Source organism: Rosa rugosa, chromosome 4 (genome assembly GCF_958449725.1).
Source record: "Rosa rugosa chromosome 4, drRosRugo1.1, whole genome shotgun sequence".
Lineage (NCBI taxonomy): Eukaryota > Viridiplantae > Streptophyta > Magnoliopsida > Rosales > Rosaceae > Rosa > Rosa rugosa.
The window spans coordinates 8,689,935-8,757,594 of record NC_084823.1 but is presented as its reverse complement, the minus strand read 5'-3'; the positions used below and the strand labels follow the sequence as shown (position 1 = coordinate 8,757,594).

Here is a 67,660-nt window from a genome sequence, read left to right as displayed (position 1 = left end):
ATACCTCTGAAATTGGGTGGATCTTCATCGAGCCTAAAGTACCTCCAATAGTTCGCCATACTTCGAAACCCCTAAGATTCCCGAATAAAATCTCTTGCCACAGATATCCTCTCCTTCCAAACTTCTGCAAATATTCTGCTCTCCCTGTTTCTACAGGTTTTTCTGAAGAAGACAACGACAAAGCAAAGCTTTCGGGAAGAAGAAAGGACTTTGACTGTCACTAACCCCGTGTGGACTTCAATATATACACAGATAGGGTTTACAAATGTGCTACTAGTATTTTACCCTTCAATTTTTTCACAATGGCATGCATATGTCGTAACGGGGGAAGTAATAGAGTGTATATATTTTAGGTCGGGATTTCAAGTTCATGTACCAAAATGATTTGTTTGAAACATAATGTACCGAAGCTTGGAGTCACATATTTGTCCTGTACTGTTGTTAAAATTTTTCCTTTACTTTGTAAAAATTAATTGCAATAATTTTTGAAGAACAATAACAATTATTTAGAAAACATGATGCTGGAATGATTACCGTTATTATTTATCAGAAAACAATTAAATATAATGGAAAGTTTCACATGAATAGTGTTGGGGTATAACAATCATTTTAGTGGTCAATTTGACTAAAATATCTTATTTGCCCCCTGCACTTAACGGAGGGATAACAGAATATAGATGGAAGCACTTTATTGATGTGATTTTGGAAATTCAGGTACCTATTTGATCACTTTGAAAGTTCAGGTATCATTCTGTCTGGTTAGAAAAAGTTTAGACCCCACCTATGATAAAGACCCAATTTTTTTTTTTTTAATTTTTTATGTTTTTTAATGGAGGGTTTTCAATGCATTAATAAAAGAAAATGTAGATAACAACATATCATGACTCATCCTCGAAGGCTACATCAAAATTGAGCCATGTTATGCTACCCTAAAGCAACTTAAATGTAATTAGCTTAGAATGCAACTCTAGTAAACAAAGTAACCAAGATAATGTTACGATTATGGACCAAAGTCCACCCTAACTTATTCATAAAAATGCAAGACCAACCTACGCAGAGGGGGCTTCCTCTGGATCCCAAATACAGACCCATGAGTGAATTGGCCTAAGAACCACAGCCAACACCATACCAAATAGAAACAAAGCACTGGTCCAAACATACCCAACATAAACTTCTTTGGCACCCAACCCTCTGAGCACCCAAATAGCCTATGTTCTACCACCAAAGCAACTCCACACAGTCTTGCTCCCAATCCGGCAAGCCATCTCCACGGTGCCGTCGCTTGCTGGAAACTCGATCAATCTTGTCTGCTCAACACCATGATAGTTAAATCATGCTTCCAACAACCACCATTGTCTGCATCCAAATCTGAATCAAGCCTCCAGTAGCCAATCCCATAATCACCATCAAAAGGGTTGTTGACCTGATGCAAGGCAAATCTAAGAGCCTCACATCAGAAAACACCAGCCTAAAACGGCCTTGCTACTCTGATCGAACCCAGCTAGTAGCAGTCGAAAATCTCCTTCAGCCTCCCACGTTTAGGTCGTCGCCTATCCACATCGATGAAGGAACCGATATATGATAATCACCCCTGCAAAAAGGAGATGGAAATGCCTCCCATCAAATGCCGATTGGACTGGCAACAAAAGAGCTTCAAAGCACATAGACGCCAGCCATTGTTGCTCCAAGAGACTCCAAGGAGAATGAGAGATGGCAACAAGCGTCCTGGATAGACAAAGACGATGTTGAAATAGCCCCCCATTGAGAATGGAGGAAGGTGCAGAGACGCCAGGCCCAAGGGCTGCACTCACAAAGCACTAAAAGAGCTCTGCTAGGTTTCATCTTTATTTACTGATGTATCATAAAATTACCTTAAAAGCAAGTCAAAATTATGTAGAATTAAAAATGTTAGTGGTGAAAGTAAAATCATTTCTCTTCGGTTTGGTGTTGAACTACATTCTTTTGAAATAGCATGCGGAGTCCAGCATAACAAGATGGGAGAGAATAATAGTCGATTTGAAGGGTTTCTTGTATTTTCACTTGTCAAACTAGATTCTTCTTAAGAGAAAGTTCAAGGCGGCGCTAGGGTTCCTGGTGTTTCGCATCTACAGCGAATCTGCTTCGCATCCAACCTTGTACTATGTTGCAAGGCAATGTTTTAGTATGGAATTGCAGGGGTGTTGTGTGCAACGAAACCCAACGAGCCCTTATTGATCTGGTTCAATTAAAGAAGCCAAATCTGATCTTTTTGGCGGAGACCCTTGCTCAGCCATCTCATATTGCCTCTCTTGCGAACAGGCTTGGTTTTGCAGGACATATATGCTACCCTCATGAGGATGGATCCCAGGGATTGGCGCTGCTTTGGAGTAGTGAAATTCATGTTGATCTCAGAACGAAATCCCCTCATCATATTGATGTTGAGATTAGTGATCCGGGTAAACAGGAGAAGTATCGCTTCACAGGATTGTATGGCTTTGCAGCCAGAGGTGAACGTAGCAGAACTTGGGACTTAATTCGTGCCCTAGCTGCAGAAGTTTGTCATCTGCCTTGGCTCATGGTAGGTGACTTCAACTAGGTTATGTGTCTAGCAGACAAATCCGGAGGTCCCCCTCGTGCTGCTGCTCCTATGGCGGCATTCCGGCAAACGATGATTGACTGCGGCTTCATCGACATGGGTTTCTTGGGTAGTAGGTATACTTGGTCCAACAAGTTTACCAAGGAAAGGCTGGATAGAAGCTTTCAGTCAGTTTCCTTTCGAACCATGTTCCCTAATAGCAAAACGGTGGTGTTGCCACCCAATGAATCAGACCATTGTCCCATTGTAGTGGAACTGAGAACTGACAGAAATAGGTTTAGAACACCTTGGCGCAGATTCAGATTTGAGGAGATATGGCACGGACATGAACAATGTTCTGACATTATTCGAAAGAATTGGGCAAACCCTACGGTAGGCAACATGCTACAGCAGGTTGGTCGAAAGATTTTGGACACTGGAAAACAACTTATGCAGTGGCACACCACTGAGTTTGCGAGGCAGAAAGTGGAATTGAGGGAGATTCGGGAGAAATTGGCGGATATAATGAGGCAACCTTTTGCTCCAGAACAGTATGAGGAGCAACGTCTACTTCATGTAAGACACAGTCAATTGCTTTTACAGCAAGAAAAATATTGGAAACAACGATCTAGGGCGGTCTGGCTAAAGGAGGGTGACAGAAACTCGGCTTTCTTTCATCGAAAGGCCACTAACAGGAGGTGTAAAAATTGCATCAGAGGGCTTGTGAATGATGTGGGTATTTGGCAAAGTGATCCTACTGTTGTTCAAGGCATGTTGGTTGATTATTATAAAACTATTTTTTCAACTGAGGGAACGGATGATAGTGCACTCTCCATTATTTTTCATGCCACCCCAATGAAAGTGTTACCTCATATGAATGATGATTTACTGCAGCCCTATACAGATGATGAAATTAAGCGTGCATTATTTCAAATGCATCCTTCTAAAAGCCCGGGGCCTGATGGTATGTCTCCTTTCTTCTATCAAAAATATTGGCATATTGTTGGTTTTGATGTTTGTGTTGCAATTCGAAATTTTTTGGAAAAAGGAGATATTTGGGTAGCTTCCAACTTCACTCATCTTTGCCTTATTTCGAAAGTCAAGAAGCCCACTGTTGCCTCTCATTTTAGACCTATCGCACTCTGTAATGTTCTGTACAGAATAAGTTCCAAGGTCATTGCCAACAGGTTAAAGAAGTGGTTACCTGAGATTATTTCTCCCCTACAAAGTGCGTATGTCCCAGGATGACTGATATCAGACAACACTTTGGTTGCAACTGAGGCTGCACACTTTATGTATAAACTGCGGACTCAAAATGAAGGCTTCTTCTCTCTCAAGTTAGACATCTCAAAAGCATATGACCGGCTAGAGTGGACCTTCTTGCGAACTATGTTAACCAAGTTGGGTTTTGATGTGAGGTGGATCAATATAATTATGAAATGTGTGGAGTCTGTTACCTATGCCATCCTGGTTAATGGTGAACAAACTGAGATAATTACTCCGACTCGGGGGATAAGGCAGGGTGATCCACTCTCTCCATACCTATTCATCTTATGTGCTGAAGGGTTTCAGCTCTTCTTTCTCAAGCAGTTGATGCAGGTGCTATTCAAGGTTTGAAGATGTGTCCTGAAGCCCCTACACTACATCATTTGTTCTTTGTGGATGATAGTTTTCTTTTTGGAGCTGCAACGATTCACGAATGTCAGACTATTCGTGAAATTCTCAATATCTATGAAAAAGCTTCGGGACAGAAGATTAATTTTCAGAAAAGTAGTGTGGTTTTTAACAGAAATGTGCCTATTGCTATGCAAATTAGCATGGCAAATATTCTTGCAGTACAGAGAGTAGAAGAGCATGATAGATACCTGGGTTTACCGCTGCGTGTAGGCAAATCCAAGACCGAAAAGTTTCAGTACATCAAAGAGAAGTTGACGAAGAAGCTGGTTAATTGGAAGTCAAAGATCCTAAGCAGTGCAGGTAAGGAAATACTTATTAAAGCTGTGGCTCAAACTATGCCACAATATGCCATGAATTGTTACTTGTTACCTAAAGGTCTATGTGATGACATTCACCAACTTTGTGCCTCTTTCTTCTGGGGTGATACTGATGACAAGAAAAAGATTCATTGGAGGAGTTGGGACAGATTATGCCTAACAAAAAAAGAGGGAGGAATGGGCTTCAAAAGTTTATATGCTTACAATCTTGCCATGCTAGCAAAACAAGGCTGGAGGATTATTTCAAATCCTCAATCTCTCATTGCGAGATTGTATAAGGCAAAATATTTTCCAAATTGTTCCTTCTGGAATGTAGAATTAGGAGATGCCCCTTCTTTCTCTTGGAGGAGTATTCTTGCAGGGAGACCGGTGCTCAAAGCAGGGGTTAAATGGAGAGTGGGGGATGGCGTGAGCATAAATGTGTGGCATGATGATTGGATCCCTAACTGTCCACAGTACCAAATTCAAAGACCTACAAATTGCCAGGTTGAAAAAGTTGCTGATTTAATTGACTCCAATGAGCGTTCTTGGATCATTGCCTCGGTGAGTACTCTTTTTCCCCCTGAGTTGGTTGAACACATTTTATCTATTCCTCTAGCTCGACGCCCTGTTAGGGACAGATTGTATTGGAGACCAGAACGTAGGGGTCTTTTTACTGTTAAGACAGCCTACTAGGTGGCCAGGGAGCATGTACTAGGTGATGTGCTGGCTACTACATCAAATGGGGATTCGTGTAATGAACTTTGGAGAAGACTTTGGAAAGCCAAGGTGCCTGGGAAAGTCCAAATATGTGTTTGGAGGGCATGTAACAACTTGTGACCTACAAGAGACCGGCTTCTTACAAAGGGCTATGAGGGAGACTCAAGATGCTTGTTGTGTAGGCATCCATTAGAAGACACTGCGCATCTCTTTTGTAAGTGTCCGGTTGCTGTTGAATTCTTCTCTACTCCTCCTTTTCATCTTCAGAATTCCTTTCTACCTAATGTAGTTTTTAAGGAATGGATGTTAGAAAGAGCTTTACACTTGCAAGCTGAGGTGTTTGAGAGGCTTCTGATAGGTATTTGGTCGATCTGGAAGAACAGAAATAGTATGTTATGGGACAATACCTCAAGACCAGCTGCTGATCTTTTCCTAAGTGCCATGACTTGGCTAGATGAGTTTTAAAAAGCTCAAGCATCTTCCGAGATTAACCGGTCACAGGGGATAGAACGATGGCAACCTGCACAGGGTTCTTTAGTTAAGATAAATGTGGATGGTGCTTTTCTGCCATCACTTAATCATGGAGGACTTGGGGGCATAGTTCGGGACTCTAATGGTCAGTTTATGGCGGCTTTAGCTCACTCTGTGCCACATATTTCTTCAGCCAAGCAAGCAGAATTGCTAGCTATAAGAGTAGGCCTAGATCTTCTTAAACAATTGCATCTGGATAGGGCTATAGTTGAGACGGATTGTCTTGCTGCAATCCAAGATATTGCATACAAGGATGCTGCACTCACCGAGTTTGGCAGCATTATAGATGATATTCTAATGCTATTACATAGCATGCCGGAGGTGCAAATCAAGTATGCTCCTCGGAGTTGTAACAAAGTGGCTCATCGTCTTGCTAGTATTGGTTTTGAATCACATCAGAATGAGACTTGGCTCACTCATTCTCCTAGTTGCATTGCTGATGTACTACTCTATGATTGTAACCTTTTAAATCATTAATAAAGTACCTTGCAGTTTCTTGTCAAAAAATCATTTCTCTTCGTTACAATGTTCAACGCTATTACATTACTTTTGGTCATCATAAAACTTGTGAGAATCCTTCCTCTTACAAAAAGGAAAAAAAAAAAAAATTTCATTCAAACACTAATTAGTCTATTACACACCCAACAACTTTTACCTCATATACCCTACTTATTTTAGTTCTAATCAAGTAACAGAGAAATTACCCCTAATCTTTTTTTTTCCGATTAAGGTAAAAAGAAAAAGAAAAACGCAAATGTATGACACATGGCAATCTGCATGCTTGAGTGGGCCCAAGCAACACCCTCTCGTCTGAAATCCCTCACACTCTTCATTTTACAAGCCACACTCTATATTTCATTTTTTAGTATCTTAACATTATATTTTTTAAATCTTTACTATTTTAGTATCTTAACATTATATTTTTATAATTTATACTACAGAAAGACAAAACTTAAGATACTAAAAAAGAAAACATAGAACGTTGATGGCAAAATGAGGAGTGTGAATTTCACTCTCTAGAAAAAAAAAACTTGAAGATGAAATAAACTCTAATTCATTTGTTTCAACATTCCAAGTAAGTAAATATGCTATAGTTCTTTACACCAAAAAAAAAATATATATGCTATAGTTCTAAACACAAGGGGTGTTGAGTTCAAGAATCAATTTATCCGAATCAACTCTTGATTTGTAAGTTTCCCCGTTCCAAATAACTGAATAAGTAAACCTGCTAGAAAAATAGTTGACTTGAGGAGGAGATATGATCACGAGGTCTATATAAGACCGTTGATAAGTCTTAAATTATTATCCAGAACCCGACCCAGACCCGACGCACGTGCCTAAATATCATCGAGACTAATCCATGGAGAGGAAGCTTCCGCTAAAATACGCACAGCCGCGCTTTCATAGTCTAAGCGCCACGTAAATCCCACCGCTCGTTAAAAAGAGTAATCCCGCGGGTCCACGCAACCAAAGCAAAATCCAAAACGCTGCAGGCTGATTGGTCCACGCTGTCCCCGTCAGAACCCTCCCGGCGCACGTTAGCGCAACGCCAGCCATTTCGGGCTTCTCGATCCACACCTCTTTCTCACACACGCCAGCGTCCATTTCACGAAGCCTTCAATCTTCAGAAAAATTATCATCGTCTCCTCTATCTCCTTTGGGTAATACTTCGCAGCTTCCTTGTTCATAGCCATAAATATTCTGCTATAATCATTGCTTTTTTTTTTTTTCTTTTAATTTTGAGAATTTTAGTTTCTGTGTAGCTCAAGCAGTAATCAGAATTATGCTTTCGAATTTTTTTTAATATATATATAGATATTTTTTCTGACTTTTTGCTCAGTTCAAGTGTAGATAATTGGCTGCTCTTGCTCTAATTGAATATTCTCAAATTTTTTTTTTTTGTATTTTTCAAGTTTTTGTTTAATTTAAGAAATTTTTGGTATTTTAAGATTTCAATATGAAGTGTTTGTTGAAGAGGTGTTGCACTGATTTGGGAGTCTGAGTCTGGGAGAACCGTGCCGGGTTCGAAAGCATTGTGGAGAGAGTTTGAGAATCAAGAAATGCCTCAAGCTGGTTCTATGAGGTTGTTGTATGAATGGAGGAGTCACAGTATTCATGGATGCCATAAACAGCCACATGCTGTATGTGAGACTTCCTTGTTGTCTTTTTTTTTCTTATACATTGCATAAGTGAGTAGCTTTTTAGTTTTCTGGAGAGTTAATTGAATGGAATTGAATTTATTTGCACATATTGCAGGGTGGTGTAGGAAAGGGTCGAGTACATATGGTTAGCATCAATCTTCCGTCGCATGGCTTGGTATGCTTTTTATGGATTTCTGAGTTTTATGTTCTCTATAACGTCTGGTCTATGATTTGGTATGATTCTTATACAGATACTTGACACTAGATTGTTTTCGCTTAGTCGGTGTTTTTGTGTTTTGCTTTTTCCTTTCCTTTTGTGGCATTGTTGTATGTGCTCTAGTGCTTCAGAGATCTGCACAGTATTCCTTATTTGAAGGTTTTGTGAGGTTTAGGCTTCTAGTGTAGCCTATGATGCATGCACGCTTGTGAATTGAGGGCCAATTTTGCGTAATATAGTCTAAGACGTTCAGATTTCTTTTCTAACATGTGATTGTCGCAACAGGGTGCCTGCAGTCTCCATCTTTTAAGCAGCGTACGTGGCCCAATAGGTCCAGTATCTTCCAGATGTAAAGTTTTCTTGTGTAGATCTGTTTTTATACCAAGTGGAGGAACTGGGGCTCCTGCTCTGAAATCTACTGCTGTAGTTTTAACAAGGTATGGCTTTGTGTTCCTTTGCATACTTCAGTTAATGTATATGTTGTTTCTTGTTAGTCTTTCCTCACATTTATTGCTTATTAAATTATGCTCAGATCACTTAGATGACTTCATTCTATAGTTATCTCATTAGTATGAAATATTTGGTATCTGAAGAAATTTAACATATTGTGCAGGTCTTATGATGCTTTACGTGGAAGCCCTGTTTTCCTTAAATTGATTCAGGCAGTTGCCATCATTGCTTTTGCTGTTTGGGGTCTTGGGCCCCTGATGCGCATGGGGAGGATTATATTTTTTCAAGTATATAATTTATTATTCTTCTACCATGCGTTGCTTTTAGACAGAGGTTGGTTATTTCTTGAAGTGATTAATTTTTCCTGCAATTTACTGCAGCGGACTGATAGTAGTTGGAAGAAAAGTAGGTCACACTATGCTATGACCTCTTGCATTCAGCCTTTGCTGCTTTGGGGTGGAGCAATGCTTGTATGCAGGTATATTTCCTTATTGGATGAAATCAGATTCAAATGTTTGTTTGAGTAAAATTTGTCAGAGTTTACTTGTCCAGCTACTTTATCTGCACTAATTAAAACAACCTGCTATTTCAGAACATTGGATCCTGTAGTTCTACCATCAGAAGCTACCCAGGCTGTCAAGCAAAGACTTATAAATTTTTTACAATCATTATCAACAGTGCTGGCGTTTGCCTACTGTTTGTCAAGGTGAGTGCAGTGCTGCTACTTTGATGTCTTTTAGAAATCTGTTCATTGCTCTGTGGAGTAGTATTGGGGTTTGATGAGTTAACTTAATATTTGTTTCATATTGAAGTTGTTAACTTGTCCTATGTGTAATAAGTAATTTGAACGTTGAGAATGACCCATCAGTGGTCACAACAATTTTAGTTCTTCTGCCAAGACCTGGTTAACCTAATTTCTTGGCATAATTCTTTAACTTTATTAATATCTTATCAGTTCTATAATCATTGATTTGAAGCGTCCATCTTATCTCGTTGATTGTGGGGGCTCTGGTTTTGGGGTTAAAATTTGATTTTCTATTATTGTACTTTTCTCTTTGCAGCTTGAACCAACAAGCACAGAAATTCTTTGCGGAGACAAGTGACCCAAGTGATACCAGAAATGTATGTTTTTGTTCCTTTTAGTTGGCCCTACTTTCTTTATTTGGTGTTTTGCCTTTATTGTTGCGTTGGAACTTGGAAAGATGAACTTCCTTTTCCATTGAGTAATACTGAAAAAGAAATGGCATCAGAGCTTATGAAAACAAGTTACGAATGATTAAGATGAGCAGTTGTAATAAAAGCTCTGATAAAATGCACCTTGTAATTAGCTTCTTTTGAATAAGAATGTCACATATTTTTCCTCTTCCAATCAATTTTCTGCTATTGTTAATTATTTCGTGATAATATTATAGTTTAGCTATCTTGAGGGTAAAAGGTTGTTTCTCTTTAGACAGTAATTGTTTTTTGCTTGGGCAGATGGGCTTCAATTTTGCTGGCAAAGCTGTTTATACTGCAGTTTGGGTTGCTGCAGTGTCATTGTTTATGGAGTTGCTGGGATTCTCGACCCAGAAATGGCTAACAGCTGGGGGTCTCGGCACAGTATTGCTAACCCTTGCTGGTCGTGAGGTACACATTTTTCTTCCCCTAATATTTGAAATTAAAACAGCTATTATTTCTTGATCATAAGTTCATAACCAATCTGGATTATCCAGGTTTATACTTTTGTTATATTTGAGATGCTATTTGTGAATTGTTAAAGCTTTTTTTTGATTGTGTACCTTTTTACTTTTTGAACTCAGATATTCACAAACTTCCTTTCCAGTGTAATGATCCATGCCACACGGCCATTTGTTGTCAATGAATGGATTCAGACTAAGATTCAAGGCTATGAAGTTTCTGGTACCGTCGAGGTGTGCATACATCTTTATTAGTAATTCATAAAATTGGAAAAGTAATTACCTGGAAAAACATAAATACATATGCATGGATACATTGCCTCCACCTTAAAAATACGAGGGCTCAGTTTGGTTCCCTTGCTAAACAAATACTGCAGTTGAACCTGTCCTTTTTCGTTTTTGATTAACTTGTTATATTTTGCCAGCATGTGGGGTGGTGGTCACCAACAATTATAAGAGGCGATGATCGTGAAGCAGTTCACATTCCAAATCACAAGTTCACTGTGAATGTTGTGAGGAATCTTAGCCAGAAGACTCATTGGCGCATCAAGAACCACATAGCCATTAGTCATTTGGATGTCAATAAAATTAATGTGAGTACTATGTCTGTTCACTGTTCTGTTTAAGTTTATGCTTCAAGAAATTTGCGATGGTTCTATCATTCCTGTTCTTTCTTCAGATTATTGTAGCTGATATGCGCAAGGTTTTAGCCAAAAATCCTCAAGTAGAGCAGCAAAGGTTGCATAGAAGAGTTTTTCTGGATGATATTAATCCAGAGAATCAGGCTCTTATGGTAAGGCTGTATGCTGGCATTTGTGAGGTTTTTATTGATATTTTATTTTCTAAATATATAGAGTCTCAATACAGCATGCTACATTGGACAGACAACATTTGAGAAAAACCTCTTCTATATGTTTCTTTGCCATTGTATTCTGCTCCTTTTTTTGCCTTCCTTATATATTTGCTTATCCTTTCCAAAAGTAATTAGTTCTAGCACTTGAGAATATATGAAGGATATTCTTGTATATGTCCATGGTGATTTTATTTATTAAACTCACATCCAACTCCTAGCATCTGTGTAAAAATTTTGTTTGCTTTCTTAGGATTGTTTTATGGGGTTGGATATGAACATCTGCATGTGGCCAGAGTACAGCCAGAAAACTTCATCTCTTGATATCAATGGAACATATATTGGTCGGCATATAGAAATATACATGGTTGGTCGGTTTGGACTTGTTTACTTTCTTTCTGCATAATGAGTCAAATGTTTATTAGGCATCTTGTTCTCCTTTTCCTGTCACAATCTGAGGTCAACATTCTGTGCATCTAGAAAGTGTAGTAGGGATTTTTCTTTTTTTGTTTGTTCTTTTGATTCTGTGTGTGTGTGTGTGTGTATACACTTAATGGTTGTTTCGTATTTCACTTAAATTCTCATAAGTTGTCCAATTTTATTACAGATTTTGGTATCTTGCTTTGTGAAAACATCTCACATTGAGGAGTATCTCTGCGTGAAGGTAATAGTAAGACTACATTGTTAAAGTTTTATGCAATATGATGTCTCCTCTAAAGCAAAATGATAGTAAAAGTTAAGATAAAAATTGAATTAGATGCCATTACAAATTCAGGCCTGAATTGTGTGTTTGTCCATGGATATAACAAGATCATTTGCGTTATCAAGGCATTCAGATTTGAATGTTGAATATTTATCTCATGTAGAATCTATTAATGCTACAGGAGGCAATACTCTTGGATCTTCTCAGAGTTGTCAGTCATCATCGTGCTCGGCTTGCCACACCCCTCCGCACAGTTCAGAAAGTATACGGTGATGCTGACATGGAAAATGTGCCATTTGCTGACACCATTTTTGGTAGTTCTACGGCACGTACTAATCGTCCATATCTCCTCATTGAGCCATCTTACAGAATCAGTAGTGATGACAAAAGTAAGGCTTCTAATCGCTCAGCACGTACAAATGGAGACAAGGAAGAACCTAAAGCTGGGCCAACACTAACACCTGCGCAAACTGAAGATAAGGCAACTTCAACTTCCAACTCAAGTACAAGTCCCAAGACTTCGGAAATGTCAACATCTGAACCCCAAACACAGAATTTGGCATCTGATGGTTCAGCCCCAGACTCCTCTGAAATACTGCAGTCCAAGAATGAGATGATAAGATTTGCAGGGAAGGAGAAGGGAGTTGATTCCAAAAATGTATCTCCAGAAAAGGCGACATCTAAGAAGTCTCCTGTTACTTCATCTGAGATGGGTGGTGGAAAGACGGATATTCCTTTGACAACTTTACAGGCAAAACAAGATGGAGAGAAACCTGTTGCATCACCGTCTACAGCTCGCGCTCCCTTAGAAGAGAATATCATTCTCGGTGTTGCCTTAGAGGGCTCAAAGCGGACACTTCCCATTGAGGAAGATATGGCTCCATCTCTTATAGAATCAAAAGAATTCACTGCCAGCCGTAATGGCAGCGGCGGGTCTCCTCCTGGCACAGATGTGAAAGATTGATGACTGAATTCTAGAGCCTGGCCAAGTGAATAGCAGAACAAAGAAGGCTACCGATGGCATAATGTTAGTCTTGTTAGTGAAAGTGAAAAAAATGCATGCCGCTGCGTTTTTGAAGCTGGCATTACATTGTATCCCATGATTGTTTGATAGTTTGAAATGAAAATATGTGGGTCATTTTGAAACTATCAGTTTCTCCCATATCCAATATAAACAGTTCAATAATTTTTTATTGAACCTCTTGTCATCCAAATATCACTTTGGATTTATCATGAGAGAACCAAGAGCAAGGTGCTGTATCCAGACTATCCACTCACGATAATATTAAAGTGTATTAAGAGATGCAACTAGGGATCGATGAATGAAGCTCAAGTTCCTTTTTTTTTTTTTTTTTCAATTTATTATTATTATTATTATTTTTTTATTCATTAAAAAACACTTAGCCCACCCCATCCTTATATATGCTAGCGAGAATCGAACCCATGATCTTTAAAATGTTGAAATTATAACTTACCAACAGCAACTAGGGTTAGATGAATGAAGCTCAAGTTCACTATGTTGCTAGAAAAGAGTGGTGCCTTCTGGACAGAACTTTAGCCTATTCAAAATTTTACAAAAATGATCTCAAATAAAGCAGTCACTGTGCTCCTATTGGATTTCTCTTTCACTGGTGAGAACCTAGGATTGCCCTTCAGGCATCAATATACAATAATTACCTAAATGAAGACTACAATAATGACACAACCTACAAAAACCTACTTGTAATTTAAGATTGATACCAAAGTAAAACCACAACCTTTGATATTTATGTCAATTAAGCTTGACACATGCAATCAGGAGCAGGATATGTATATATTGATTGCTTCTCCTTTCTCAACTTGATCTGCCCTTGTCTGTTTTTATGCCCTTCCAAAACTGCATGTTGGAACTCTGACCACTGCATGCTCTTATTCAAGAATAGCTTACTCAACAGGGTCATGCTTGGTCTAATAGTCTTCAAGTTCATATAAGCTCGATGACACACCTGATGATACAGATTTGATCATCTCGGTTAGAATTTTGACATTTATATAAGCAAGTCTTCCAGTGAAATATGTGATTTTAAAATATAGCCATAACAGGCTATTTAGGGCATTACTTTCACTATGTACGAGTACAATCACAGATTTACCTATGTAATTAACTCAACCCTTACACTCTTAAAGAACAGAAAAATGTACCAAGTATTGAGAGGTTGACAAGTCTTACCAGTGCATTGTGCATATTTCCCGGAGAAGCAGAAATGAAGATGTCACTTTGCATGCTGACATAATAGTCAACTGCAGCTAACAGAGAAGCCTTGCCTTCAACCTTGGCCCTTTCCTCGGCGGAGGTAAGGCTCTTCTTATCCTCCAGTAGCGGAAATAATCTGCGCAGAGTTGAGATCCTTGCTTCTCCGCCATAAACCTGAAAAAAGGAAAGTAAATTGTTCATCCACTTTTAAACACCAACTGCTAACACAATTTCAATTTTTATTGCTAAGTGACATAAGGAATCGTATGAAACCTTTTGTGTTTTTGTTTTCTTGCACAGAGTGAAAATTGTTTAAGATAGAGGTTTTGACCCTTTCAATATATTATATCCTAAACCATTCAATACATAAAGACTGAACATATTTAAACTGCTTTTATTAAATCATTCAATATATAAGAACTGAACCAACTTGCTCTCTTAACGAGGAAAAAAAGGCGTTACCCAGCAAAGCCTTAGCTGTCAGGCCCTTAATAACAATATATTTACTCAAGACAAACCTTGTGGGAAGCAAGATAAAGCCGGGTGCTATTGTTGAAGCCCAGAGCTGCTAGCAACAATCCAATCTCTTCAGGCGTCAACGGGCAACGCCCCTGAACTCTCAGCTCCTCATCTGTGAACTGAGATTTTAGGACCCTTCCCTGCCAAATTACTTGTCGATATTTTGCAAGAGCAAGTTTCTCAGCTTTACCACCACCAAAATCACAGGCGGAATGAGCAGCCATATCCTGTATGAGTATGTGCATGGAAAGAGGACATAAGCAATTACTAAACCAGAAATCAAACAGTTTACTGCAACTAAGTGAGAAGTAACGATATAGGATTTTCTAACATTTATCAATAAACTTGATTTGACATTTAGCATAGATTCGGAGTTTCAATTTCCCAAAATAGAACGATGCATATTACATAGTTCTCAAGATGATACAAAGCAGATGAGGAACATACTTTGTCAAAGCGAAGATGCAAAACAACAAACTTCCCAGCTCCCTGTTTATCAAGGTCATTTGTTCCCTCTTGTGATTCAGTTTCTGAGTTTTGGATTCTTATAGGAGGGTTGCGGAGACGATTAACAAGGGTTTCTCCCAATTCCCTTATATGAGGAACAAAGGCTAAAGCTTGAAAGTTCACTTTACAACGTAGGCGCTGAATGCTTTCAGGCAAATTGTCGAAAGTCAAACGATGGGAGAACGGGGAAATAGCAGCAACTCCATAACTGTATCAATTGAACACCTTCCACGTCATAAAAATTTATTTATTCAAAATAGATCCTGAAAGGTGACTATAAAGTTCAAACGTGTGCATATACTGAAGGTTGGTAGCTCAGGTGTACAAAAGTAAGATACTTGAACCAAGTCCATAGGATATTTTGGCTAAAATCAAGAGAACAGTAATGCAAAAATAAGAGATGCTAAATATTATGTAACTTAAAGCTGGTTGCTTGACAGGTAAACAATATCATCATGATTCATAAAATACTCAAAAATATTGACCCACCTCTCCTCCAGCCCTTCCCTTATTTACTTAGATAAAGGACATTCAAAAACTTGAGATTGAGTTACCAGGACCAATATGGGCAGGGGATCTAGCTTTATGAACATATATCATATGACAATAATATATGATATTATGATATCGAACTTAGCATTCTAAAATAGAAAATTGCAACAGGCTGAAGTGAAAATTTTAAGCAACAACTTCAAATCTGAAGTAAGAAAGGTTGAAGCATTTACTGACCTCTGCATTATGGGCAAGACATTTTCCAGATACCAGTCAGCAGGAGCATGAACAGGTGCCGTTTTAATTCTAGTAGGCCGTATGCCTGTAGCGTAATACTCCCTAGAGCTCCAAGAAAACTCACTAGGAAGTTCTTTAACTATAGAAACTTCATTGCGTAGGACTTCTAAAAAGTGATTGACGTCAAAAATTTCCTCAAAGGAACTGCAAAGCACATACAGTTCCGCATCAATGGCTCCACTTTGGAGAGAATAATACATTCTAGAAAAGTTTCCAGGTCAACTTACTCACTATATACCTCGAATCTTGCCACACGGGATTAACTTCAAGGTGCGGTAGAACCAGAGTTGCATTCAAGATTTTAGCAACAGCCACTGCATCACAAATCTGTTTGTAAAAGAACCAAATAAAGTTGATCAGACATTCTAATTTCACACATCCAATCGGCTATAATATCGCAGTAAGCAACAAATTCAAGCAAATGGGCACTCTAATGTAACCTCATTATCTATATAAAGTACATTTCTTCCAGCAATAATTCCCTCATAAAATTTAAAAACTCACCCCCATTTTCTGCTGGTTCAAGCCTCCATCAAGGAACACCTGTATGTACCCATTCGATCCTTTCGGTTTCGCTGCCAGAAATGAAGTAAATTTCATCAGACAACAATCGATTCAGTGTCATATCACACCAAAAAAAAAAAAAAAAAACTTGAGCACTCACATGAAGCACTTTTGGGCTCTTCAGGGCAATGCTTCCATCCCTGATTGGGCAGCGGAGCCCAAACCTTGATCTGATGCTCAACAGACTAAACAAATTCAAATTAGAGCAAACATTGTTCATACCAAAATGGATTAAAGCAAATACGAAATCGAGAGAATAACCGGAACTCACAGATTGGGTTGACAAGGCTGCCTCCAGAAGATGTAAATGTCTGGGCTTTGGAGCATTCCATTCCTGCATTGCATTTTGTTCATATTCAAAAGAATTTAAGAGTTTCCATTAACGGAAAGTTGAAAACTTTTTTGAGAGTGGTGACTTACAGAGAAGATGGAAGGAGAGGCGCGGCCCAATGGGCCGAAGAGATTGGGGAAGAAGGTGGGGAAGAGAAGGACGAAGAGGGCAGCCAAGGCGGCTCTCTGAGAGTGGTTGGGGTGGAAGTAGAAGTCTTTGTAGAGCTTCATGGGTTTGATTGGAGAAACCCTAAACTTTCACATATGTGAATGAGAAGAGAAGAGAAGGTGAGAAATGGCAGAGTCTCAGTCAGAGTGAGTCGGATCGAAGGTTTAAACGGGAAAGAAGGGAAGGGAAGGGAAGGATGCATGGAGCTTATGGTGTGGATGTCCTCATTTGGCAACGACTTAATGCAAGTCTTCTGCTGGGCTCAACCCGAAGATGAAGGATGTGACTCAGACAGGTTGACCAGGCCCAAAAAGAATTTGCATTTCTAGTGTTCGATAATTATCACTAAATACTGTTTTGTTTTAACAAGTTCAATAATGTTCACCCAGTCAGTAAACTAAATAAGAAAATTATATTCAATCACCATTGAATGTAAATTTAAGGATATGAAAAATTATTTTTAATTTGAGTTGTTTAGTTTTCAACCGTTGGATGTAAATTAAACAGTGATTTCTTTAGTCAATTATTAATCGGGTAAACACCACTGTAGCAAGTTATAGATAAAACTGTCATTTTTTATTACCATGCTATTTTCTAGCCACCACTTTTTAATTTTTTTAATTTTTTAATTTTTAATTTTTGATTGAAAAACGTCAATAGAACCAACACACACACCCATGCAGTGTATCCCAGCATAGCCAGACTAATCACTGCACTGCAGACGTACAAACCATTGGGTGTTTTAACTAACCCAGGTCCCTCAAATCTGCTGGCCACGGGATGGAGCTGGGATTCGAACTCTAGACCTGGGGGTTCCAGACTAGGCAGCTCGACCAACACACTACACCACACCACGTGGTTACTATTTAGTTTGTCATTCTAAAAAAAAAATTTATTTTAGTTTGTGAAATCACTGAAATGGAGAAAGCTCTCAACTGATGCTTCTCTTAATACGAGTTATAGGCGCCACACAGTTTTATGAATTGATTTGTAGGGTAAAAGCCGTAAAACATGGCAAATAGATCATAGATTTTTTTTTATGACAAAAATAACATTATTCCAATTCTAAACATATATGAGCGATAATCAATAGGCACATGTGAAATTATTTTGATAATAACTCTTTATGTCTCGCCCCATCGGGCATGCATGTTTCTTAGCAAACAAGAAAAAGAATCATAACTATAGGATTAGGCAATTAATCAACCTATGAATCTGTGTATTCATCCACATCCTCAAAACCAATCAGAAAGATAATGAAAGATCCTTGTTTTCTTACTTTTCTCTGTTTATCTTGAACAACAAAGATCCTTCAATGAAAGAATTCCATTGAGCATCACATTTCGAGCTTGTAATCCCTCACACAAATTGAATAGTTAGTGCCCTACTTGTAACAAATTGAATAGTTAGTGCCCTACTTGTAACAAGGGAAGAAATGAATGGAATATATCAGAAAACTCGACTACGTTCTGGCTAGGGCCTTGTCTCTGCAACACATATGGATACACAGTTGATCATCCATTCTTTATCTGTAAATTTTGGGTTGCAGCACTCTTCCAACCAAATACTTAAATCAGAAGACTAGTATGGATATATAATGTAGGTTTCTCATTTGTATTGATTTGACTTTCATTTGATTGCTATATATATATTTTTAGGAAAATGATGTGGAGAAAAACTATATGCAATCACCAATTACCATTCTGTTAGTCTTAATGCGTAAGGATTTGTCTGAATCTTTTTATTTCACCCACAAAGCAAAAGCTCACCACGCCTAGGTGTGAATCTAAGAAAAACAGAAGTGTTATGCAGTACTCGTCTAAAGTCAGCTTCAAATCATACTTTTTGGATGATATTCTTTAATGTTTCTAATCTTTGATATGACAATTTTTGCTTCACAATTGTTAGAAACCTACTACATGGTAAACTTTAGAACAATCTTCAAGCACTTATTATGAGTTTACGCATGGACTAGGTAGCAGGGGCATACAGAATCTAGTGATTATGCAATTCATTGAGAAGTTCAGGTAATGATCAAATTTCAAACAAAAGTACAACAAATCACACATAGATCAAGGGTTTGATAATCTTAAGCTCTCAAACCTCAGAGGTGAAGAAATTATAAAATAGTAATAATAATAATAATAAATAAATAAATAAATAAAAACCCTAAATAAATAAAAACCCTTAAAAGGTTCTGATGATGTGTGTGCGTTCATGGATGTAGCTTGAGGCTAACTAGTATTGAAGCTAAAAGCTAAGATTACCTGAGAGGCTGAATCAGCTTCTTGTTGAGGTTGAGCCAGTGCTGGCTATTAAAGCGATTGAACCACCATTGAAGTGGAAGCTATAGAACCACCCTTGCCAGAGCATTGAACAAGCATTGTATATTATTTAATTCAAAATTCGATCGTATCCAATCTCTCATCAGCTACTTCTAGAAGATTTCCTGCAAGGTACACTTGTCAAACCCACCTAAACAGTGGCACATGATATTCTCCATCCTCGTAAGTCCTCCTTCCACATGTAATTTCCAAGGCTACAACTCTGAGCTAAATATGTCAGATGCTTTGGCAACCTTCCCTTGATTCACAAATTCCCGGCCGAAGTAATACATGTCTTGAACGGGGAATCCACAAGGTTAGCAATCCCAAAATCACCAAGCTTAGTGTTGAAATCGTTGTGCTGAGGTCAAGCCCACAGCTATTCTATACCTCAATCGAATCCCATTTTAGAGCTTCTCTACAGCCAAAGAGGTGTGTGTCAATGCTGCTGTTAGGCATGTATGCATAAATAAGCACTTGCCTTGCTTATGACACCATCCAATAATCTGCATTCCATTTTTATGAATGAGGCAGCTTATGATTTTAACTTCATTTGCGAAGGATTTTTCAGTGGTGATCAGATGCTGCAAAGATTCTCTTTATACCTACCTAGATCTTGGCCTAGCCTTGGATCATTTGCAAAGCCATTGGTGGCCGAAACTAATTCTTTGTAAACAAATCGTTTTGGCCAGGCCAGTCTATCAACATCAATAGTGATACAAAACACATAACTGTAGTAATTAGTAATTACAAATCTACAATGTTGAACAAAGATATGGCCATACCAAGTATCAAAATGAAGAAAGAAGCTGCAGCGATGGCTGTTAAAACAACGTTTTATTAAAAAATTTCACTGCCTAGTAGGCTTTGAGGCTATAAGCCAAAGTTGAACTGAGCTGCCAACAAGTTATAACATGCTGCTGATCAGGAGATATTCCACTACTAGCTGAAAAACCAAGTGAAACTTTCTTGGGAACAACCTGTTACCTGTCTCGAGTTGATACGCTCAAAGCAAGCGCATAATTTAACCCTGAAAACATCGTTAGTAGTATAAGCAAATAGGGATCGTTCTATTCCGGGGATTGAGGGTACACCTGTCATTGTCAAAAAAAAAACAAATAAAGAATTAAAATAATAAAGTAAAAAGTATTATGTACAAAAATAAAATAAAGAATAAAAATATATACAAGTTAATATAAAAAGGGGGGTTTTGAGATTATAGAATTGGAATTAAAATTAAATGAAATAAAGAAAGTGTAAAAACACATATACAAGGGTGGAACACAAGAAACAAAGATCAAAACTACAATCATATGAATGAAATCCAATTACAATTCCTATAGTTGATTATCTATGTCATGAGAAATAAGTTGACCATGTGAAACATTCGAAGCAAATGATTTCCCATATTTTACTTTCCTTGAATATTTAATCTAAGTGAAAGCACCTAAATTAAACCTATTGAACATGCAATCATAGTCTAGAAAACTAGCTAATCAAGAACACATTCAATGCATGAAGAACAAAGAAAGGATGTCAACCAAAGTGCACAACCTAGTATGAAAAAGTCCATCTATTTGCAATCCTCCTTAATTGATTTCGACTTTTGTCCAAAGCCTTTACTACTTAAATCTAGCACCAATTACATGCATATATCCTAAGTTGGCCATCAAAGAACACATACATATAAAAGTTTTCCATAATCCAAAATCAATTAAGCAATCTCACATAAGCAACATAAAAATCAACATAAAGAAATCACAATTTTTATTCAAACATAGAAATTGGGCTTAAACTTTGCCCTTAATGTTATTGTTAACTAGAAACAAATTCCTACGAAATTAAATAAGGAAAAAGAATGAATTACACCGTGAGTTGGAGATGGAGATGGAGTGCTTGAAACGTTGAAATCTTGAATCTTGGAAGCAAGCCTTCAAGGTGGACGATGGAGGATATGATATTCCCGGCTCCTTCTTCTTCTTCTTCTTCTTACTTGAAAACGCAGAATTTTGCAACTAGAGAATGGAGAGAAAAATGGAATGGAAATGGAGAGACAAAGAAGATGAAATGGATGAAGGAATTTTGTGGGAAAATGGAAAGGAAATGGAGAGACAAAGAAGATGGAATGGATGAAGGAATGTGTGGGAAAATGGAAAGGAAATGGAGAGACAAAGAAGATGGAATGGATGAAGGAATCCTCTTTAGAGTGAGAGGAGAAGGTGTTTATATAGGGAAGAAAAAGAAGAGTGAAATGATAAATGGAAGAAAAATAATGAAAGTGGTTTGTAAAATATGGAAAAGATGGAGTAATGATGAAATGAAAGCAAGGCATGAAGGTGTAGAAGTATGGAAGTGATGATGATCTATTGGAGCAGAAAAATATATCCAAGGAAAAAGAGAAAAGCATCTAGCTTTCTTCATGTGGGTAGGAAACATGAACATGTGGTGTTGAGCTGTTTTTAGATCAGTTTCTGCCCCTTTATTCCTTCAATTATTTCTCCAACAAGCATTCCCAATTTCACTATGACCTCTTCATAAAAAAATGTTCCATTATGAGTGTAGATCACCCTGGTAAAATTTCATATTTTTATTCCATGTGGTTGGGCCGAAAATGCTGCTGGACCTCTTACAGGTCCAGTTTTTCAGTTTTGCTTCTGCAGGAAATTGGGCTGACTGTTTGAAGGCCTTCCGCTCAATTCTAGCTCTGGCACTCTTCATAAGAAACGATCCTTAGGATGTCTAGAATGGATCTGGAAAGTTTCAGCTCATTTGAAGTTCATTTGGTCCGGCGGCCGCTCCTTCTTCCTTGCTTGGCTTGGTTTCTCCTAGCCGGAGTAGGAAAATGTGTAAAATTGACATTTTAGTACATTTCCATTTTTCTCCACCATTTATAGGTAAGTGTGGACCTAATGCTCATTTCACCATCATTTACTCCAATGTACCTAAGAAAATAGAAATTGAGTTAAAAATCGATTCGTTAAGGAATTAACTAAGCAAAATGTGAGGAATTAACTATTAAAATACCACATTAAAATGCTCCTATCAAATTCCCCCACACTTAGCTTTTGCTAGTCCCTTAGCAAAATCAAAAACTAACAAACCAAAAAGACTATGACACAAAACAAAGAAACCAACGAAAAAAATGACTAAGTATGGAAACAAAAACACAAAGACTCAAAGAAACCAAAAACGTAAAACACAAAGCAAAACACAAAAAAAAAAAACGTCACACATAAAAGAGTAAATTCAAAGACAAAGACCAAGATGTTGACATCACAAAGACCTCTATTGCCCTTTAACATATTGTCTCAGAAATCTCTTACTTTCACAACACCAAGATTAGCACTCAACCAAGAATCAATGTTAAGCATTCGAGAGTTAATTAAAACATATGATCCACACATACACAAGTAGGACTTGGTTGTAACAATGGTGATTGGGGTTTAGCTTAGCATGCTTCAGACAAGTATGATTCATATCCTCACAAGGTATATCCACTTTTTCTTCTCTCAGATCAAGGCAATGCTTAAAAGCTTATAATCACTCATTTATATGTGAGAGAACATATTTTAAGGCAGTCAAATAGCTCACATATATAAGAAACGAAAAGCACTTTGTGAATATAATTTTTTTTTTCAAAAGATCTCATGAAGGATATCAACTACTTGCACGAATGGACCCAAGCCATAGGTTCAACTCTTGTAACTCATCTCCACATCAAAGGCTGTCCCATCTTAAGGATCAAGAAGGTCCTCTCAAAGGTTGTAATGGGGCTAAGGCTCAAGGTTTAAAGAAATGAAAGGTAAGGATTATCAAAGTGTCCTAAAAACCTAGTAGAGCTCATATGAATGTAGAGATCTCGAAATATTTCACCAAGGCATTGCAAAAACGTCACTTCCCCATAGAGGTAATATAAGAGGGCCAAATGTCTTCATGTTGGGCCCAATCTTCAATATAAACTTCCCTTGAACTCTAGTGAAATGGACAAAGGCCAAATTTTTCTGTAGTGGGCCTTCAATTCAAAGCAAACTCCAAAATCACTAAGTATGGGGGATGAAAGTCCATAAACATATATTTTTTTTTCTTTTTTTTTCTTTTTAGCCGTACACAATTTTTCTCTTTTCTTTTCATTTTTCACGGCTTCAACATATCTTTTTCTTTATGGACAAGTCTATCCCCACACTTGAACTTTCACCTCTTCTCAATCTTCATCCTTAGCACCAAACCCATGTAGTATGTCTCAAAAGATAGCTCCACTAAGTCCTTAGAACAAAGGGTAGGGTTGTAACTATACTAAGCTTCATGGTTAAGGATTTTAAGGGTGATGAACGAAAAGGCTTAATGTAGGCTCAAATGGGCTTATCTAGGGGGGTCCCACAACGGGCACAAATGGGGACACAAGTTTATTTGGCAATGGTGGTAATTCATAGAGAACCTCTATCCCTTCCAGAATCAGGGCCATGTATTGATATCACGTCTCAACAAGCACAAGAGCGAATTCTAGCATTCTCTAGTCCATTAAACTTAATCTATGGCAAGCAGTCAATCAAGATGAAAGAATAATGAGATCATCAAAACATCGCCAAGAAATTAAGAATATATTTTTCATTTCACTCCAAGAAAAAGGGACATGGTTCAATTATCTCACATGGCTTTATGAATCACAACTCATCTTAACATGCTCATATTCTGTACCAAGGTCATGCAATCCATATCCACTACAAGGCACACATTTTTCATATATCTCAATTAACCAAAGAATACCATGTTTAAAATCATCTCAATGTTGTGATCCTCTTTTAGTCATGATTTCAGAGATATAGAATCATCCCAGACAGTTGAAAGGCATCCTAAGACTCAAAACAAAAACAAAAGCAACGAAATTTTTTATATTTCTGACATTTTTCGATTTTTTTGTTTTCTTTTCTTTTTATGACAAAAACTAACTACAAGCATTAATCCTTCCCCCCACACTTAAATCATACATTGTCCTCAATGTTAAACAAGTTAGAGCATGCAATGAACAATTATCATGTGAATGGAATGATTAACTCAAGAAAACCTAAAAACAAAAACTAAAAACGCAAATAACAAAGATACAATCAGAAAATAGTAATAGAGGAGATAGAGTTTAAGAGAGCAAATCTGCGTTGATGGCTCCTCCACAGCTACGGTTGAAATGGGTTGCCTCCCATGCAGTGCTTAATGTTTAAAGTCTTTCAGCCTAGACTTGTACCTCCATTTACTCCTTTGGAGGAGCGGTATGCGGGCGAGTGGCAGCCTTCTTGCTGGTTTCAGCCTTCGGAGGAGGGTTCTGATGGAGTGACATAAATAAAAAAAAACGGGGGAGGCAAGGTTCGAAACCTTAACTTGCTGCACGAAACCTTTGTCCCCAACCACTGGAGCACAAGCTGTGCTTAATATAATGTGTACAAATTTTATACTTATTATGTCATAAACGAACATAATAAAAATAAACGAGAGGCGAGGTTCGAACCTCAGACCTCTTGTACACGAACTTTACACTCAACCACTCGAGCACGGCTGCTCACGTTATTATCCATACCAATCCTTTTATTTAAATCAACTGTTTCAACTGTTTCAACAATTCGGCACAAAACATCCAAGACTGTTGCAGAAACCCAGCCCAACGTATCCAAAACTGTTACAGAAATCCGGCCCAACTCATCCAAAACTGTTTCAGAAACTCGGTCCATCATGTCCAAAACTGTTTCTGAAACTCGGCCCATCAGGCCTCCACCCACAGCACAGTGATGCCTTGATCCGAGACAGGCCCAAGTACGGCCCACTTGTGTCACGGCTTATCCCTTCCGTGATTTACGGCAGTCAAATCTGCTTTCGGCTACAGCTGTCTGCCACAGCGCCTCGAGATTCCCTCGGTCCCCTTACACGCTCTCCACGCGCCAACAACTTTTCCGGGTTTCAGGGCGACTTTAATCCAACGCGTAGAATGAATCACAGGAATCGTCCATCCAACGGTGGAGATCTGCTCACCTCGCTCTATAAATAGGTGCATTCTGAGGGCGCAACTGTTCACTCCAAAGGAACGAAAATCTCTCCTGAGTTCCAGCCCCTCTCTCCCAACTCTTCAGCTTTCCTCTTCTTTCAAAACTCAAAATATTTCTTCTTCGATTCAATCCTTCTCTTCTGATCTTCTCTCCCATCTAGTTGATTCAATCCCATCTTTCCTCTGAACTTTCAGATCTCCAACACACCATCATCATCCTTAATCCCTTTAACAACAACTCCTTCAAACACTCGACAACTTTACTCTTCGATCTTCACATCCCCTCAACCCATCACCATGGAACCACGAACTCTGCAACTGATGGAGCTACAAACCCAGCAACAAATCGAGGATGGAGGAAACAACCAAGCAGCCGGGAGTAGTGCCAACACAGATTTCTGGCGAAGCCGTGCCAGGTGGGTTCCTACTCCAGATCAAATAAGGATCCTCAAGGATCTTTACTACGACAAGGGAGTTAAGCGCCCAACTACAGAGCATATTCACGAGATCTGTCTCCAGCTGAACCAGTATGGACATGTTGAGGGCAAGAACATTTATTTTTGGTTCCAGAATGTCAGGGCTCGAGAGAAGCAGATGAAGAGGTGCAATCAGGCTGCTCAAGTGCCCATGGGAACTAGTTCTCCTGGTACTGGTGGATCCATTGATCTCAATTTTGGGTCCACTGGTTCTACTGGTGCTGGTGGATCCATCGACATCAATTTTGGGCCAGCTGGTGGATCCATTGACATCAATTTTGGGTCCACTAGTTCTACTGATGATGGTAGATCCATTAATCTCAACTTTGGTTCCACCGATTCTACTGGTAATGAAGGATTTCTTGATTTAAATTTTGTTTCATATTCTTCCTCACACTTCAACACTAATACCAGTACAACTCTTTTGGCACAACAGGAGGACAAACATCCCTGCAACAACGAGGAGGAGATCACCAGGAGATTGAAACTCTTCCATTGTTCCCCATGCATGGTGAGGACATCTTGGGCATCATGAAGACTACTTCCGAGGGAGGTAGCGGTTATGGCGGTGGCTCTCACATTTCCCTTGAGCTCAGCCTCAACTCCTACAGAGATGCAGACATGGCTTAGTATAGAGTATTATTATTATTATTATTTTTTTTTTTTTTTTTTATTATTATTATTATTTTTTTTTTTTTTTGTAAATAGCTGAAATTAATAAGACTGAATGAATGCATTTTTTTTTTTTTTTTTTTTATTATTATTTTTTTTTTAAATTTTTTTTTTTATTATTTTTTTTTTTTGTAAAAAGCTGAATTTAATAAGACTGAATGAATGCATTTTATTTTATTTTTATTTTTATTTTTATTTTTATTTATTTTTTTTTTATTATTATTAAAAAATATAGGACTCAAAAATATTTATAGGACACAAAATGAAAGACAAAAATATTTATAGGATTCAAAATGAAAGACAAAAATATAAATCCCTTCCCCCACACTTAAATATTGCATTATCCTCAATGTAATCAATTAAAAGCATGCAATGAAATAAGTAAGCATATAGGGATGGAATTTACGAAAATAACTACTAAAACAAAAAGAAAATGGAGGAGTAAAAGGGGAAGAGAAAGCAAATCTGATTATATTCTGAATTGGGTTGCCTCCCAAGCAGCGCTTGTATTTTACGTCTTGCAGCCAGACGGTACCTACATTAAATAAAGTTAGTAACTTAATATTAACAAAGAAATACAAAAAAAATAAACAAGTAACTATGAATTACAAACTACAAGTATAATTAACAAGTATTTTGTACATAAGACACAAGTTAAGTACACAAGTGAGTATAAAACGTAAAAAGTATTTTTACAAGTATAAAGTGTGAAACAACAAAATAATTTACACGTAAAGAGTATGCACAAGTATCTCTTTTGTTATAAACATTATTGATATCAAATCTAATTCCAAGCGGTAAATCAAGTGGACGTGCGGCCCAAGTATAGTCGTCTAGACACAAAGTCCCTCCTACATCCGTTGGGCAACCTTACTGAAATGGCCAGGTAGGGGAGGGTGAACACGAGAGGAAAAATCCATTTTGGCATGAGCTAAGCCCATTTATAAGCACTTCTGGATTCAAAAACCCGTCATGAACGTTATCCCCTTCCTAGACACCATCTCACATAGGATATTCTTACTAGGATGTAAAAGGTCCTAAGTGTGTTAGACAGTTCAATGAATGTTAATAAAGGCCGCCCTCAACCTTAAGGGACCTGAACTAGGTACCAATAAGGGGTTTAGGCCAATATTAATAAACACGACTTCACCTATTCCTTCTTTAATTTACAACTCACAATTAAACTCGTATTCAACAATAAAAAAAAAACAACCTAGTTAATTTAAACTAAGTATCAAACAGTTTATATACAATAATTAAAAAAAAAACAACCTAGTTAATTTAAACTAAGTATCAAACAGTTTATATACAATAATTAAAAACAAAACAACCTAGTTAATTTAAACTAAGTATCAAACAGTTTATATACAATAATTAAAAACAAAAACAAGTGATTTTTCAATCCCCGGCAACGGCGCCAAAAATTGATACGCTCAAAGCAAGCGCATAATTTAACCCTGAAAACATCGTTAGTAGTATAAGCAAATAGGGATCGTTCTATTCCGGGGATTGAGGGTACACCTGTCATTGTCAAAAAAAAAACAAATAAAGAATTAAAATAATAAAGTAAAAAGTATTATGTACAAAAATAAAATAAAGAATAAAAATATATACAAGTTAATATAAAAAGGGGGGTTTTGAGATTATAGAATTGGAATTAAAATTAAATGAAATAAAGAAAGTGTAAAAACACATATACAAGGGTGGAACACAAGAAACAAAGATCAAAACTACAATCATATGAATGAAATCCAATTACAATTCCTATAGTTGATTATCTATGTCATGAGAAATAAGTTGACCATGTGAAACATTCGAAGCAAATGATTTCCCATATTTTACTTTCCTTGAATATTTAATCTAAGTGAAAGCACCTAAATTAAACCTATTGAACATGCAATCATAGTCTAGAAAACTAGCTAATCAAGAACACATTCAATGCATGAAGAACAAAGAAAGGATGTCAACCAAAGTGCACAACCTAGTATGAAAAAGTCCATCTATTTGCAATCCTCCTTAATTGATTTCGACTTTTGTCCAAAGCCTTTACTACTTAAATCTAGCACCAATTACATGCATATATCCTAAGTTGGCCATCAAAGAACACATACATATAAAAGTTTTCCATAATCCAAAATCAATTAAGCAATCTCACATAAGCAACATAAAAATCAACATAAAGAAATCACAATTTTTATTCAAACATAGAAATTGGGCTTAAACTTTGCCCTTAATGTTATTGTTAACTAGAAACAAATTCCTACGAAATTAAATAAGGAAAAAGAATGAATTACACCGTGAGTTGGAGATGGAGATGGAGTGCTTGAAACGTTGAAATCTTGAATCTTGGAAGCAAGCCTTCAAGGTGGACGATGGAGGATATGATATTCCCGGCTCCTTCTTCTTCTTCTTCTTCTTACTTGAAAACGCAGAATTTTGCAACTAGAGAATGGAGAGAAAAATGGAATGGAAATGGAGAGACAAAGAAGATGAAATGGATGAAGGAATTTTGTGGGAAAATGGAAAGGAAATGGAGAGACAAAGAAGATGGAATGGATGAAGGAATGTGTGGGAAAATGGAAAGGAAATGGAGAGACAAAGAAGATGGAATGGATGAAGGAATCCTCTTTAGAGTGAGAGGAGAAGGTGTTTATATAGGGAAGAAAAAGAAGAGTGAAATGATAAATGGAAGAAAAATAATGAAAGTGGTTTGTAAAATATGGAAAAGATGGAGTAATGATGAAATGAAAGCAAGGCATGAAGGTGTAGAAGTATGGAAGTGATGATGATCTATTGGAGCAGAAAAATATATCCAAGGAAAAAGAGAAAAGCATCTAGCTTTCTTCATGTGGGTAGGAAACATGAACATGTGGTGTTGAGCTGTTTTTAGATCAGTTTCTGCCCCTTTATTCCTTCAATTATTTCTCCAACAAGCATTCCCAATTTCACTATGACCTCTTCATAAAAAAATGTTCCATTATGAGTGTAGATCACCCTGGTAAAATTTCATATTTTTATTCCATGTGGTTGGGCCGAAAATGCTGCTGGACCTCTTACAGGTCCAGTTTTTCAGTTTTGCTTCTGCAGGAAATTGGGCTGACTGTTTGAAGGCCTTCCGCTCAATTCTAGCTCTGGCACTCTTCATAAGAAACGATCCTTAGGATGTCTAGAATGGATCTGGAAAGTTTCAGCTCATTTGAAGTTCATTTGGTCCGGCGGCCGCTCCTTCTTCCTTGCTTGGCTTGGTTTCTCCTAGCCGGAGTAGGAAAATGTGTAAAATTGACATTTTAGTACATTTCCATTTTTCTCCACCATTTATAGGTAAGTGTGGACCTAATGCTCATTTCACCATCATTTACTCCAATGTACCTAAGAAAATAGAAATTGAGTTAAAAATCGATTCGTTAAGGAATTAACTAAGCAAAATGTGAGGAATTAACTATTAAAATACCACATTAAAATGCTCCTATCACGAGTCAGTATGATAAGAAAGAGAAGACTTGCCCACAAAAACATGGTTTTCCTCCTATCCAAACATTAGCCAAGTCAGTGCAAGTGTTTGAGGAGATTATGTCTATGATGATATCAACGTGCGGCTCTTGTAAATTCCACAAAGGAAGTCAAGCCACATTCATATGTTACCATTTGGTACTGGCCACTGCAAAACTAGTGGTGTTCTTGAAGAATTGTAGATAATCAATGATGAAAGATTTCAATAACTTCACTGACGAGATAGGATTGGCACTGGTGTTAATGAAACTAGAGTGCCAAACTATTCTAGCGAAAGACTTGATACCACAAAAGGCTCTGTCAAACTCATCTAAGGCAACACTTGAGCCTGGAAATGAGCTGTACATGATCAAGGACTCTGCATGCATAGCCTGTCCGACACTCGACAATGATTTTGTAGAGTTTGTCAATCATTGCTAATGAAGATAGGCCATCATTCCCATGAACGATGTTGTTTGAAGTTTTGAACAAAGGTCATATTGGCTCATAATACTCAAGGCAGGTGGATAGGCACAGGGAGAGAGTTGATGATGAAAATGAAATCAAAGACAAGAGAGTAAGAGACTAATGGTATTTTAGTGAAGGGAAAATGTTCTCAGCCTTCTTAAAGACATGTAACTTCGGTGAAAACAAAGATCTGCAATGCAGAGGGAGAATGAGGAAGTCTGCAAGGCTTCTCAGTGCAATTAGCGTTGTATTCTTTGTTTGTGTTGATAAACAAATAGCAAATTTAGCACTGCAATGAACTATTTACAGAGAATAGCATATAGCATTTCTGGCTAGGGCCTCTTTTCTGCAACAAGGGCACAGTGGATCATCCATTCTTTATCTGCTAATTTCTTCCAACTGAAAACCAGAAATACCAAAAGCGGTGAAGCTGTGGAAAATAGAAGCGGATAACATGCGTGAGAGGAAACTCCCACTTTTAAGTTTTCAACTTCTGTTTTCTGTTTAGAAAATAACCTTCATTTGAAGAAGACTTCAAGCATACTTGGCCAGATTTTACACATAATTAGAATTCTGAAATTAAGGAAGTGTTAGTTCTACATAGTATCCTCCTAAATGGACTCAAGCATAAAATCCAAAATAAATGATGTTTATCTGAGAAGGGGCTCATACTATGAGACAAACAAAAATGGTTAAATTTCATAGTTGGATTGTGGCTTCACTCAATCCAAGGAAATGTTGGATTGTGGCTAACACATGAAACCATATTCTTCCTATTCAATTTCCTCCCTTTCCCAGGTGACAATACCAACACCCTTGGTGCCACCATCTGACCTGACTATTCACAGCATTCAAAATAATCTACCAAATACTTATGCACAAACAACTACGTAAGATAGAAAACGAGTCATCAATGGCCTCAGTAAATTTGAATCCTCCTGAAGGTTTCATGTGAGACATTTTTCCCCTTCAACTGGAGGTGTAAGCCTCATTCTTTTTGCAGCTCGTTGCTCTTCAGACTCTGGCTCCTGTGACTCGTCCACCAAACCATTATCACATGAGATTGTACCATTGCCTACCATGTCAACATCTTCAAGAACAGGTATATCAGAAATTTCTTGGGATGAGGGAAGTGAACCTCTATTTTCATTTCCAACATGGACCTTTTTTTGGTCCAGAGAACTTTCTTCAGCAACAGAAGTGCTCTGCATATTGCCTGAACCAGATACAAGGCCATCTGCTAGACACAAGCCATCTTCTGTTGATGGATGGGTCTGTACACCCCTTTCTTCTTTCCGACTTGGACCTCCATTTTCAAGTCCGTCATGCACCCCTTCATGATCCTGAGAACCTTCTTCAATCAAGGATCCGCTCTGCACCTCACCCAAACCAGAAACAAGGCCATCTACCACACACGTGACACTGTCCAATGATGGATAATTTTGTACATCCATTTCTTCTTTCTGGCCTGGACCTAAATCTTCTCTAACTGCACCATTTTCAATGATCTCTATGCCTTCAGAAAGATCAGAGGCACAAACTGATCGGTCAGGGGATGCATCAATGTTTCCATTTGGTGCCTGTTCAGACATCCCCAAGTTATACGAAGTCTCAACTCCATAAGATTTCGAAGAGCATTGAATACCACAAGTTTGAGATGTGATTGCAGACATCTCTTGAAAGCCAGTGTCTCCCGTAGCCAGATAGGTAAACTGCTCTCCAGTTTGGGTTTCTTCCTGTTATGAAATAAATGAATAGCAAGTACCTTCAGTGAATTTATGTAATATCACATGTAAGCCACAATTAATCATGTTCTAGCTTTCAATTCCAGTTATCACACAAGGAATTGTTCCCAATAGAAGAAGAATAAAGTACCTCTACTGGTGGTGTAGCTCCATTAGGATGGTAAAAAGGCGATTTCTGTTCAAAGGATTGATATTGTCCAAATAGTGAACCTGCAGTTTCTCCTGACTGAAAAAATTCCCTGAGAACCAGGCCTGCATCACTAACACACTCAGAACTCCTAAGAGAAGATGTGGGTAACAGAGTCATTTCGATTCCGTGGTCTGCTTGAGAAGTTGATATATTTTCTTGGCAAGCTATAGCAGGACTGGATCTTCCAGAAAGAAACTTTGCACCTATTTCAAGCTGATTACATCCCTGATATTTAGCCTGATCTCCATCACTGCAAGCTGGCAAACAGACTTCCCGATAACGATTTTCAATGAGATCAAAAATTAATCTCTGGATAAGAGTGCGCTTGAGAGAAGCCTCGGAAGGAAGAAACCAATTTGCATTAAGCTGGTAAGAGAATATGCGGTTTTGTATTAGTTAAAATACAGAACATAAAGAAAGTGAACAATAACTTAAACTTCTTACAGGTCACATTAGAAGTTTAAAAGTTCAAGAAATTATGGAAAATAGGGTACAGGATTTCAAGCCACAGAAAACACGGTCAAAGTACCCTGCTAACTCTTCATTTCATTATGAGCATGAGAGTGGGGAGGAACCAAGGTAAAGGTGAAAAGACGGCATAAATGGTAGAAATTGAAAAACATATACACAAACAAACCAGGTATGCAGAAGTATTAGAACACTTCGCATCAAAAAATTTAATAGGAAACATATAGGTGGCTGGATCAAACAGAACAACACCATTTACTTAAATTTCCTAATCCTTTGCCTTTTTAGCCATCAATTTTCTTCCAATGACTTCTGTCAATTTTGACTATATTCATAAAATGACTTGAGATATCATGTTTCCCTATTGAAGTGCTTGGTGTTTGAAACTTAACACACATCTATAGGAGGTATTTTATGCAATATAAACGTATAAGCATATACATAAAGAAGAAATGATTTCAACTCGAAATTGGCAAGAGTTTATAATCATCACCCTCTACACTTAAATGAATTGTAACAGTGGCAGAGAACAAGCTAAAACTTGTATATCAGGTTCTTTATTTGATAATATTTAAAATTTCCAGTTCAAATATTACTAGGAAAGTAGGGAGTCCAGGCGCAAAATAATATAACAAACAATGAGAGACTGAAAACAAAGTGGACCACTTACAAAGGTGGAGAACTTGTTTATATCGAATGGATTGAAGATAGCAGGAGCTTCTTCCAAAAACAGCTCTAGATAGTGAAGCAAAAACAGGCCACAATCATATGTATTTTCCTGTTGTGGTAGCTGAAAAGAAAGTAAGCCAGTATCAAAAGTTTGAATATTTTACCATCAGCAAAAACTTAAATCATTTAACATTTCTGTATATCATAGAACACAAGAAAATGAGGATAAAGTGTAACTTTTCATAAACATAATTATCTCATGCAAATTTAAAAAGAGAGTAAAGATCTAATTGATGAATTATAAAGCAAGATGATAGAAGATCATAAATGAAAAAAATAAAACATCAAGAACGACTTTGTGATCACAACTTATGGTTAAAAATATCTATCTGGTTCTAAATATCCATATAATAGGAAGAATACTTTAGTTATTTTTATTTGCTAAACATTATTGCACTCCATCTTCTTGATCATAAACATTGAAGCAAAGCTCATGGAGAATAACAAAATAATTTGATGCATTCATTCATTTTAAAATAAAAAGAAGACATCCCGAGTGATAGTGGGAGTTGGTGCAGAAAAAGAAAATATTAATTCCTATTTTGATTTCTTTTAAGTTTATTTTTGTGTTAAAATATACCCTTACTATATCAAATTCTAGTTCTTAAGCCTTCCTTTTGTTTAACCAAAGGTTTGGTTTTTGAAAATTCAACCTGACAGGTGTGTAATATGTTTACAGATATCTTTTTGACAGAAAATGAAAAGGAAGAAGTATCCTTCACAATTAGTAGCACCTTTTTTATAAGACAAAAGTTGTGGCATTTAAGTATCAAGTATTAAATCATTAGACTTCTGGGAAAGGTCTCTTAAAATGAGTTTGTAACACTGGCACTCATCATTTGCTCAATTAGATCTAAAGTTAAAAGGTCCCCTAATTCAAACTAGGAATAGCTCCTTAATCTAACCATAAAAACTTTTGTGAGCATTAGAAACTACAGAGTCACCGCATTTTTGTCACCCAAAAATCTAGATATACTTGCATAACAGAATTTCGCGATGCCACATGAATTCCCAAAATAAGAGGAAAAGAATATAAGTTAGTCACAGTAACCACGCATGTCATCAAATTTTGAACACCAAGGTTTTCTTAACAAGAAATTATAGTTGGACATATACTAGCACAGAAACAACGTAAACAATAGAATACAGCGATCATATGACTTGATATAGTCTACAATCAATCCTTCACCCTCAAACAGATTTTTAGGCAATTGATTTGTTTTTTCCTTTCTAGATGTTAGATAAGACTGATCCATACCTCCAGTGAGAGAAACCGCAGGTTGTGAAAGTTTGATGAGATTTCTTCCGATGTCTCCTTTTTCTTTTCTTTCCACTCTTCCCACAAATAACTACAATTTCATTATCAAGCATTGGTATCACAGTTTAGAAGATTTAATTTCAAAGTTGCAATAAAAGGAGGAAGACTAAAATATTAAAAAAAAAAGGTTCACAATGAATAATCTTACAAAGTTAATGTCATGAGATCCATACAGAAACAAAAAGTGCAGGATATATTAAAAGAATTTAAGGCCAGAAGAGCAAAGCACAGCACCAGCAACTGCACAATGCAAGTCTACCCTGTGATAGTTTGCAATTTCAATTTTTTTTTTTTTTTTGGTTTTGAATATACTATGTATCCAACCTCTTCCATACGACTGTATAAGCAAATAAGTTTCATTGTTCAACTGTATTCAACCTGTTCATACATATCTTACTATTCAAGAAAATTTGAACCAAAAACTTTCACCTTGGGGCACCATGACCTATTGGAAATTTGGACTGATCTGAAAAGCCTCTGGGCCTGGATAACTTTTTAATACCTCTTAGTTTATACTGAAAGAGCAACACACACACTATAGTGTCTCAACCAAGAAGGGTATGCATTCAAAATCATCTTTTCTATATAGGACAGACTTGTTTAACCAAAAGGAACACCACATATCAAACCAAAATCTAAATCATACGAAAAACCTACAATCTTGGCCTCCGGGGTATTGGACTGATCCGAAAAGCCTTTGGGCCTGGATAACTTTTAATATCTATTGTTTATACTGAAGGAGCAACACACACACTATAGTGTCTCAACCAAGAAGGGTATGCATTCAAAATCATCTTTTCTATATAGGACAGACTTGTCTGACCAAAAGGAACACCACATATCAAACCAAAATCTAAATCATACGAAAACCTACAATCCTGGCCTCTGCGTCAGACATTTATAATGAAAAGGTAATTGCAATTATTGCATTGATCAAAGGAGATCAGTAATTAAATTAACAATAAAAACTATCTTTCATAACCTATTTTTGTCAAGCAAATTTCTTTTATTTTTTCCCAGCTACTTGATTGATAGGATCTAAATACCAGACCACTGTTACACGAACTTATACCACCGAACCAAAGCACATTATTCACCTCTCAAATTTGAATAATCAATACAATAACAACAAGAAATGAAAAGAAAGAGTGAAAAAGAAATTGTTCAAAACAAAATCCATAAGAAAATAAAACTAAAATGAACTTCAATAGCTAAAAGATACCTTTGAACATGATTTTTGAGACCTGTATGACTTCCTTTGAGAGAATCCAAGTGCAATATACAAGGTACCTTAACTGACTTGCCTGAGTCTCCAACTGAAACATGACAAAAGCACAGAAATGATGGGAAGACTAATGTAGAATCTATGTGCATAGGTCCATTCACAGATATCTTACCCTTATATCTAGGCACTTCACCAGGATGACATATAACAATTAGAGTCCAGTGTAGACTGCCATTAAAAAGCACAAAAACCACATATCAGCACATGAATTAATTGAGCTTACAAAAGAGGCGGTTTGAACACGTGATCTTACTTGAAGTTTACAGGGATGAAGATGTAATCCTTTTCAAACAAATCCACTTTCCTTGTCCATTTCCGAACACGTTGGAAAGCAGCCCTGCCACCAGGAACACTGGATGGATCCTTGTCCAGGTCAGCCAGCTTTCGAAAGAAAAAACTATTGAAAAAGTAGAACCTGTGCTTTTCCTCGGGTTGAATCCGATTTTCCAAATACCTATCAATTGGTTAAGAAGGAACTTTTATATTGGAAACAAATTGACAGAACTGATGACAACGAGAAAAATATTTTTGCCAAAAGAAAAATAACGAGCAAAGGTTCATGGATCACCAATGCTGGACATATGATAGTAAATTGGATAAGGGCTTAAAAACCCATTACTTTTGGAAATGGAATGTCCTAAGGTTCCGCATGGGCTAGGTTGCCCTAGATGAGGGTTAGACTGATCCTAGGCTCATGTTTTAGAGCACAACCTAACCCAATTGCCTCTTTAGGGTTGGCCTCGGAGAAACTAAAAGCACATAATTCCTGCCTTTTTACCCCACCCAGTCCCATTTATTCTACTAACTTAACAAATTCAGCTCATTTCTTATCAAAGTCAAAATAATAATAATACTAATTACAAAAAAAAAAAAAAAAAAACATGTCAATAACGTTAGAAACACCAAGGTTAAAAACAATCAAAGATTTCAACTCCTCCATCTTTTTTTCACCACAAAACCCTTTTGGCCTTTTCTTTCATGGCACTCCTGATGGAGTTTATCAGAATATTTTGGGTTCATTGGTATAAGTTTTACTCTTTTAGTATAATTTACGAGCGTATAGGGGGTTAATTAACTCGGAGTTAAGTCCTAGGAAATGGATGGAACCATTAAAAGCAGTACTAGATTTTAGTACCTTTTTTTTTTTTTTTTTTTCATTTTCAGAGAAGACAACCATAGTTTCCACTTTCATTCAAAGAATGGCAACAATACAGAAGAACCCACCACCACACTAAGTGGCCTAACCATACGATCTTTCCTATGGTAACATTGCAGTTGCTAGCATACTTATTGTGCAGGATCTCCTTGTAAAAGAAAAGCAGAGTGCAGAAAACTAAAAGACCATATAATCTACTAAGAACACCACTGCAGGACTGAAAGTGGATCCGAAAATACCAGGATCCTAACCTAAATTTCAAGCACACCAGGGTCCCAAGTCCAAATTGATATTGAGAAGGAAGGCAAACCAACTCTTCTGCCACTGCCTAATCCCATTGTGGGGGCAGGTCCAACTACAAATACTCAAGGTGCAACTACAAATACTCAAGGTGGACCCCATCAGTCCACTAGCACTAGTAAACACTAAAGAGCTTCAGAATCTAGAAATAATTTGATAAAAGTGAAGTCTTACGTCAAAGTAGGACTGAAGAAGTTTAATTTTCTCTAACTGATTTAATGCTGCACATATAGGCAGTAGGGTAGCTATAAAGTCGATACAGTCACAACTCAAACCACTTGTAACAGTACTGTCTATTATCATCTTTTAATTCCCTTTTGCTCATACCACTCATTTACTTGATGTAGAAAGAAAAAAAAAGAAACAAACAAATATTGTTGCATCTACAGGTAACACTAGACACTTGAAAAGATAAAGATTCTAATAGTTGGGTGAGCATTTTCCTATCTAAAAAAAAGAAGCTAGGTTACAATAAAGCACTTCTAAAAAGACACAAAACAAACAAACAAAAAAAAGGAAAACTTTCAATTCGGTCATGTCAGAGTCACAAGATGAAAATCCATTAAATGGTAGGATCACAGAAAGGAAAATGGATATTGGGGTTAATGTAGAGCAAATAAAATCATTCATGTGCGTGGGCAAGCTTACTTGATATAGAAGTCGATCAATGTATCGTTAATAAATATCTCTGGCTGTAAGAGATCAACATCTCTCTTACTGATGGAAACGGCATCAGGATCCCCCTCCGGATATACAACAGTTTCAAAATCCTCGTCGAAACTGCATAACATCTCAAATTTTGTCAGTATGTATCATAAAGTAGAACGAGCAAACGAAAAGAGAAAAAACACTAAAGCGATAAAAGTTATTTAACAACCAAACAAGTGTTCTCATATTACCAGGCATTTACAACATAATATGAACAGTTTCCACCTGGCTCTGGCCTCTAGAATTACTCAAGTTTCACAACCAGTAAAAGGATTAGGGACAACATAAGTTCATTCTTTTCCATTTCTTCTATAGTTTAAAGCAAACAAGTGATTAAAATGGCAATCTTTTCCTAAAGCTCACAACAAAGTTTCCTTCATATCTACAAAACAAATCCAAGAATGTAGGATAAATTAAACATGCCTCATTAAACTACAAATTTAAGACGACCAAATTCCTCATCATATAAGAGAAAAGGAATAATATTAAGAACCATATAGGGACTAAATAACTCATAAATACAGACAGAACTCTTATATATATATATATATATATATATATATATATATATATACAGTCCGGCTACACTAAGGATGTCCTTAGTTTTTCTTAGGTACGAATTTCCGGTTTTCACCCACTTTCCGATCAAATTTTCACATCTTAACCGTTCAGTTTTTAGGTCCTAATGTATAGATCACCTCTGCAAAATTTCAGCCAAATTGGTGATCATTAAGGCATCCAAAACTGCAAATTACAACAATGTAAACGAACGGTTCCGGTTCGACAGATTCGGTTCGTTCGTGTAAATTGCAGTTTTGGACGCCTTAACGATCACCAAATTGGCTGAAATTTTGCAGAGGTGATCCATACATTAGGACCTAAAAACTGAACGGTTAAGATGTGAAAATGTGATCGGAAAGTGGGTGAAAACAGTAAATCCGTTCCATAAGAAAAACTAAGGACATCCTTACCTGAGAAAAATCCTATATATATATATATATATATATATATATATATATATATATATATATATATAAAGTAAAGAAAAATAAAGGAACAAAACATTATATAAATAGTTACAAGCAGATGTGAGATAAGTTGTAAATTTATGGTTTCACTGAAAATGAAAAGGGATTGCTTCAACTCACTTTGGAAAATGATGCCTCTGGCCAAGTGAATCGTCCGCTTCCATGCTTCTTGTACCAAAAGATGGAAAAGGATGAATTTTAGACCATGCACCGAAATACTACAGTAAGATAAATTAAGGACGAAAAAAAACTGAGAGTAACCAACTTCAAAATACATAATTTAGAGTCTATCTACTTGCATACAGCATACATCAATTGCTGCAGCTGTCTTACAAGATTCTCCCAAAATTGCCTTTCTACTAGTTAGAAACAATTAGAATTGCTCTGATTTAAAAGTCTGATACAAAGATCATTCCATCCCTACATGTATACTTGACATAAAAAATAAAAAATTTAAAAAAGGGGGACCAAAGACATTAACAGATCTGGCCACAACTTTACGTAGCTTATTGACCAAGTATAGAACATCAAGAAAATAGGTACATGAGGAACACGGGAATACTGTATTCACAAACGCAGTTTAAAGACACTTACATTTGCACCGGTTCCAATATATCCAAATATTTATCATTCAAACATGCTATTCTTTCTTGTTGCTGTGACCAGTTGGGTTCAACAACTCCAATCTTCAACTCCTCAATGCCTAGGAGAAATATCGGTAGCAAAGAAACAGAAGCACAATCAGCTCCAAAATTTAAACCTGTTCTGTTACTTTTTTTCTTTCTTCAAGAGAAGGAAGCAAATCACCTCATATGACACATACTACTCGCTAAAAATTACATATACAAATGAAAGATGCCTCATCGATACTTGGATGGAAAATCACCTTTCATTAATTTCATTCTTATGACTCTTAGCTAACATAATATCTTTTAGTCAAACAAAGAGTATGACTGCAGATAGTCTATTCATCTTCTGAGTTTATATACGTCTCAGTGTCCTCTTTACATATCGAAAATTGTCATGAAAGGAAAAGTGAGAGTTTGCCCAGAACCCGATTTGAAATTGACCAAAACTTCATAGGGAGATCAGTCCGATCACATTGGACTTTTTTTTTTTTTTTTTAGAAGAAACAGCTTTTTATTGAAAAAGCAAAAATCGAGTTACAGGGAAACGGACAAGGAGTCAGATCACATTGGACTCAATAAAGATGATCAAGTAGTGAAGAGAAAACCCCCCACCCAGGCAACATTATGCAGTGACCAAAGAAAACAAAGGATAGCTTGTATAAGTGCACTGACCTGAAATACCAAGTGCATCATCATCTCCATCTGCATCCTTTGATAGTACACGGAGTTTTATCATGACAAACTCAGCCTGAATGTAGACCACATAATAAACTGTATACACTCAGTACCATGCATTTGTAAAATTGGTAAAACCCAATAGGATAGTATCAGGACTCACATTTTGAACCCACTGACACTCAACATTGACAAGATCATCAACTCCCCATTCAAAATTCAAAGTTTTGTCGTTTTCAGATGGTGCTAAACCACTGATTTTGATGCAACTGTGAGAGAAGGTTAACTGCTGGGCTCCTGTACAATAACTATCCCCATATACAACATAATCCGGATAAAGAACAACCGTCATATTTACGTTATCCTGCAAAGTGTGCAAATGAATAAATGTCACGATTGAAGGTCTTCTAGCAGTGAATAAAAATATATTTAAATCTTATTGTGAAGACAAGCATATTTGTTTGCACATCAAAAAGAAAATTCTGTATTTTTTTAAATACTAGACAACATTGGTTTCACTTTCTGAAAAACATGTATTCCACTTCCTGATGGAATAGACACTTTGCTTAACTATGAGAGCATGGTAATCGAAAAGAACAATAAGACTTAAGAATATTTGAGACCATCTAACAATAGCATCATAGAGATATGGTACTAGTAAACAAGTCTAAGAACACCAGACCACTAACACTCCGCATCTAAAAACTCAGAAATTAAATTTCATCAACAGGCACTGGCAAGTAAGAAATGGGATAGAGTAGCTCCCAGAATGATCTAAATTAAGAAAATGAAACAATAGATAAATGAAAAGGTAAGGCAGTGAATGCGCGGTGAATGCACAGAAGATTTGCCAGCTCTAAAAACCAGTATCAAGTTAGAATTCCAAAAAGGTAAGGAACATCTCAGTCAATCTCTGCTTCATTATTCGCTCTGTTACAGCAAGTATTATGTTATATATTGTCCTTTGGTTTCTACGCTTTTGTGTTTTTCTAATATATACCTGTTATCTTTTCAAGAAAAAGAAATATTCACTCTTACACTACCATTTCTTTTCTGAGTGCAATTTTAACATAGAAAACAAAAATACTTGCTATAAACCACACCCTACACTATTCATTATGCAACAAACCACTATTTCTTTATCTTTGTTCTGATCACAATACAGTTATGTAGAAGATCAATCTCACATTCATTGGAAGGGATGGGAAAGATAAAAGAATACCATTTCAAAATTGCCCGAGCAATGACCCAATTCATAAGTACCCAAAGAACCTGTCAGTGAACAAAATATAGTAGTAGGATTATCAGGGTGTACAACAAAATGACTATGTAAAGCCAATACTAAGATAAGCATCAACAATCTTCCAATTAACCAGAAAATACCGTCATCCTCTTCAATTGGGGATAGGGGACTTGATGGAGACTCACTTGTGCTTTCATCAGCATCTGAAATAACATCAACTGGGTCGTTCTGCACAAAATCCAAGTTGTATAACATTAGATTTGATTGTTAATTTCTGCACTGAGGATGTACTTAAGAGCAAATATATGTCAGTTAAAGTACACTGGAAGGGGACACTGTAAGGCCACAGTCTAACTGGCTTCTCTGGGAAGAAGGTGAGGGAGCATCTGAACCGCTAGTCTCTGTTTCAGAAAGAAACTTTCTGCATCCATTGTCATCTAATTCAGACTGTTGTTCATGACTCAAAAATTTGGATTGTGTAGCAGCATCCAATTCCACATAATCCTTTTTCGTAGCCGGATCCTCTTCCATTGTGCCCAGGCGGGAATCTAACCCAGCACTATCACTGCAATGATCATGGTCCATTGCATCAACCCCTGCATGAGGTATGCTACTGACTTTGTCCAAATCAGATTGTTGTTCATGACTGGAGTCTGTGGCAGCACTCAATTTCAAATCATTTATGATAGCAAGCCTCTCTTCAATTGTATACAGAGGAGAATGAGAAATAGCATTTTTACAACAGTGGTCAGTGTCAACTTCATCAACATCTACACAAGGTATGCTACTGATTTCTTTGGCTTGAACGTTGCCTTCTTTCGAACCTAGAAGCATATATAGATGAATTAACATAGTTTGAAAGGTGGTACTGACTGTATAAAAAATCATCTTTGATTTAGCCAATTTGAAGAAAACAACACCAACACCAACAACAACATATCAACATGAATCAGAGAGAGACACAAGCAAACATACAAAATGTGAGAGACTATTCTAAAGTAAGGGACTAGAACCATCACAGATTTGTTGACTTACATAAATCAGATTGTTGTTCATGACTAGAGTCTGTGGCAGCACTCAATTTCAAATCGTTTATGATAGCACGCCTCTCTTCAATTGTATACAGAGGAGAATGAGAAATAGCATTTTTACAACAGTGGTCAGTGTCAACTTCATCAACACCTACACAAGGTATGCTACTGATTTCTTTGGCTTGAACGTTGGCTTCTTTCGAACCTAGAAGCATATACAGATGAATTAACATAGTTTAAAAGGTGGTACTGACTGTATAAAAAATCATCTTTGATTTAGCCAATTTGAAGAAAAACAACACCAACAACAACATATCAACATGAATCAGAGAGAGACACAAGCAAACATACAAAATGCGAGAAACTATTCTAAAGTAAGGGTATTCTAAAGTAAGGGACTAGAACCATCACAGATTTGTTGACTTACATAAATCAGATTGTTCATGACTGGAGTCTGTGGCAGCACTGAGTTTCAAATCATTTATGATGGCAAGCCTCTCTTCAATTGTATACCGAGGAGAATGAGAAATAGCATTTTTACAACAGTGGTCAGTGTCAACTTCATCAACTTCTACACAAGGCATGCTACTGATTTCTTTGGCTTGAACGTTGGCTTCTTTCGAACCTAGAAGCATATACAGATGAATTAACATAGTTTGAAAGGTGGTACTGACTGTATAAAAAATCATCTTTGATTTAGCCAATTTGAAGAAAAACAACACCAACAACAACATATCAACATGAATCAGAGAGAGACACAAGCAAACATACAAAATGCGAGAAACTATTCTAAAGTAAGGGTATTCTAAAGTAAGGGACTAGAACCATCACAGATTTGTTGACTTACATAAATCAGATTGTTCATGACTGGAGTCTGTGGCAGCACTGAGTTTCAAATCATTTATGATGGCAAGCCTCTCTTCAATTGTATACCGAGGAGAATGAGAAATAGCATTTTTACAACAGTGGTCAGTGTCAACTTCATCAACTTCTACACAAGGTATGCTACTGATTTCTTTGGCTTGAATGTTGGCTTCTTTCGAACCTAGAAGCATATATAGATGAATTAACATAGTTTGAAAGGTGGTACCGACTGTAAAAAAATCATCTTTGATTTAGCCAATTTGAAGAAAAACAACACCAACAACAACATATCAACATGAATCAGAGAGAGACACAAGCAAACATACAAAATGTGAGAGACTATTCTAAAGTAAGGGACTAGAACCATCACAGATTTGTTGACTTACATAAAACATTAATCGATCTAGACTCTGAAATTGGTTACCAGATTTGTATAGCAAAAGCAGAGAGAAATCTAAGTAGCCAACTACACGCCAACTGGTTAATAAACTGGATCTAGTGCGCTAAACTTGCTACCCAATTGCTGCCATGCAAAATAAGAATACCTAGAGATCCAAATTAGCCAAATATTTCAACCAAAAACAAAATCAGCCAAATAGTTGCCTGCTTTACCCTTTTCTAAAACATGAATACCCTCACTTAACTGAATAAAAATGCAGCTATTTCAAAAATCAATTGCCAAATTATCAAAATTTCACAGCATTGATGTGAAAATTTCCCAACTTCTTAGAACAGAAGTGTTACAGAACACAAAGACTGACAGAAGAAATCAACAGAAAAAGTTGAGATAAATCAAAGAGTTCTAGATGAACAATTAGTTATTGACAGAGAAATTGAAATTTTGAATGATGCCCAGTGCCCACATTCCCATCTTGGCTCACAACACAGTGACTACAACACCTAAACAGCATTACAAGCTTCATATGAAAATCCAAATTTGAAATCAACCTCATAATTTGAAGAATTAACACAAAAATTGAGACAAATTACTGAGCTTTGATTCATCTTCCAGAAACTACTCTCCCTATCATTACATGCAGCCAAAGCCAGTAGCATTCGACACCGAGGAGAGCACTCACCAGGTTGGAGAAACTCGTCCTTCGAATTCCGATGGTCCTCGCGGCTAGGGTTTTTGAGTTTGCCGGAAAATTTGACGACCGAGTCCGGAAACTCGTCCTCTTCGACGAAATCGTAGACTTCGAGGCCTCTCCGCGGCGGTGCGCTCTTCATCGCGGAGCTTAGGGTTCAGGTGAATCGGGTGCTCCGGCGAGTCAACGAGTGGGGTTGGGAAACTCGGTCAAATCAGAGAGAAAAGTTTGAGAGTAGAGAGAGAAGTGAGAGAAGGGGGGGCTTTGGAGGAAGCCGTGTCTAAATTTGTGAGACGAGACTAACCAATCGGAGACGACTATTTTTCTTTTCATTTTTTATTTTCCAGAGCCAATCAGAGAAAGACATTTGTTTCTGGAAAGGTTTTGACGCGCGTGGACGAAGCTAGATGAGATGGTTTGCTACAAGACTAGAGACTGACCGGAGACTTGGACACAAAGAATTGAAGCAAAACTTCCATGACACTTCACACATAAATTAAGAAAAAAAGTTACGTTTTTTATTTTCAATGAATTTTGGTTTGTGTGAAGAATATTTTTGGGATCTCAAAATTGTGTGCTACAGCGCATGCCCCACTGTTTTTTTTTTTTTATGACAACTACCCACGATTTAATTTTTATTTATGTATATATTATTTTTTATGCTTTTAGGCTCATTGGATTTGTAATTGAGATGTGAGAACTACGTAGTTGGTCAGAAGGTCAATGAACTTCTATATATGTAGGGCATGCTCTTTGGATCCTGAAAGCGTGTGCTACAATATTATAGCACACGACTACTTTTGTGAGAATTTGCACTGCGAAAATCTTTTGTATTTTTGGGTCGGGTCTCACAAAGAGGCAAATACATCGTCGCCTTGAGCATAAAAATGATAGATCGTTATCTATTTTTGTAAAGCACAATTAAAAAAATAATTAAAGTGCACAAGTTTTTAGGACAATTATTCGGCGCAAAAACCAGTTGGCTTGCAAACTGTCTCAGTAGCGGTCGGGTGATTCTCTCCCTGTTCAGTTGACATATCGGAGAATTGGGGATGAAGAGAGAATCTTTGAGTCACTTGTTCTTCAGAAAGACCACGACAATCCGCGCGAGGATGCGGTTTGTAACTGGAGGTCTTATGCTTGGAGCAGTTAGCGTAGCCCTTTTGGTAAGGGTTTTCGCTTGACTTCCCAATGGCTAACGTTCACGAAGAGACACTTAATTGGTCCCACTGGGCGTGCCAAAATGTTCGGCGCAAAAACCAATTGGCTTGCAAACTGTCTCTTTTGAGCGTGTGCGCAGGCGTGCCAGCACCGTGGGGTGTAGTCGTCGAGGTAATCCCTTGACCTGACTTCTTCTTCAAGCGTTTGTGGACGAGGAGAGCACCAACCTCGCCACAAGGTTCTTCTCTAGCCTTACGGATAAGGACTTTCTGCCTTACGGATAATGACTTTGGGTGTGATCTCTTCGTGTCACCGAATCGATACTTAGTATTGTAGACTAAGCAGAGCAATCACTGGGAAGTTTGGAGAAAGCACGGGTTGCGCTAAAGCGTGACTTTAGCTTCGCTGGGTTGCGAGGGCGTTACCCTTGCTTCGCTGGTAGTAACGGTGGCGGTTGCGCTCGCAGTCAGCTCCTGGGGAGACTGGGACTGGAAGTACAGTCGCCGGGTTTCAACAAGGTTGAAGGTTTGCTCCGGGGAGGCTTTGTAATCGCTAGGATTGATTGATATGAGAGAGGTCCTTCTTTCGTTCTTGAAACCTGGTATATATACCTAGGGTTTCGACTGTTCCTTGTCATAGAAGGGATATTGATTGAAGTTTCCTATTCAATCCCCGCTACCCGACTTCAATAAGGTTTCGTTTTCCTCATGGATCACGGAATGGGTGAAGCTGTAACCCAAACCCGAGTAGGCTTATTTTTGGGCCGCAAGTATCGGCCCGCTGTGCTAAATCCACTAAAGGATCTTACCAAAATTACTTTTGGGCTCAAACATTGCCCCCCAGGCCCCGATATCAGGCCCATATTTGTAACTGATTGAAGGGGACTAAAATGACACGTCTGATGATCGAAACGATGCAATTAATGAGGGTTGCGTCTATTCGCTTGGCAAAACGTCTTTTCGTCGCATCGTTTCCCTCACAAAATCTTTTATTTAAATACCGCAGCCACTCTAGGCCTGTCACATCAGAAACCCTTCCAGTCTCTTAAACCCAGAAAAACTCTTGCTCCATACCCACTTTGCAGAAACCCAGAAATGGCTCCCCCAAAGAAGGTGATCATCGATCAGGAAGAAGAACTCACTGAGAACATCGCTCGTACCTGGGGAGTCAAAATCGGTGCTCGCTGTCGCGCCCACACCTCCGTCCAGAGACCTCTGCTTCTCAGGCTTTCAAATCATCACGCCGGACTGGGTCCGACACCGCGAGATTCCATTCCCGACGATGCCATCGTCCTCTATAGCCTGCCCATTCGTCGACCCATTCAAGTCCTCCGGAGGACCCCTGCAGATTTCAACAGTTGGGGCGCGCACAATCATCGGGCAAAAATAGGGCATTGGCCGTCCAAAATTAGCCCAGATGAGCTTTCCTGGTATCGGGAAGTAAGAGCACGAGATTTGGCTCGCTGGGATATGGCAGGTATTACCCACACTATCGATTTATGCTTTCGCCTTCCTCGCGGTGGGAATCGCTCACCACTCGCTACCTTTCTTTGCTTTTGGCACACTGCCACCAACACCTTTGATTTTCGATTTGGCCAAATGAGTATAACATTGTTGGATATCCTCACCATTACTGGAGTGCCCATCGATGGCGAGCCTTACCTGCATGGCCAATTCGATTCTGATACCTTCGCATCAACCATGGCTCAAACTGGTCGCAGCGCTCATAGCGGTTCCTATCCGCGATGGGTGACCCACTATCGCAAAGAGCGCAATGCGACTGGTGGTATTGCTTTTCTCGAGTATTGGCTCTGCACGTTCATTTTCTGTACTTTTGCCTGTAAGCCCACTGGCGCTTGGACTCTTCTAGCAACGGCCCTCTACAACGGTCGCCGCGTGGGGTTAGGACAACCAGTGCTGGGTGCCCTCTACCGCACTCTATACCAGGCCACAATGCATCCTTTTGAGACTAGCATTTCTGGCCCCTTTTGGATTCTTGACTTCTGGATTCAAACCTACTTTCCATTCTTCCGCCGCGACGACATCCCTCTGCTACCACCAACGGATGCCCTTCTTGGTCAATGGTTTTGTCGCGAGGCGAGGTACATATCTCCACCATATTCTGAGTGTTTCTCATACTTGTACCTTCTGCACGAAGTGCCCTACTGCGATCTAATACTCAATAGGAGATTCCCCGCTCCCCTTGAAAATGGGTTCCTTTCTGGAGCACCTGATTATAGCGATCGAGCGCGCTTGGCCTTTCGCCGCGCGATCTCTTGTTCAAACATTAGGCTCGCTGTTGACGAACTCACCTATGAGCTTTATGCTCCCAACCACTTTGCTCGCCAGTTTGGTCTCGTCCAATTGGTGCCATTTCCTCTCTATGATGCCTGGAATTACAACACTTCTTGGCGCCGAATTGGCCCCCTAACTGGACCTCCGCCCGCACAAAGCATGCTTGCACTGGTCGATCTCCCTGACTGGGTGGATAATATCGTCCCCGTGGATGGGACCGCTGAAGATTATGATCAATGGTGGAAGGAAGTCTCTGTTAACTGCTGGAGGCAAAGAGATGACGAACTCTTCGCGGCCATTTTCGAAGAACTGAGATATCCTTACGATGCTGATACTGAAGAACTTGCTCGCTTCCATGAAAATGAAGAAAGACCTCCACCACCTGAACCGGCTCCGCGACCCGCGCTTGGTTCAGGCTGGAATTGTAATTCGCGAGCATCCTCCAGAGGTAATTCTTTAGCATATTCGTTGTTTCCTTGGTCATTTTCACCTTCAAACTCTTAACGCAAAGTTCATAGCAGGGGCGCGCACCACTTTCAAGCAATCGCGCCGCGGGTGTTCCTCCGGCCACTGGCCCGGCCGTTAAACCTAAAGCAAAGCTGAGCAAGCCTGAAGTAGAGGACTCTTCCTCTGATGATGATGATCCTCAAACTGTAAGGATTCTCTTCTTAGCACGTATAATTTGGCAGCCCTCTCGAATTCTAATTTGACTTTGTTTGACAGATTGCTGCTGCTTTAGCACGCAAACGTAGTCGCGCTGAATTCCGGACCGATCCTTCGGCAACAGATGAACCAGTCGCTGATCGACTGGTAATATTCCTTTTTAAAGTGAGCATTGACACTTTGTTTGGCCATGTATGATAACGTTTCTCTGCTTCAGGTTCGTCGTAGGTTTTCGAGGCAAGTTGGGGAAGGCTCCTCTGCTGCCGGCGAGGGTACATTTGGCATGCCAACCCAAGAAAACAATGGTGACTCTCCCTCTGCAATCAATGCTGCAAGCAACATGCAGTTGGTTGTAGTTCCGGCGCAAGTCATAGATGACAGCTCGCCTGAGTTTGAAGAAAGGCTGCCGCTTCTCCATACTCCCCGCGAGCAACCAATTCTCCTTTTGGAATCAGCAGTGCCCGATTCGGATCCATCCTCTAGTGAGACTGCCCCAATACCAACAGCAGATTCCCGCGAGCTACCAGCTGAAAAGGTACTTCTCTTAACAAAAGTTTTATGTTTACCCTTGACTTGGTCATTCTGAAGATGTTTCTTTCTAGGGTCCAAATGTAGAAGCGGTAGTCGAAGAAATAGCGGATGAGGTTCCTGCTGAACCTGTTCCTCATGCCCCCCAAGTCATCGAAGTCAAAGAAACAGGAGCACTTCCTGAACCAGTGCCAGAAGCAATACCTGTCGCGGAGCCTCTTGAGGCCCCTATCGCTGAGCAACCCACTCCGTCCACCTTAGAACGGTTAGCTCGCGTGCTTGAAGTAACCCCACCTGGGGTTGTAGACGATGCCAGAGAAGGTCTTCGTCGCCTCTTGGGCCCTGATATTCTAATCCCTGGTGCGCCCACTAGAGTTTTGGAGTATCTGAGAGTGCTTCTCCGCGAGGGCGCTGTCTCTGAAGATCAATTTCAAGAGGTTGACCAGCTGCTGCAGCAACTCCCGCACGGGCTCAATGAGAGGGCGGTCGCGAGCGCTCAAGCCAGGCAGACCGAAACACACTACCAGACCCTTACTCGTCAAACGGACACTGCGCGTGATTTCTTGGGTGATCAAGCTGACCTCATCACTGATCTGACGCTCGAGAGGAACCATCTGAGGTCCCAGATTCAGGCCCTTCAAACTCGGTTAACTGATGTCACTGCTAGGCTCGCCCATGCGGAGCCTCAATTAGAACAGCCCCTTGCTGCCTTTGAGATGTTGTCCCAAGAACTGGCCCAAGCTCGCGTAGCTGCCCAACAAGCCGCACAAGCCGCCGCGGACGCTAGTTTTCCCCTGGACGAGCTTTTTCTTCGCTTGACCCATGCAGGTCGAAGACTTTTGGGCCTCTAGTATCCCAATATCAGGCCCATATTTGTATGAACAATATAATTATTAATAATTTAAATATTTAGCCCACATTGCTTGGCCCAAATATATGTTCAAAATTTTCAGGTAGTTTAGCATTTAACTTGCCTTTATTTCTTTTGAAACTGTTTGAAAAGATAATCTCGAAACAAAGCGGTTACCTCCTTGGAAACTGTCCCGCTTCCCACGCGCTTTCAATTATCTTCATTTCCGAGATCTTTGCATTCAATTCCAACGATACTCATATTGATGGCGTTGAAAATCCTCCAACTGCCCATCGCGTGGCTAAGGCCACTGAAGCTGGTCCTATAAATACCTGTACTTTGGAGAATAAACACTCAAGCAAATATGGCCTCCCCAGTAATAGCCTCACAGACCCTACTTCTCTTCCTTTTGTTTTTGAAATCTTCTCCTCACGATCTCAGCCTCAACCCCAAATCCTTAGGTTTTATGGCTTAATCTCAATGCCTGGGTAGGTCTTATGGCCTAATCTCAGGTACATCTGCATGTCTTTGGTCTCTGGAAATCCGGATGGGATTCCCCGGTTTCCATTAGGCTGAAGAACACGCGGCTCTCCTAACGCGGCGGAACCTGATTCTGAGGGATCCCTCTCCTCAGATTTCTCGCGTTGGAGCAGGCGGAAGAAGGGAGGAAGGCCACTCGAGGCCGGCTGTTCTTCTTTCGCAGCCTACTTCCGGGGGCAGACTGTCAGACTTCTGTCATTCCCCTGGAGGTAGATGTGGTTGTGAGTCGCTTTCTCCCGGAAGACCCCCTCCATCTCGGACGATAAGCCACTAGAAGGTTTGGGATGGATTATTTCCTTCCTTCTGCCTCCAATACAAATGAGAGCAGCTGCGACTCACATCAGAGGAGGCATGTGGGTGAAGAGAGGGAGAGTATCCATGACCAAGCTTAGCCACCCCCATTGTCACCACAAGATCACAAGATCCAGAAATTTTCAGCAGATCTGCAATTCTTATGATTATTAAGCCACTTTTGGCCTTGTAAACCGCAAATGTAATTATCTCGATTTGTAATGCTTCTGGCCGCAAAGCCACTTTATGAATGAAAGAAAGAGTTTCTGAGTTTTTTGTTATAAAATAAGGCCCCATGCTTAGGCCATTACATATAATTCTCAACACATGTTGTTAAGGAGTTCGAAATAAACTATTAAATAAGGCCTCATGCATAGGCCATTACATAGTAAATGTATAGAGTATTGCCCCCCTAGTATTCGTAGGCGAAGCAAATCCATGACACAGAGGCCACAGGAAAGGCCTGAAAATGAAGGGATGATGGGAGCCGAGGAAGACTATGGTTGCCCCCCAGTTTGGGAAGAAGAAGGATCTGGAGGGTCCTCATATTCCCAAACACTAGGGTAATATTTCTTCAGGAAACGCCCGTTGATGGGATTGCGATGGATGTCGCCGTCCAAATCTTTGAGGTGAAAAGCCCCGCGCTCTAGAATGCGGTGAACAACAAAGGGTCCTTCCCATCGTGGAGTCCATTTACCGCGACCGGTCAACTTCTCGCCAAAGGGCAGAACTGCTTTCCAAACAAGGTCACCTTCCTTGTAACTGCGGCCACGCGTCCTCTTATCATAGGCGCGGGCGATACGCTGTTTTTCCATCACTAAATTATCCAAGGCCGCTAAGCGCTGCTCGCTCAAGTCTTCGTGCTCTTGCCACATCGCTTGGACATAATCTTTGCCGATCAAGTGATGCTGATCCTGGACGCACAAGGATTGAACGTTGAGTTCTAAGGGTAAGACTGCGTCATGACCAAACATTAGTGCATAGGGTGTTGTAGCAATAGGGTTCCTCTTGGAGGTGCGATAAGCCCAAAGAGTCTCATACAACGTAGTGTGCCACAGGCGAGGGTTTTCAGCAAGCATCTTCTTGATGATGGTGATAATAATCTTGTTACTGGCCTCTGCTTGTCCGTTGGACTGAGCATAATATGGCGTACTGTGGACAAACTGGATGCCCAAGTCGTTGACAAGCTTCTCGACCTCACCGCCCATGAACGCTGCCCCCTGTCGGAGACAAGCACTTCAGGGATACCAAACCTGCAGATGATGTTCTGAAAAATAAATTGGCGAATAGTGGCACCGGAAGCCTCTTTCAAAGGCTCAGCTTCGACCCATTTGGTAAAGAAATCAGTGGCCACAATGATGAACTTGTGTTGGAGAGAAGAATGAGGGTGAATCATCCCAATCAAGTCCAATGCCCAGCCTCTTGCAGGCCAAGGCTTGATAATAGGCTGCATGGGAATGTTGGGAACGTGTTGCACTGGACCATGTGCCTGGCACTCTTGACATCCTTTCGCGAACGTGATACAGTCCTTCAAAATGCTGGGCCAATAATACCCAAGTCTGCGGATAAGCCACCGCATCTTAGGGCCCGCTTGATGGGCGCCACATACTCCTGCGTGGGCTTCGCGCATTAAGCGCTTTGCGTCGCGGCCAAAGACACACCGGAAGTCTATGCCATCTTCCCCTCGTCGTCGCAACTCGTCACCCTGAGGAAATAGTTTAAGGCAAGAAAATGTATCTTCCTGTCTGTTGTAGGATCTGGTTGCTTGAGGTAGTTGATCAACGGAATTCGCCAATCGACGTCAATAGGCTCCAGGACAGCGACGATCGGATCGTCCGGCAGGTCAAGCTGCGCAAGCCACGAAGGCAACGTACGGCGTTCGACCTTCAGAATGCGCTCGCGTACCCCATATTTCAATGTAATGCCTGTAGCTAATTGAGCCAGCTCATTGGCCGCAAAATTGCGCTCGCGAGGGATGTATTCCAAATCCACGTCATCAAACTGATCCAGAAGTTCAATGGCGCGGTTCAAATAGGGAATGAGCAAACAGCTTGCACACCTGTACTTCTCTTGGAGCTGATTTATCACAAGCAGAGATTCACCGCGTACCTGAACGTCCCTTACTCCCAATTCCAATAACACTTCTAATCCAATGATAAGGGCTTCATACTCGGCTTGATTATTTGTGCACTTGAACTCCAACTGGAAAGAATAAGAGAAACGATCACCTGCTGGATTTTCCAGTACAATCCCTGCCCCTGCTAACGTTTCGGTTCTGGAACCATCAAAAAATAATACCCAGGGTTGTAAGGAGATTGTAGCTTGATGCCACATGGCGTACTCTGGAATGCGCGCCAAATCTGGTCGAATTGCGGTAGCGGTAGCTATCTCTAATTCCTTCACTGGGGGGATATCCAACATAGGGTGATGGGCCAGAAAGTCTGCGATAGCCTGTCCCTTCACTGCCTTCTGTGGAACGTATTGTAGCGCGAATTCGGATAAAGCCAGTACCCACTTGCCAATGCGTCCTCTCAGAATAGGTCGCGACAACATGTACTTGACTAGGTCAGTTTGAGCGAGGATGCATGTAGTAAAGGATAACATGTAGTGTCGCAACTTGCACGCGGAGAAGTACAACGTGAGACACAGCTTTTCCATAGGAGTATACCTTGTCTCGCAATCCGTAAGTGTTCGACTGAGGTAGAAGATGGCATGCTCAACACCTCCTTCATCATCTTGGGCAAGCAGGCTACCAATGGAAGCCTCAGCTGCTGAAATATATAGCTTCAATGGAAATCCAGCTCGAGGGGGAACAAGCACTGGTGGACTCGCTAAATAGGCCTTGATTTTGTCGAAAGCCTCTTGATGTTTGGATTCCCAGACAAACTCTTTCTGTCCTTGCAACTTCAGCAGTGGAGAAAAGGGCTAGATCTTACCTGCAGAGTTAGAAATAAAACGTCGCAGGAAGTTGATTCTACCCAGCAAGCGTTGTAGCTCCTTCTTCGTCCGTGGAGGGGAAGCGTTGATGACTGCGTTTGCTTTATCTTCAGGGACCTCAATTCCCCTTTAATGGACAATGAATCCCAGGAAATCTCCTGCTTGAACTCCATGTTGACTGGTAGTGCATACCTCGCGGGCAGTACATAAACCATGTTGCAGGACATATCAGTCATAACTGTCTCATCCATGTCCTCTTCCAGGTTCAATTTGGGTTCGTTGACAGGGGTGTCAGTGTTGAACTGCTTAGCCAACCGGTCCACCAACGATTCTTCAGTGAGACCTTTTACCTCACATTGCTCATGTTCCTGCATTCCGGTAGCCTGCTTAGGAGAGTTTGACTTTGGTTCCCTGGCTACATTCACCTCAGAAGGGACGACTACTACACTCTGGACCTGTTTAGGTTTCCACTGTAAAGTGTCGGTAATCCTGTCCTTGCCCCCCAGTCTCTAAAAAACTGAGGATTTGGCCTCTGGGTCTTCACGAAACAGCTTGCGTCTGACAGGTGGCCGTCTGGTCGGTGAACGCTCCTTTCGAGCTGGCGGAGGTCTCCTTTCGTCGGTGATCCTGCAAAAGACACTGGGCTTAGATGCCCCTGGTATTGAACTTGCCTGCTTCTGAAAGTTGCAGGGAGTCATTAATTGCTTAGCAGCGAGTGCCTCCATCTCTTTCTGATATTGCTCAAGTGATTTGACCAACTGCGAGGGTTTGATCAGGCCTTGGTCCAAAGCCTCTAGCGCGCGCTTGGCTTCTCCAAACCTGCGCTGCAGTTTCCTCTTCCTGGAAGGACTTATCTCTACTGCCTTCCCCTTCTCCCTTGTGTACCACTTACCTTCCTTGATGGTGGCGGTTGAGGCAGGTGGAATATAAGGCTTAGTCAGAATGTCTTTGTGCTTGATCGTAGCCTTCTCCTCTTTTTTCCGGTCAACCGCGGCCGCTCTCAGCTTCTTGAACAGATTAGAATTTTTGGAGATGGCGGTGACTCCACTTTCTCCTTTTCTCTTGGGCTGGCAGGTTGATAGTTTCGCGATGGCGAGGCCCACTTTATGGGCGGGAGAGAGCCAAAACGAAATGTTTGCTCGACCTCTTCGTGTGACACTTGGATGCCACATTCTTCCTTGCATCGCGAGCATAGGACCATGGATGAAGCTTGGCCTGCTGGTTCAGCCTTCCTCTTTGTAGGGGCCTTATCATCGTCAGATTGGTCTCCTTTCCCCTTTGTATTCACATCCAGGGTTGGTTTCCTGTGGTTCTGCTTGGTCCAGTTCACGTCGACCATGTTGATCCCAGTGTTAGGAAAAGGGTTCAGGTCAACGAGCGCTGCGACTGTTACTGGAGCTTCTACCTGCAAACTACCATTATTAAGCCATACCTGAATCTGGTCTTTGAGTTTCACACAGTCAACTGTATTATGATTCCACAGGTTGTGAAATTTGCAGTATTTCTTCCCTTTCAGTTGATCTGGTCGCGGAAAAGGTCCAAAGTCGGTCTTCACCATCTTCGCGGCGATCATCTCATCTAAAATCTCATGCGCTTTGTTGGCATCATATGTATATGTCGTGAATTCAAGTTTAGTGAAGGCCATTGACTTGAGCTTGACAGGTTCCTTGGAGATTTTCAATTATTTCAAGGTTGGATTCTTCCTCCCTGTTAGCTCATACGCAGCGATGTCATTATCCTCTTCTTCATCTTCTTCCTGCACCAACTCTTCTTCATGATGATGGTAATAAGGGTCATAGGTAGCTGGCTGGTAGTGCAGGGCTGCAACTGTGCGATGCTTTCCTGGCACATATGTCCCTTTGGACACATTCTTTCTTGCATCAGTTTCTCTAAGAAGATGTTCAAAGCTGCCCACTTCTGTGATAAGCTCTCCCATTGACTGGATCATGCTGTCATGTTGCTTCTTTCGCTGGCGAGGCTCCAGTCCCTTGATAGCCAACTTGATCAACTCTTTCTCAGGCAGGATCACGTTCAGTTTGGCCTTCTGAATTTGGAAGCGTTGAAGGTATGCGACGGAGGACTCAGTAGGTTGTTGGGCCATCTGAGTGAGAGAAGCCAAATCCACCTCAGGCTCGATGGCTCCAAAAGTTTCTCGAAAGAGCTTTTCCATTGCGGGCCAATCCGCCACAGTTCCTGGTCGGAGCTTGGAAAACCACCTAAAGGCAGCTCCCGAAAGAGAAGTGCCAAAGATCCTGCACTTGAGGATGTCATCATTCTGGTACTGGCCGCATTGCACTTTGAACCTGGCCAGGTGAGTTATTGCATTCTCGGTGTCTTCCCCTGAAAAAGTAGAAAATATGATATTTTTATAACCTCTAGGGAAAGGCGCGAGCATTATATGCGGCGGGAAAGGTCCCCCATAGACCCCATCTATCTGGGCCCTAGGGTTAGCCAGTCTTATCATCTTCTCTACCTCATCTCGTCTCACATATTCTGGACCCGAAGGAGGAGGAGGAGGTGTCGCCACCGTATGGCGAACAACCTGCACAGGTATTGCTTGGTTTACAGCCGCTGATCCTTCTCCCACCTGCACAACGCGAGTTGTAGCTGGTTGTTGAAGAGTCACTGCTGGCATAGGCATCTCTTTTGCCAGAGCTGTTATCTTGACCGGGTTACCAGCTGGTCGATCCCGTAATAGCTTCCTGGCAGCTCTTCATATACGTTCTCTGCCCCATCGCTGTCGTATTGAACGAACACGGCGGAATCGGACGAAGTTTCAACACCTTTCGATGCCTGCCGCTTCTGTCTGGTGGTTTGTCCGCCTGACAAAGTGGCATTTTCTTTGCTGCCGCCAATAACCAGGGCTTGTTCTTTACCTCTCAATTGCGTGGTAGCAGCGGTTGCGGCAGGCGTAGCGGTATTGCTGGTAACCTTCTCTCGCTGATTTGGCGGCACATATTTGCCTGAACTATATGGTTGGCCGAGGGAACCAAGGATAGCATTAGGATCTCCTAACGTCTTATTCAACACTTCTCTAGCTTGGTTCAACTCAGCTCTTTGCATGGCCACCTCAGTTGCGAGAGTCGCTCCATCTTTGCGAAGACCTGCCATATCTGACGCTGTCTGCTTGGTATGGTTCGCAAGAGCCTCAATGATTCTTTTCTGCTGCTGACTCTGGGCATCTGCGATGCTTGTAGCATGAGCCCTTAATGCACTCTCAGTTTGTGACATTAGTTGCTTAGTTTCCACAGCTTGTTAGGAAATACGCTGGTTTATTTCGCGTAAGATCTTGTCTGTTTTCGCGTTTTCCCTTTCCAGATCAGCAGCCATCTTCTTGCGATGGTTTTCAATATTTTCCAGGATGATCGCGCATGCGACCTCGGTGGTCGCTTCCTCTGGAATAGGCTTCTCAACGAAAGCCTCTCCTTCTTCACTCTCCACTGTATTGGAGACAGCGGTAGTGACAGGCTCACTGGCCTGATTGGTAGTGACAGTTTGACCCTCAGTAGCGGTCGGGTGATTCTCTCCCTGTTCAGTTGACATATCGGAGAATTGGGGATGAAGAGAGAATCTTTGAGTCACTTGTTCTTCAGAAAGACCACGACAATCCGCGCGAGGATGCGGTTTGTAACTGGAGGTCTTATGCTTGGAGCAGTTAGCGTAGCCCTTTTGGTAAGGGTTTTCGCTTGACTTCCCAATGGCTAACGTTCACGAAGAGACACTTAATTGGTCCCACTGGGCGTGCCAAAATGTTCGGCGCAAAAACCAGTTGGCTTGCAAACTGTCTCTTTTGAGCGTGTGCGCAGGCGTGCCAGCACCGTGGGGTGCAGTCGTCGGGGTAGTCCCTTGACCTGACTTCTTCTTCAAGCGTTTGTGGACGAGGAGAGCACCAACCTCGCCACAAGGTTCTTCTCTAGCCTTACGGATAAGGACTTTGGGTGTGATTTCTTCGTGTCACCGAATCGAATCGATACTTAGTATTGTAGACTAAGCAGAGCAATCACTGGGAAGTTTGGAGAAAGCACGGGTTGCGCTAAAGCGTGACTTTAGCTTCGCTGGGTTGCGAGGGCGTTACCCTTGCTTCGCTTGTAGTAACGGTGGCGGTTGCGCTCGCAGTCAGCTCCTGGGGAGACTGGGACTGGAAGTACAGTCGCCGGGTTTCAACAAGGTTGAAGGTTTGCTCCGGGGAGGCTTTGTAATCGCTAGGATTGATTGATATGAGAGAGGTCCTTCTTTCGTTCTTGAAACCTGGTATATATACCTAGGGTTTCGACTGTTCCTTGTCATAGAAGGGATATTGATTGAAGTTTCCTATTCAATCCCCGCTACCCGACTCCAATAAGGTTTCGTTTTCCTCATGGATCACGAAATGGGTGAAGCTGTAACCCAAACCCGAGTAGGCTTATTTTTGGGCCGCAGGTATCGGCCCGCTGTGCTAAATCCACTAAAGGATCTTACCAAAATTACTTTTGGGCTCAAACAACAATATTATTTTCGGTAGATAATTGTTCATCATTGCTACTTCAATTTAGGCTCGTAAACGAGACGTAAGAATCATATGGTAGGTTATAGCGGCAATGAAGTTTGGATTGCGTGAAGCATGTTCTTGGGCTCCCAAAAGCGTGTGCCGCGCACAACTTTTGGGACGACATTATCATTGGCAAATGATTGTTCATAATTGCACTAACAATTTGGGCTCGTAAACGAGACATGAGAACCACATGGTGGGTTATAAATACAATGAAGTTTGGATTGTGTGAAGTATGCTTTTGGGCTTCCAAAAGCGTGCACAACTATTTTGGGCTGATTTGTACTCTAAAAAAAAAAATTCAAGAATCTTCGCCCGAAGTCTAACAAAGGGACCAAAATGACAAGGAATACAATCGCTTTGAGCACGAGAAAGATATAACTTTATCTGTTTTCGTAAAGTACAAAATAAAGCAAAAACAAGTCACTCAATCGTTAATCGGTCAGCGCTAGATGCTTAAGCCAACAACAATGAGGGAACAAAGTGTAAGGATAAAGCAAGCAGTACCTGAATGCAGAAAGTAGTACTAAATAAGCTTTTCTCTTACATAACATATTACACCCCGTACCCAAATTTACCCGTTTACTAGTCATTTGGACTGTAAACGATAATTATTTGTACTTTTTACCTTCGTTTCGGATTTTTAGGGGTTTCAAGAGTTGACTTTTGTTTGGGTCAGTTTTTAAGAAAACTTCCTTCTAGAAAGTTGTAGAGCACGTTAAACCAAGTTTGTGGACATGTGACGCGTAAGAATCGGAATTGTAACGAAGAAGTTATGAGGGTTTAAATTCAGTTGCAGTTTTGTAATTTTTAGAGGCTCTTTTAAATATAATTGGATGCTTCCTAAAGGGGAAACTACTATTTTGGGGGTGGGCGGGGGGGGGGGGGGGGGGGGGACTTCTATTTTGGGAAAGAAGAGAGAGAAACAGGAGAGAGAGAGAGAGGGAATCGACGCCAACTTCTCGGCCTCGCCGGTGCCGATTCCAGCCACCTCAGGCCGTGAAACCACATCCATCTAAACCTCCTTGACTCCCTCTTCCTCTCTGTGGCAGTGGCGCATGCTAATTCTGGCAGTAGGAAGTGCAGCGAGCAAAAACTCCGGCCGATGCATTTTCGATTTTCCGGCCAATTCTCGATTGTCCGGCCACCTTAGGTCGCGCCACCACCCACACCTTGAAGCTCTCTTCTTTGTGGTTTGAACCTAACATGTGGATAGCTCCAATTTTTCCAGAGAAAGGAGAATCGATGATCGGAGTAAAATCTAGGGTTTTTGAGCTTTCGAGGTAAATTCCGACTCCTAGACTTGAAATTGAGCATTTTCATAGTTGAGAAAGTTGTTAAGAATGATGAGATGATCATGTTGATGAAATTTGGTGACCCAATTCGGGGTTGGAACAGGCAGCGTGTAGGGCCACACGCTGGCGGCTCGTGGGGGCGCTTCCGGCCGTTCTTGGCGTCCTATTTTGGTTTGTTGGGTTAAGCTCATCGTTACAAGCATGTGGGTGTAGTTTGGTAGTTATACAAAGAACCTTGGGATTGTTGAGAATTTCTGAAATTTTGAAAATTCAGATTCCGATTCAAGAAGATCTGACCGTTGGATCAACCCTAACTTTCGATAGGTTGTTATAACTATTGAGTCAACGTCATGTATGGAGTTTGAGCTCGTTCTGACATGATTTCGAGCTTCTGATGAATTATCGGTTTTAGTGTTTTGATTTTATTATCGTCAATTTAATTCCGATTATCAAGAAACAGTTATTTATAATACCAATTTGTTCAGGACAACGTATACACTAAGTTCGAGGAGGAAATCTTTGGACGGCCGTTGTAGTCGTAAATCTGTGAGTGGACATTTGTTTTTAATTTAAATATGCATGCTATAATATAATTTTAAATATTGATTTACCATATTATTTTATTTTAGTATGATATTTGAGTATTGCTAAATTATTGGAATTAATTTAAGTTATGTTTTCAATGTCTTGGTTGAGATTTGAGTACTAAATTGTTATGGTCGAGACTTGAGATAAATTCTACGATTTATTTATAATATATCTACTTTGAGATATGAGTATTATTGGAGCTTTTGCCGAAACTCAATTTATTGAGAATTTTTCTTTCAGATTGTTTATGATTCAAATCTTATGAGAGTTAAAGAGTTTTGATTTAAGGTTGAATTATCGGGATTTCACGAATTATGATTTCGACGATTTACTAATGAGTTTGAGTTCAGAGTATTTAATTGAGAAGGTAAATATGATAGCGCATGTATGCATTACCTGGTCGACAATACCCTCTAGGTAATAGTTTGGTCGGTAGTACCCTCCAGACAATATTTTGGTCGGCAGTACCCTTCAGAATACTGCAGTACTCTCCGATGCGTCATCTGGTCGGCAGTACCCTCCAGATGGCATAAGGTTCGACAGTACCCTCTGACTATCTATGGTTAGTCGGCAGTACCCTCTAACTATCACCTCCTCATCCGGTCGGCAGTACCCTCCGATGCGTCCCTGGTCGGCAGTACCTTCCAAGTGGCGTGAGATGACTAGTCGGCAGTTCCCTCTAGTCATCACCTATTTTGAGTTATCATTATATATTTGAGATATACGAGATTTATGAAATGATTTCGAGATACTTGATTATATGAATATTTAACATGAGTTTATTTGAGATGAGATTTACAGTATGATTTGAGCTATCAGTATATTTCGAGATTTCAGTGTCAGAGATTAGTTAAGAGTATTTGTATGAGATTTTACTGCATGCATGGTTTTTAAGAGAATAAATTTTGGAAAGCATTAAATATTCGTTTTATTTTGTTTATAATTATTTATTTTCGTCCACTCACTCTAACGATTTTTCTCAATGTTTTTCCCTGGGCTTTTTGGTTTCTCGTGCTCAGTCTGCAGAGTAGTTGAGGTCGAGCTTGCGTAGGAGTCGAGGCATAGTGATTACCGCTTCCATCTTCTTAGTAGGTTACATGTTAACCTACTTGTACTATTCCTGTTCATTTGTCTAGATTTGCTTTGATGACCGTTTTTCAGTTGTGTTAGTAGAAAGATAATTTGATTTTCAAACTTGAGTTTCAGAATTGTCTTATATTACTTGTTTGGAAGTTGTTTATGAATTGAGGGGAGTATGTAGGCTCCAAGAGTTGAGGATGAATTTGATTATTAAGGAGTGTTGTAATGTTTTTACAGGTTTAGGTAATCCACTTTTATAGGAAGTTCTGCCAAATTTTTGGTGAAATTTCTTCTAAGGTGGGCCCCGCAGGGCCTGTTTAGGGTTTCAAAGTGAAATTCGGTTCGGGTCTTGTTATAACATAAGGAGCAGGTGTTAAGCCGTGAAACAGATTAACTCGAAGTTGAGAGTAGCATATACTCAAGCGCGACAATAAAAAGGGCATCCCTCTAAAAGTGGAGCGATATTCCTTGGGCCACAACTTTGTAGTTAGTATAGAAATGTTTCATATATATTTTTTTTTAAAAAAAAATGTTTCTAATTTAATATTTACCTAATGGGCTAACTACCTAGGATCTAGGTCCTGGGTTCGAGTCACCATCGGGGTAGAAGTGAAATCCTTTAATCATTTTTTTACCTGTAATTAGAAAACTACTGATTACTACGTACCCTATTGTTTGGGTTTAAAATCAATTCAGTCTCTGAACTTCCAATTTCATCAAAAACATCTCCGCACTATAATTTCTCATCCAATAAGTCATTCCGTTATGCCCCTGTGAAATGGAGTAGTTAAATCGCTGATGTGGCATGCTGACTCAGCTCTAGTGGGGCCCACTTGTCAGGGAGACTCAGCTCTAGGTAAGCGACTCTGCTTAGCCAAAGGACATATGTGGCAAGCATTATTAGACGGAATGGAAACATGCAAAAAAATTCTTAGCAATGAAACCTAAACAAGAGGATGACACATGCCCTAAGCGGTTGTGCCATAGATCGGTGGAGGTGATGGTAAGATGACAAGCCGGGCGTGTGGTGGAAAAGGAAGGACTGGTCTTGGACTTCTCTGTTGTTAATGCCATCAAATAATATAATCTGTTGCGTTGTTCACCCAAACCAATCATCCTCTTCGTAGCCAGATCCTGCAAAATACACCAATATGGGAAGAAAGTCACTGAACAGTTCAATCCTCTCGTCAATCGACTAACCGACAATAAATCGACTTTAAATTTTGGCACAGATAACACATGATGAAGATGAAACATGGTACTCAGAGGTATTGATCCTTTTGCAATAATGTCAACTTTATCCCACTAGGCAATAGAACAGGTGGTAATGAGAAATTATTATTTTTATGCAATAATTGCGTAGAGGAAGTAATATGATCGGTCGCACAGCTATCAATGATCCAATTGCGGGAAATGACCTTAGACAAACTTGATTTTGTTACGGCATTGGCTTTGGGACTTGAGCTTGCATTTGAATTGGACTTCAGAGTTGGATTACTGAGGGCAGCCATAAACTGTTTAAATTGGGCTTCAGTGAGTGTCACCGTCGGCCCATTATCATCTCCAACAGCTTCACTAACTTGATTTGCTGAAGGCACTGCTGCTCTTGATTGCTTCGAAAAACTGGTGCCCTGTTTGGCTTTAGGGTGACCTGGGGGATACCCAATCAATTGATAGCAAGTCTGTACCCAGTGACCCGGATCTCCACAGTAGGTACAATGTGGTCTCCTCCTGCTAGAGCCTTGACGCCGTTCTGTGTCAACACGGCGTCCTTCCTGAGACGCAAAATTGCAGTCTAGACGCTGGTTTTGTCGGTTAATCCTCTCAAAACGTCCTCCTCTTCCTAAATTGGAATTGGGTCTCCCTGAATTGCGCACGGCCATTGCTGCGCTTGAAGATGAATCTGTGATGGGATGAGAAGCACAAAGAGAACGTTGTTTCTCATCTTGAGCGACCGCTGCATATGCTTTACGAACTGTTGGTAAATGAATCATCAGAAGAATTTGTCCGCGAACAGAAATGTAAGTATCATTCAACCCCATTAGAAACTGCATGAGTCTTTGTTGTTCTGCCTGTGGTCCACGGCATATCTCTGAATAGGTAGCTAATTCATCCCATAAGCCCTTCAATTTTGTATAGTAGGCTGAGACTGACAACTGCTCTTGTCGGAGACAAGCGATTTCTCGCTGAATCTCAAAGATTCGTGGTGCGTTACCTTGAGAGAATCGCTCACGAAGATCTTCCCACACTTCGTGAGCGGTAGGATAGTAGATGACACTGTCGGTGATTTCTGGGTCAATTGTGTTGATGATCCATGAATGGACCATATCATTACAACGCGACCAAGTAGCATAGCCTTCTGGGTCGGTTTCTTCTGAGGGAACCTTGATTGTGCTGTTCACAAAACCTAGCTTGTTCTTAGAATTCAGAGCTAGAGTCATAACCCTTTTCCATCCTGCATAATTGTCTCCATTCAGAGGTTTAGAGACTAGGACTAGCCCTGGATGATCTGAATGATGGGTGTAATAAGGATTAGAAAGGTCAAATTTTGACATCTCACATGTAGGAGGATTGGAGGAGTCAGCTTGTGATTTGCCGTGATTTTTTTATGGTGGAATATCGTCTTTACCCATGTTGGCCGGAACGATAAGGGACTGGAGAGTAGGCTACACGAGAAGATAGAGTGCAACAGGTAAGAAGAGTGTGAGAAGAGTCAGGATCTAGTCCTGCTTTGATACCATCAAAGAAGGAGAAATCAATAGGCTGAAGTAATGATTTCATTTACACAGAAACGTATCATTTATACAAGTGTGATTACAATTGGTTCCTACAAGTTAGGAACCTGTTTACTACCTAGATTACATAGAAGGAAAGCTACAACTATTGTACAACTCAATTGGTAGAACAATCTGCATTAATGTAGACGATATGACAGATTAGTTTCCTTACAAGAACCATCTCTTAAACAAATATTGCCACAGATGTTTGTGGGAAAAGTAGCACTTGCTACTAAAAAATTGAGTGAAACTTCATACTGATATCAATGTCACCGTCACATTCATACTGACATTGTGAAAAATCAATTGTTATATATGGCCGTGTGAATGAAAATTATTTTAAAAATTATAATTTTTAATAGTGACGAATATCTGTGTGTAAAATAATTTTCACAGATATCAGTATAGGTTAAATATTTACTACATACAGACATCTGTGAGAAAGTCTAGCCACACTGATTTCAGTGAGTGATAGTGTGAGCATACAGACATCAGTATATGGGACCCAATCTTCAGTTCACATGGATATCAATATATGTTAAATATTTGGTACATACAGACATCTGTGAGAAAGTCTAGCCACACTGATTTCAGTGAGTGATAGTGTGAGCATGTGTTTATGTGGGACCCAGTCTTCAGTTCACACGGATATTTGTATCTACAAGCTAAAACCCACTGATTTTTTATCAGTGAGTCAGTATGTATAAAATCTGTGTGTATTGCTCATTTTGCTAGTAGTGATCTCATGACAATTTCACTCATGCTATTGCATTTACTCAAATGTTAAGCCCATCAATTTAATCGATATCAAAAGGGATGGTCAATTTAGGGGCGACCGGAGATGAGGTCCAATTTGGCTAAAATGTCACCGTCAGTTCATTCATACCATTGGCTGCAGAATAATCAAACGTACAAACATAGTTTTACATACCATAAACATTGAGCATATTTGTACAAATAATAAGTTCTCGGGTAAGATTTTGTCATCCAAGCGCATTGGCAAGTTACTCACACTACTAGCCACACTACTAGCCAAGTCTTCCAATATATTCTACACCCATGTAACAAAGACATACATACAAATACCATGCAAAGCTTCTTAAAATACTTCGACCACATTCATTTATTACAAATGCCATGCTAAAAATACTTCCACCTTCTGGATCTCCCCAGTTTAGCCACGGTAAGGAAGCCTGAAAGTTAGACGAATACAAATTGATCAATGAACACTTTTCGATTAAATAAGTTTATGAAATATATGAACATGCACACTGAAGCAAAAGCAACAAAGCAAGCAAGCTCGCTCACCCAAGTTTGAGAGATAAGGTGTCGTCAGCAGAGTCAACATCTGGGGAAGAACCAGTAGCGCAGCAGCTGCTAGCATTTGTGGCAGATTCCGATGATAAACCTTCTTCTGCTGTTGAGATATCCGACTCCAAGGCGAGTACACCAGCTTTGTTTCCATTTGCATTGGATATCATCCCCATCTGTATATGATTAATGCAAAATTCTATATTCACCAAATAGTATTAAGTAAAGAAATCCCCTCCCTGACCCTAACAGTATTAACACACAACAGTAGTTCGTAATTGTTTACCGTCTGCCTTAAATGATTGTTCGCTTCCAACAACTCAGCTCCCTGCAATTATATACCAAAAGCAAAATAATTGAAGAAAAAAAATGTACATACGAAGCTAAAACCCTAAACTCTAGACTCAAAACATTTACCTAGCTTAAAAATATAATACATTTTCGACGTCCTTAAAATACAGTATATCTACTGTGTGTTAATTTAACTTGCTCACCTTTGCTTCAAGTGCCATAATCTCACTCATAATCTTTTCTTCCTGTAGTGAATGAAAATTTTTCACTTGGATGTATTTACTTTATATATGGACATACCATGCATGTGTAACTACATACACATAAATTAGATCTATGCTTTTGAGAAGTGAACTTATTAACAAAAACCTTGGTGTGAAGCACACGGCTAAGTCCTCCTTCAATGTCCTGCTCCAATTTCTTCAACTCATCCATATTCAGCCCTTCCAGATCCTCACCATTCATCTGCCTGTTGCACGCGAAAGGTAGTCCAAATGTTCGTTCCAGCCAGCAGACATCTAATGAATTTAGATAACGTTGACTAATTACCTTAGCACGCGGGTCTTGTCTGCAAGCTCCTTACTCAACTTGATGCGATCAAGCTAAAATGAGAAACGCAATCATATTATTGATCTCACTAACATATTTACTCTGTAACATGAAATGCTTAACAATTAACATATAGAAAAAGAAAAATGATTATACAACCATGACCGACCAATAGATTAACCCTTCACATTAATATGAATGCCCTAGTTTAGTCCTTTACTCAATGCCATTATTGCCATTGCCCTAGTCATTAACATTTAGTGATTAAAAGTCAAAACCTGAAAAGTCCAAATTTGAGCTCTAGCTAGCAATGTTATATAGCCTTTAGAAATCAATCCTCATAAGACATATTGAAACTCCAGAACCTACAGACTATATAATCAACTGAGACTATTTTCCAGATAATATTCAACTGATCGAATTGAATTAATACCTGGAGCTCAAGAGATGACTCCAACTTCTCCACATTTTCAATGTGCGCTTTGTACCTTGCAATAACATCCTTTGTGCTTTACAAAACAAAATAAATTAGTTAGAATATTTTCTAAGCCTTATTCTTTGAATTCGTAGTCAATTGCAAACGTACAGGTAAATATTATAGACCTATTAGCTTTGTTTCATTTTCTTTTTCATAATTGTGGTAATGACTTATACAATGTATAAAGGAAATGATGGATGCTGATATTGGAAAAGTCCATTCTATACCAAAAAACGAAAATACTACAATTATAGCCAACAAAACCAGCACGTACTTGCTACTATTAAACTATATGGAAATGCATGCCAACAAAACTAGGACTTGATATTCTAAGAGCTAGTTTGGGATTGCTGTGACTTTTAAAAAAAACTGCTGCTGCTGTGTTGTAAGAATAATCAGCTGTGAATTAAAACAGTTTAGTGTTTGGTAAATAATATTTTTAAAAGTGCTATCAGTACATAAAACAATTGCAGAGTGTGTTTTGATCTACAGCAGCTTCTAAAAGCAATCTCTGAGCTGCTTCTAAAATCTGCTGTCAGTGACCTATAACTTTCAATTAAAGCTGCTTTTTATTTATTTACCAAACACAATAAAATCTAAAATTTTGAACAACAGCTGATTTTTTTAAAAGCGAAGCAATCCCAAACGGGGCCTAAATA

At 39.6% G+C, this 67,660-nt stretch overlaps 5 protein-coding genes across 15 annotated transcripts in view; 2 read left to right on the top strand and 3 right to left on the bottom strand.

The window, feature by feature from the left end:
* The first annotated feature begins 2,140 nt into the window (after positions 1 to 2,140).
* On the top strand, positions 2,141 to 6,255 carry LOC133744272 (uncharacterized). The gene is made up of 5 exons (XM_062172408.1): positions 2,141 to 2,486; positions 2,592 to 3,741; positions 4,119 to 5,091; positions 5,515 to 5,605; positions 5,717 to 6,255. Exons 1-5 carry the CDS (start codon positions 2,141 to 2,143, stop codon positions 6,253 to 6,255), a joined length of 3,099 nt encoding a protein of 1,032 aa, XP_062028392.1.
* Positions 6,256 to 7,242: 987 nt separating this feature from the next.
* Positions 7,243 to 13,048, top strand: LOC133746449 (mechanosensitive ion channel protein 2, chloroplastic-like). 2 transcript variants are annotated; one of them, XM_062174632.1, is made up of 14 exons: positions 7,243 to 7,439; positions 7,728 to 7,919; positions 8,035 to 8,094; positions 8,422 to 8,573; positions 8,750 to 8,873; positions 8,967 to 9,064; positions 9,179 to 9,292; positions 9,648 to 9,708; positions 10,063 to 10,212; positions 10,386 to 10,496; positions 10,688 to 10,855; positions 10,942 to 11,055; positions 11,720 to 11,776; positions 11,997 to 13,048. In XM_062174632.1, exons 2-14 carry the CDS (start codon positions 7,839 to 7,841, stop codon positions 12,777 to 12,779), a joined length of 2,073 nt encoding a protein of 690 aa, XP_062030616.1. In that variant the 5' UTR covers positions 7,243 to 7,439; positions 7,728 to 7,838; the 3' UTR covers positions 12,780 to 13,048. The 2 variants fall into 2 exon arrangements, with proteins under 2 accessions (XP_062030616.1, XP_062030615.1); XM_062174631.1 differs by having other exon boundaries at positions 7,244 to 7,439; positions 7,754 to 7,919.
* Positions 13,049 to 13,334: 286 nt separating this feature from the next.
* Positions 13,335 to 17,530, bottom strand: LOC133746450 (O-fucosyltransferase 31). Its single transcript, XM_062174633.1, has 10 exons — positions 16,848 to 17,530; positions 16,699 to 16,761; positions 16,528 to 16,612; positions 16,368 to 16,438; positions 16,102 to 16,190; positions 15,804 to 16,007; positions 15,015 to 15,282; positions 14,567 to 14,794; positions 14,025 to 14,222; positions 13,335 to 13,800 (listed from the first exon to the last, which is right to left on the bottom strand). The coding sequence occupies exons 1-10, from the start codon at positions 16,986 to 16,988 to the stop codon at positions 13,591 to 13,593; spliced, it is 1,557 nt and encodes a 518-aa protein (XP_062030617.1). The 5' UTR covers positions 16,989 to 17,530; the 3' UTR covers positions 13,335 to 13,590.
* A 13,483-nt stretch (positions 17,531 to 31,013) lies between these two features.
* LOC133746395 (probable ubiquitin-like-specific protease 2B) lies at positions 31,014 to 45,205 on the bottom strand. 6 transcript variants are annotated; one of them, XM_062174578.1, is made up of 19 exons: positions 44,832 to 45,205; positions 43,736 to 43,981; positions 43,316 to 43,513; positions 42,893 to 43,093; positions 42,179 to 42,681; positions 42,043 to 42,085; positions 41,837 to 41,886; positions 40,778 to 40,978; positions 40,612 to 40,687; positions 39,905 to 40,013; positions 39,431 to 39,478; positions 38,223 to 38,354; positions 36,372 to 36,572; positions 36,231 to 36,286; positions 36,056 to 36,149; positions 34,774 to 34,864; positions 33,457 to 33,576; positions 32,259 to 32,684; positions 31,014 to 32,119 (listed from the first exon to the last, which is right to left on the bottom strand). In XM_062174578.1, the coding sequence occupies exons 1-19, from the start codon at positions 44,980 to 44,982 to the stop codon at positions 31,331 to 31,333; spliced, it is 3,735 nt and encodes a 1,244-aa protein (XP_062030562.1). In that variant the 5' UTR covers positions 44,983 to 45,205; the 3' UTR covers positions 31,014 to 31,330. The 6 variants fall into 6 exon arrangements, with proteins under 6 accessions (XP_062030562.1, XP_062030560.1, XP_062030561.1 ...); XM_062174576.1 differs by having other exon boundaries at positions 41,998 to 42,085; positions 44,832 to 45,201; XM_062174577.1 differs by having other exon boundaries at positions 39,431 to 39,475; positions 41,998 to 42,085; positions 44,832 to 45,198.
* A 20,067-nt stretch (positions 45,206 to 65,272) lies between these two features.
* LOC133742216 (MADS-box protein SVP-like) overlaps positions 65,273 to 67,660 on the bottom strand; it is an 11,755-nt gene continuing 9,367 nt past the window's right edge. For 3 of the 5 annotated variants that reach the window (XM_062169893.1, XM_062169894.1, XM_062169895.1), the window contains exons 3-9: positions 66,957 to 67,032; positions 66,524 to 66,576; positions 66,344 to 66,443; positions 66,178 to 66,219; positions 65,970 to 66,011; positions 65,681 to 65,859; positions 65,273 to 65,565 (exon numbers count right to left, since the gene is read on the bottom strand). In XM_062169893.1, the coding sequence (XP_062025877.1) occupies positions 65,547 to 65,565; positions 65,681 to 65,859; positions 65,970 to 66,011; positions 66,178 to 66,219; positions 66,344 to 66,443; positions 66,524 to 66,576; positions 66,957 to 67,032 (511 nt within the window). In that variant the 3' untranslated portion in view covers positions 65,273 to 65,546. Of the gene's footprint in view, positions 65,566 to 65,676; positions 65,860 to 65,969; positions 66,012 to 66,177; positions 66,220 to 66,343; positions 66,444 to 66,523; positions 66,577 to 66,956; positions 67,033 to 67,660 lie in introns of those variants that run through there. The other 2 variants (XM_062169897.1, XM_062169896.1) reach the window with 2 other exon arrangements.

What these genes read in the sequence shown, in the direction of transcription:
- LOC133744272 (XM_062172408.1), top strand. Translation starts at nt 2,141, where the DNA reads ATGTTGCAAGGCAATGTTTTAGTATGGAATTGCAGGGGTGTTGTGTGC. An exon ending in TCCAAGGTCATTGCCAACAG is followed by an intron (nt 3,742 to 4,118) that starts GTTAAAGAAGTG and finishes TATGTGCTGAAG; the next exon opens with GGTTTCAGCTCTTCTTTCTC. An exon ending in GTTCTTGGATCATTGCCTCG is followed by an intron (nt 5,092 to 5,514) that starts GTGAGTACTCTT and finishes TTTCATCTTCAG; the next exon opens with AATTCCTTTCTACCTAATGT.
- LOC133746449 (XM_062174632.1), top strand. Translation starts at nt 7,839, where the DNA reads ATGCCTCAAGCTGGTTCTATGAGGTTGTTGTATGAATGGAGGAGTCAC. An exon ending in AAGTTTCTGGTACCGTCGAG is followed by an intron (nt 10,497 to 10,687) that starts GTGTGCATACAT and finishes ATATTTTGCCAG; the next exon opens with CATGTGGGGTGGTGGTCACC. An exon ending in TGGATGTCAATAAAATTAAT is followed by an intron (nt 10,856 to 10,941) that starts GTGAGTACTATG and finishes TTCTTTCTTCAG; the next exon opens with ATTATTGTAGCTGATATGCG.
- LOC133746450 (XM_062174633.1), bottom strand. Translation starts at nt 16,988, where the DNA reads ATGAAGCTCTACAAAGACTTCTACTTCCACCCCAACCACTCTCAGAGA. An exon ending in CAGCCTTGTCAACCCAATCT is followed by an intron (nt 16,613 to 16,698) that starts GTGAGTTCCGGT and finishes GAATTTGTTTAG; the next exon opens with TCTGTTGAGCATCAGATCAA. An exon ending in GAAATATGCACAATGCACTG is followed by an intron (nt 13,801 to 14,024) that starts GTAAGACTTGTC and finishes CTGTATCATCAG; the next exon opens with GTGTGTCATCGAGCTTATAT.
- LOC133746395 (XM_062174576.1), bottom strand. Translation starts at nt 44,982, where the DNA reads ATGAAGAGCGCACCGCCGCGGAGAGGCCTCGAAGTCTACGATTTCGTC. An exon ending in TTACAGTGTCCCCTTCCAGT is followed by an intron (nt 42,086 to 42,178) that starts GTACTTTAACTG and finishes GATTTTGTGCAG; the next exon opens with AACGACCCAGTTGATGTTAT. An exon ending in CCCAATTGAAGAGGATGACG is followed by an intron (nt 41,887 to 41,997) that starts GTATTTTCTGGT and finishes GTTCACTGACAG; the next exon opens with GTTCTTTGGGTACTTATGAA.